The sequence below is a fragment of the Eleutherodactylus coqui genome, chromosome 1 (genome assembly GCF_035609145.1).
Source record: "Eleutherodactylus coqui strain aEleCoq1 chromosome 1, aEleCoq1.hap1, whole genome shotgun sequence".
NCBI classification, from domain to species: domain Eukaryota; kingdom Metazoa; phylum Chordata; class Amphibia; order Anura; family Eleutherodactylidae; genus Eleutherodactylus; species Eleutherodactylus coqui.
Window position 1 is genome coordinate 112,601,993 of NC_089837.1, and position 71,155 is coordinate 112,673,147.

Consider the following 71,155-nt stretch of genomic DNA (forward strand, 5'->3'; position numbering starts at 1 on the left):
TTTTACTGGATGCTAAACTGAGCTCTGCTGCTGCAGGCTTATGGTCCTAAGGTGATTTGTAGTACTGATAAAAAGGAGTACTCCAGCACTGGACATTCCCGAATCGGATGCTACATCAGGGGTCGTAAGTAGACGTTAGGTAAAAGAATGCTAATTTTAAATATCATTCAAGTAATGTGCTGATATGGTTATTTGCTTTTTTTTACATTTGCCAGGAGGATAAGAAAATAGACGCCTCTGCCAAGACACAATCACAGAAAGCGGCCATATACTTACTAAGGAGTGCATATAGTTGCATCCTCTTACCATGCAGGCAGCAGACTACCAAATGCACCTCTCCCAAGACCAAGACAAAAAAAAATCTACGGAATGCGCAAGGAGGTTGCCTTCCACATACGATAAACTGCTATGTAAATTATGCATAGCCAAATTAGTAAAAGAGGAATCAGGTAGTTTAATTGAGGATGTTAGAAGGCTGATTAGGGAAGAGGTCCGTTCGGCTCAGACATCACAAAATATGCAGCCGGCTAAGGCATTCGGGTCCAGACGCTCCAGCACGCCTTGGCCTCTGGACGATTATTCGGATTCTGAAAAAAAGCTCTGTTTTCAGACTTCGATGAGCATCCAGCTCCTGAGGATTCCTTGGATAAAGACTACTATAAAAAAAAAAAAACTTAATCAAGAGGACTTTTCAGAGTCCATTAAATCTGTGAGGGACACCCTCAAGATGGAGGAGCCCAGGAAGCCTTGCACAATTCAAGATGAAGTTTAGGGGAAAGGCGTAGACATACTTTCCCAGTCCAGAAGAATATACCAAAACTCATTCAGAAGGAGTGGAACAGACCCGATGTGGGATCCTTCACTACATGGGGTATCAAAATGCGCTACCCATTTGAGGAAGAAGTGTGTGCAAATTGTGAAGAAATACCCAAGGTACGAAAGCAAAAAGAAAAACCTTGCCATTCGAGGACACACACAAATGAGGGACCCTATGGATTACAAGACAGAGGTTCTCTTAAAGACCTGGGAAGCGGCAGCTAGCCTGCTCAAACCAGGCGTAGCGGCCACTTGCGTGGCTATAACCCTAACTGTATGGTTGTATGGCAATTTTTATTCGGTCCAGATCTGGACAAGGTCCTTGAAAAAGCGGCAGACAAAAAAGGGCTTTCTGGATGAAAGACAGCAAAGGAGGAAAACTTTTTTTTCGGGCCTCAGCACAATCTTCTGAACCCTATAAGGGTAGAGACAAGACTGGCACACAGGGCTACCTTAAGGGTGGCAAAGGGAGGAATTTCCTCTTCAATCCTCACCAGGGGGACCCAGCTAAGCCAAAACTCTGAGATGGAATCAGTATCCTCAGCTGTAAAATTAGTGGGGAAAGGGGTATACATAGCCTTGGATACGTACTTCCATGTACCAAAGATTTCTCAGATTTGCACTAAACATGGGATGAGGAACAAGACACTTGCCAATTCAGCTGCCTTCCCTTTGGGATTTCATCAGCCCTCTGAATTTTTACAAAAATCATGGCAGAACTAGCAGCATACCTAAGGGCAGAAGTCAATCTTGATTGTGCCCTACTTCAACGATGTCTTAGTCATAGCAGAATCCAAAGAACTTCTAGTAGAGCATCTGGCGACAACCGTTCATCTGCTCCAATACTTGGGTGTGTAATAAAGTGGGAGAAATACAATGTAACCCCCAGGCAAGTAATCCCTAACCATCATGCTCAACTCAAAGTGCCAGTGCTCCTTTCTTCCAGAGTCAAAAATCTAGAGAATACAAATCAGCAGATAGCAGTAAATGCCCTGACCCAGGATTGGGGCAGAGGACTGGCCTATGCATTTCCTCCAATATTTCCATTCCTAAGACTGTACACTAATCTTAGTGGCTCCCTTCTGGCCAAGGAGGAGCTGGTTCGGGCTCCTAAAAAGCTTAAGTCTACGAGATCTAGTCTTCCTCCCCACTCAAGTGGATTTCCTAATGCAGGGCCCTCTAGATCACCCAAATGTAGCCAGGCTCTACTTGACAGCATGGATTTTAAAGAATCCATACTGAGAAGGGGATTCTCTGAGAAAGTAACCCAGAACTTTTTATAACTAAATAGTATTAGGTTATCTGAAAAAGATATTTTGTGGGGTTAGGAGAGGAAGTTCCAAGTTTCCTCCCCAGACATCCCCACAATTCTGGAATTCCTGCAGGAAGGTTCAAATAGCAGTCTTTAGTGCCTTTTGACACCAAGTTATCTGAAATTAAATGAATGTGTTAATAGATTCATGACAGCAGCAGATAGGTTTGTGGTTTTTGGTCTCAACCTATTCCCTGACTGGAACCTAAATTGGGTCCTGAAGGCATTGTCCTCAGACTCCTTCAAACACAGATTTCTGATTGGGAGCAATTCTAAATAAAAACAGTCTTCCTAGTCTGTTACGTCAGGCAGGTGGGTTAGCGAACTTCAGGCTTTATCTATCCACCACCCCTTTTTCAAAATCGCCAGTACTAAAATAGTGTTCAAGACGGACCCGGCCTTCAAGTCCCAAGGTCCAGATGAGTTACATCCTAGGAGACTAAAGGAAGCAGCAAAGGTAATTGCTGAGCCACTCGCCATAATCTTTGAAGATTTCTGAAGAACAGAGAAGTCCCAGAAGATTGGAAAAGGGGGAAAAAAAAAAGGGGGGTTTTATTGTGGAAAAACCTAAAAAAAAATTTTGGTATCCTAACTACCGCAGAGGAAAAGAAATAAAATTCAATTCTATATTTTATTTTAAATATAAATTAAAATACAAATTTAGGTAATTTTAGTTAAGCTCCTACCCCTGCCAGTTCGTTATAAATCACTGAGGAAGGTGGGAGACTGAGGAGCTTTTAAACCTCGGTGTGCTCCTGTCCTATCAGGAAGAGGCAATCTCAACTGGTACTGTTGGAGACTCCTGAAAAGGTAGGTATAATCCTTTCCCCTCCCACAAGAATATTTATTGGTGATTCAATTAGTATTTCACTCCCTGCATTTGAAGGTTAGATTTTTTTCCAGCAGGCAGAGTTTGTGACACGCATTTCAAAGTTTTAAGAAATTTTTACTTATGTAAGTCAACATTATGTGAACTAGAATTTACTGGAAAATTTTGTGATGATTGACGGGAAATATTGTGCTTCTGGGTCCACTGCTTCTGTCTCACTTCATGGTCCAACAATAGTCCGCCAGCATACTGGGACTGCACTTGCCTTGGTACCTCTATTCCATCGTGGAAACAGTCACCATACTGGTCACTAACAGCACCATTTTTTTTCTGTTGTAACGACAGCACCCCTTTAATAGAACTCTATTAACCCTTTCCAATCCATTTTTTTTCTCACCCATTCTCCCCAGCTCCAAATAAATTGAATTAAATACATTTTCCCTGCACCCTCCTGATCTGACAGAGTTCAGGAGGGTGCAGGGAGAGACCTGCTTACCTGTCCGGCGTCTTCCGCATTCTCCTTCTGCCTCCCGACTCGGCGATCATGTGACCGCTGGGGTCAGGTGGCACCTGGCGGTCACATGATCGCCGGGCCGGGAGACAGAAGGAGAATGCGGAAGACGCCGGACAGGTAAGCATGTCCCCCCACGGTGCAGGCTCCCGGCTCGGCGTTCATGTGACTGCCGGGGGTCAGGTAACACCGGCGGTCACATGATCGCCGGTCAGAATCTATGCATTGTATAGCGCTAATTGAGCGCAATGTAATGTGTAAAGGAGAAGGCAGAAAGGGTTAAAAACCCTTTCTGCCTTCTCCTCGGGGGTCATCGATGAGGACCAGCGCAGGAGTGTATCTGCACCCGATGTGTCTGACGATCGGGTGCAGATCCACTCCTGCACTGCAGTGTCGGGCCTGCCCCGACATCGGAGCTGTGGAGGGAAATTATGATGTCGGGGCAGGCCTGACATTGGACTGGAAAGGGTTAAATGGTCCATCATGCAGTTTGGAGGCGACTGAACAGTTTGCCAAGCAGTAGGAAGCCTAAGGCCTCATGTCCATGGCTAAAATAAGATTTAAAATCCGCAGCGGGATCTGCGCCCTAGAGGGATGCATTGGACACCTGCAGGTAGTTAAATATGTGCAGATGTCATTTTCCCTTCAGGCGCGGATTGCGTCTGTGGGGGAAAAACCCCATGGCATGCTTTATTTTAGTGCGGGTCTCCCGCTGGGACAGCTCCCGCCGGCCTCTAAGGAGGCCGTCCAGATCCACGGAACGCCTGTACCTGAATTTCTGCTCTCCGGCGCAGGAGCGTGGGAGAGCAGGAGTTCAAAAAAAATTTTAAAAATTTAAAAATGGAGTGCCCGGCGCATCCGCCAGGCCGAAGAAAGAAGATCCGGCTGCGATGGAGTGAACATGCGCAGCGTCCGGACAAGTGAGTTTAATCTTAAATTTTTAGTCCTCATGTCCGCGGGAAAGGAGGGACCCGCTGTCCACATGGAAAAACATAACGCAGGCCAATGCACACAAAAATGCAGCAAAATGGCGCTTTCCAAACACCTGTGTGAGAATGGCCTTAGTCTGCCCCAATAGTTACAAATCAATTAAGCCTTTATCCCCATTTCTTCATTTGGCCACCTTAGTGAATACAGCATTTACCTAGATAAATCCATATACATCATGCATATATCTTCATTTTCTTTTTTGTGCTGCAGATGGTCTGCACTGCTCGCCAGACATGTGCAGTACAGATTTATTTATTTTTAAACTCTTCCCACAGAATCTGCTGACTGTCTGCAATGTGTATTGCGGACAGGCTGTGGATAGGACGGCTTCCATTGACTTCAATGGAATCAGTCTGTGCGGGATCCACAGGAAAACTGAAGATGCTGTGATTTTTTTTCCCCGACGTCATCCTGATGGCAGACATGGAGGTTGCACCTTGACCTTGTAGGGACAGGAAGCAAGAGACTTCAAAAGGCTCCTCCCACCTCCCATTCTCCAATGCTTCCTGTCCCTACAGGGACATGCAAGAGGAGCTCCCTCCGGGGAGCCGTAGGATGACAGCTGGGGGAACGGTCCACAGGGCTGCTTCCCTTCTCATCTCCCTCCAGGGTGTCAGCACGGTCCGGGAGCACGGCGGGCCACAGGTCTGACTGCCCGGGGTTCACCACCAGAGCGGCGGACCAGAGGTCCTTGAGTCCCCTCTTCCTATTTTGCTACAGCTCCGTGTAGCATGCTTCGGCCGGGGAGAGCGGCGGGCCACAGGCTCTGATGCCTCTCTCCTCCAGCCAATGACGCTGCGTGACATCAGACGCCGCCGGCAGATCCCGGAAGTGGCGGGAGATTTAAAAATGGAAACCCCCGGGCAAGCTTCCACTGACAGCACACCTTCAGAGATGGATTTATCTGTCTAATCTGGTTCTGTCTGCGTTTCTGCATCTTGACTAGAGATGAGCGAACGTACTCGGTAAGGGCAATTTCGCAATCGAGCACCGCGATTTTCGAGTACTTCACTACTCGAGTGAAAAGTACTGGGGTGCGCTGTGGGTGAGCGGGGGGGGGGGGGCAGGGATAGCGAGGGCTCCCCCCTGTTCCCCGCTGCTACCCCCCACTCCCCTCAGCAACCCCCCGCCCCACAGGGCACCCGAGTAGTGAAGTACTCGAAAATCGCGGTGCTCGATTGCGAAATCGCCCTTACCGAGTACGTTCGCTCATCTCTAATCATGACTACAAAGGAATCAGAGATGGAAGCCCTGCAAACTGTAAGTGTTACCTGTTGCCGGGATGTTATGCTCAGGGATTTAGCATTGTGTGGTTTTTTTTTTCCCCCTTATGTGCATGCATATATCTTGCAGGACAGGGAATCCACCTGGTCTAAACAAGACCTTAAGAAAAAAACACAGGAAATGCGCCCTGTGTCTTAAGACTGGACGAGGCGTATAAAAAGCTGCTATGCCCAGTTTGTACCTCCAAGACCTTTACGGATGAACAGGCCGCATTCAGGGAAGATATTAGATCCCTGGTCAGAGAGGAGGTCCGGGCATCGATTTCCAGTCTCCCCCCAGCTCAGCGGGAAAGAAGGGCCGCAAAAAGGGCTAGCCACATACCGCTAACGAGCTCAGAGTCTGAACAATCCCTGGGCGACCTGTCAGATGGCGAACTCTTTGACCGTCCCCCTGACGCCAGGGATGAGAATAAAAAGTACTATTTCTCATCTGGGGACCTGGATGACCTGATCAAAGCAGTCAGGGATACGATGAAAGTCGAGCCAAGGTCCGTACAGGACGACATGTTCGGCGGGCTCAGACCAAGGAACCGCATTGTCTTTCCGGTTAATGATACCCTGAAGAAAGTAATCATGGATGAATGGGCTTGTGGACAAACACCTCTATTTGTCCCGCCAATATAAAGAGAAACTCCGCTTCGCGGAGGAAGACGTGAGCGTCTACGAGGATGTTCCCAAGGTGGACGCACAGGTGGCCAGAATGGCCAAAAAGACAGCCCTACCATTCGAGGACTCCACTCCTCTTAAAGACCCGATGGACAACAGGGTTGACGCCTTGATGAAACGGGCCTGGCAAACAACGGCCTATATGCTGGAGTCCAATATTGCAGCGACTTCTGTGGCAAGGTCGATGTTCCTCTGGTTAGCAGAACTAGACGACCAGATCAAACAGAAGGCCCCTAGAGATGCGTTACTGGAATGCATGCCTCTACTAAGATCAGCAGACGCATCTGCCGAATCTGAGAGGCTGGCGGCCAGAAGCGCCGCATTGTTTAACATGGCCAGGCGGGCGGTCTGGCTAAAAACGTGGAAAGCAGATACGGCCTCCAAAGCAAGATTGTGTAACATCCCTTTTCACGGCCAGCACATCTTTGGCACGGACTTGGAGGAGATCCTTAAAAGAGCGACCGACAAAACCCACAGTTTCCCGGATAAAGCAAGAACGGGATTTCCCCACAAATGTCAGCCATCCTTCAAGCCATACCGGGGCAAAGGAAAGACGGGGCGCTGGTCCTACCTCAAAGGAGGCAGGAGTAAGACAAACAACCCCTTCCCCCGTAGAAGAGTACCAGGTGGGGGGCAGGCTATTGAACTTTTCCCGGGAATGGCAGGAGAGTACTGGTAACCCGTGGGTCCTGCAGCTCATAGCCCAAGGGTACAGAATAGAATTCTTCACCTGGCCCCCTAATAACTTCAGAGTCACCCCCACGCAATCCCCCACCCTGCAGGATCTCTTTAAAAACGAAAATTTCTAAACTGCTACAAATGGGGGCGGTAGTTCGGGTCCCTGCAGTAGAGCAGGGCTTGGGGTTTTACTCACCCCTATTTCTGATTTTAAAAAAAACGACCGGCAGTTTTCGGATGATCCTTATTCTAAAGGGCCTGAACAAATTTATTACCTACAAAAGGTTTAAGATGGAAACTGTCAGGTCTGCAGTAACTCTGATCGAAAGAGGGGACTTCATGAGTACCGTCGATCTAAAGCACGCATACTACCACGTCCCAGTCCTGCCGGAACATCACAAGTACCTGCGGTTGGCCATCAGGCTAGGCAGCCGTGTACGCCACTTTCAATTCCAGTGCCTACCGTTCGGCATTTCAACGGCACCCAGGATATTTTCTAAATTAGTGGCAGAGATGGTGGCGCATCTCCATGTGGCAGGCATAAACATCATCCCATACCTGGACGATTTCCTGGTAATTGCATCCTCGCCAAAGATCCTCAAAGAGGATACCAGCCGAGTCATCTCCCTATTTCAGAGACTGGGGTAGATAGTTAACTTCTCTAAATCTAGTCTCCCCGAGACGCAAAAGACCTTCCTGCGGGTACAGATAGACTCAGTGTCGCAGACCTGGTCTTTGCCTCCACCCAGGCAGGAATACCTTAGGCTGGCAGCACAGAAATGCGGCCAGAAGAAACAAATAACAATTAGGGACGCAATGAGGCTCCTGGGCCTCATGACCTCCTGTATCGGCATTATTCATTGGGCCCAGGCGCACTCAAGTACGCTACAGAGAGCCATCCTGGGCAACAACCTCTATGGACAGCAGAATGCCCATGTAGTTATCAGTCACAGGGTCCCTCCGCTGGTGGCGGTCAACGGACAATCTAGAAGCAGAGTCCATGGGTGGCAGAGCCCTTCATCTCTGTAGTCACCGATGCAAGCCAGTCTGGGGAGCGCAAGTAGGGCAGCGTTTGCTTCAGGGCAAATGGGGTCTGACATTGTGTGCCCAGACCTCAAATTTCAGAGAACTTAGGGCCATCTGGGAGGCGCTTCACAGAGCTCAGGATATCCTAAAGAAGAGACATGTTAAGATCTTCTGATAATGTGACCGCCGTTTCACTTATTCGCCACCAGGGAGGCACCAGAAACTTTCACCTGCTGAAATTAACAGCCCGGATCTTCCGATGGGCCGAGGCCACGGTACAGTCCGACAGCGGTGCATCTCAAAGGATCCCAGAACCTGACAGCCGACTTTCTCAGTCGAAGATGCCTAGACCCCGGGGAATGGTCTCTGAATCAAGAGGAATTTCGTCTCATTACAGAAACCTGGGGCAGTGCACAGGTGGACCTGTTTGCGAGCAGCAAAAATTCAAAATGCCCCGCCTATTTTTCCCTAGATCCGAGGGACAAGGCCGAGGGGTTAGACGCCTTTTCCCAGAGTTGGGATTTCAGTCTGGCGTACGCCCCATGGGACCTAAACTTAGTCCTCCAAAATCTCTGCAAAGATCCCTTTGAGCCTATCGATCAGATACCAATTAGGTTCCTCATGTTTACAACTGTGTTCCTGGTAGCTATCACAACAGCGAGGCGCGTAAGCGAGCTCCAGGCCCTATCTTGTAAAACACCTTACCTATTAGTCCAGGACGATAAGGTCATACTAAAACCAGACCCCTTTTTTCTTCCAAAGGTAGCCTCAAAATTCCACAGACAGCAAGAAATTATTCTCCCATCCTTCTGTCAAAATCCCCAAAACGATAGGGAAAGAGACTACCATAGCCTGGATGTAAGGAGGGCCATTCTATGCTACTTAGAGCAGACATCCTTTAGGAAGGCCGACTGTCTTTTTGTTCAATTCCAGGGGCCGGGCAGAGGAAGAGCGGCTTCTAGGAGATCCATTAGCCGCTGGATAAAATCCACCATACAGCAGGCCTACTCTTCCTGCAACAGAACTATCCCGGAAGGACTCAAGGCCCATTCTACCAGGGCAGAAATCCTGCTCCTGGGCAGAGAGGGCTATGGCGACGCCGGAGCAAATTTGTAAGGCAGCCACATGGTCCAACCTGCACACATTTGCAAAACATTACAGGCTGAATACGGACCTCTCCTCCGATCTCTCATTCGGGAGAAAGGTCTTGCAAGCAGTAGTCCCTCCCTAAAGAGTTAATCTGGTATACTCCATGTCTGCCGTCAGGATGACGCAGGGGAAAAGGAGTGAATTTCTTACCGAAAATTCCTTTTTTCCGAGTCATCCTGACGGCACGTATTTCCCTCCCAAAATTCACACGTTTATGCGGGCACGAATCTGTAGCCCAGAGGCTCCTATGACGGACATTCCTTTTATGCGGAAAATTTGTGCATATTATCCTTTGTTTAAGTCCAGGTAAGCTACCCTTTCTTGCTTATGTTCAAATGGAATTAACCATGTTATTTTTGTTTCGGAGCAAATAAAACTCTTCCTTGGTTAACCACGACATGTCCATGTAAGTAATTTAGAAGACACTGGAGAATGGGAGGCGGAAGGAGCCTTTTGAAGTCTCTTGCTTCCTGTCCCTACAAGGTCAAGGTGCAACCTCCATGTCTGCCGTCAGGATGACTCGGAAAAAAGGAATTTTCGGTAAGAAATTCACTCTTCATTTGCAGGCAGAAACTGCAGTTGTTTTCTGCTTGTGTGAATCATTTTTGCTTTGCATGTTATGGGCAGTATTTAATGTAAATTACTGAGGCGGACACCGGCTCCGGATTCCACAGTTCAAATCTGCCTGTGTGCAGCCGGCCTTAGGCAGCCGTTTGAAAATGCTGTGTGAGAGATTGTCTTTAAAACACAAAGCGACATTTTAAAAATGCACCCCAACATTGCAATGGGTGATTAGGTGCATTAAAAAAAAACAAAAAAAAAAACAAAAACCTGAAACACCAAAATAGAACCGCTCTACTCAAACGCTTGTCTGAGAAGCCCCATTGAAATCAATGGAGGAGTTAGTGTTCAATGCAGCGCTAAACGCTGTACAAACCACCTGTGTGAGAGTGGCCATAAGCTGCTTAGTTGTCTGACTTGAACCATCCACTTTAATGAAGCGGTTTTCCAGTTCTTTGCAGGGGTAAAGTACCAAAGAGCAAAACAAAAAAAGTCTCGTGTCCATGGTGCTCTAGAATGGGTTGTGCCAAAAACACAACCCTTCTCCATATGCCCTTTTAATGCATATAAAAGTCAAAATGCAGTTCCCTTCTTGGGACCCCACTATGACCTGGACTGGAGAGCTGATCTGCAAGGTTGGTTTAACATGGAGTACAAGTAGAGACAAGAAAAAAAAACAAACAAAAAAAAAAAAACATATCCATGGATTTTTTTTTTTTTAACTACATTTTACCATGACTGTAAAAAAAAGTGAAATCAGTTTGGCACTCAGTGCAAAAACAGTGAATACGGATGCAATACATAGATGTGCACACACAAAAGATAAAACAAAAAAACACTTTACCAGCTCATATTGCATACGTTTGAGTGTGAGGCCTTATGACCATAACTACATCTTAATATAGAACAGCAGGGGTTGACAAGTTACCTATATGGTCTGGGATCAGATTTCTTTTAGCATCACCACAGGTTAGAATGAAGCATTTAGTTGCTACGAGTCTCAAAATAGGAAATCTAGAGGGGTTCTGGTTTAGGAAAGGGTCCCCCAGATACTGCTGAGCTCCAAGAAGCCTATAGAGTTGTTCAAACAGCAACAAGCTATACCTCAAGCCAGTTTGCTCTATTGGGTTCGCTACCCCTTCCTCCTCATGGTAATAAGCCGTACCAAAAAATAAGATGGGATGCAAGCTACTGACCAAAACCAGTTTATTTCTCTGAAGTGCCATTTTACAGTTTGAGAGAAGCATTATATTCACCCTGAGGGACAGGAAGGAAAGTGTTTGTGTGCTCCTAGTTTGTACTGTGATCAGATGGGAATTTGTACAGTGTGCATCTCTATGGAAAAGGCAAAAAACACAGAAGACTCACATCCTTGACCAGCCAGAGGCAAGGAATCGGTAAGAAGAGCATCAGCTGTTCTAACACTCTGAAGTGTTCCTGATGGGAAGGCAAGAACCAGATGTGTTATCCATCTGATCAGACCCTATCCCCCCCTAAAGCCAGTGAAGCCATTTAGCTAGTCTCCAAAAAAATAAAATAGGGAAAAACCTGGAGAAATGGCACATAGCTGGGCAGGTAACAAAGAATGTGTAGTTTACATACCCACTTACAGGAGTGGAAGAATCCACCAACTGAGGTTTAGTAAAGCTCCTAGCAGTTTAGTAAACATTGTGGTAGAACAGTCCCAGATGCCAAACAGCTCTTTAGACAAAGTCCATTCAGGTTTGTGCTCTTCTAGAAGACACTGCAGTCCTACTGGAGATACGTGTCCAGCTTCTTCTTGATGTTCTCATATGAATCTGCTCCCATGTAGTCAACCTGGCCCTGTTCCCACCGTTCCCTGCGTTCTTCTGAAGATATCGATGGTAGGAGAGGAGGTGCTGCTATGGACATCTGTGACATTGCTTCTGTTACTTCCTCCTGATGAAATACATAAAGCCACATTCACTAGACATCACAACGTGAACAAAAACAGAAAAATGAAGAAACCGGATGATAGCTTCCATGCAAAAAAAATAACTAAATTGGCAAGAACTTTTGAACTTAAAACCCAAGTGAGTAAAGAAAAATAAAGCGCAAAGAAATAGCACATGAACTGCATGAGGTCTGCAAACTGTACATAGCTTAACATTGAGTTCTTCATACCTCTTTACAGAAGCGACAAGAGAAAGCCAGTGAGCAGATCAAGCCCGACAGCTGTGAACAGTTATAGAAAAGTGGAAAGGTTGAAGAATTGTGACACCCCACTAGAAGGAACCCTCCGCTCCAAGAGAAGAGCTCATGCAAATGCGGGAACACGGTTTTATACACAGCCTACTGCCCCATCCAATGGGGGTCTACCAGCTTAGTTTTAGTACATGCCAGATACCTACAGATGTGCACTTCTAGAATACCAGCCTACTTAAAAAAAATATACACTCAGGTTGTCATGGTTTTGTATGAAGTTTAGAATCTTGACTCCCTGATATCTGGTCAATTTACACTCAGACAAACTCAGTTACTCAGTTACCGTATATTCCGGCGTATAAAGCGACGGGGCATATAAGACGACCCCCCAACTATCATCTTATTACGCCGGGAATACAGTGGAGCAAAACACAAAACACCCATTACTCACCTCCCCCGGCAGCGCTGCTGCAGGATGTCGCTCCCTCCTGGTCCCCGGCAGAGCATTGCTCCCTCCTGGTCCCCGCCTCCAGAAAGCTAATACTGTGATTGGCTAACACGTGCCTTTAGCCAAATCACAGCCATTCAATGACATCATTGAATGGCTAACACGTGCGCCTTCAGCCAATCACAGCATTAGCTTTCTGGAGGCGGGGATTTCAAGCCCTGCGTCCAGAAAGCAATGCTCTGCCGGGGACCAGGAGGGAGCGACAGCCTGCAGCAGCGCTGCAGAACGCCGGGGGAGGCGAGTAATGATTTTTTTTTTTGACACTTTTTTGTATTACCGGCGTATAAGATAACCCCCGACTTCAGAGCAGATTTTTTGGGGTTCAAAAGTAGTCTTCTACGCCGGTATATACGGTACCTCAAAAAAGGTAGAGCAAAGGTCTTGGCCTCTGGCCTTTATTTTATCACATGTGCAACACCATTGTCGTTTTTCCTTTGTAAAGTGCTCAAAAATAACTCAGAGGGAGAACTTCAGTAGTTTGTGGGAACCCCCTTGGTTTTCAAAGTCTGCCCATTTGCAAAACCATGGTTTCCACCTTTGCACGCAAGTTAGCTGTAATCACTACAACGTGTCGACAAATGCCCTCCAGTTCCAACACGAAACCAGGTCTGTCATAGAACTGGTCCGCTGCAGTACTAACTGTTGGCAAATTTACTAATTTTCATAAATGACAACCTCATCTTTTGAAATGTCAGTTGTCCAAATTTTGTCTCATTAGGGGCAGAATGCCCTCTAGAAGCTCCGAGTTGGGCGAGTTAAACATGACTAATCCTGTATTACTTTTGACTTTAATTATCTGACCAACATTAGAAAGTAACTTACATCCTATTAGCACAGAGGCTTCCTGGCTGACCATTTGCTTATGCTGCATGGCAATCACCACGATGCAAGATTCTAAGGCTTGTAGTTTGAGCAACCACCAACGTTTTTATGTAATGTAAACATAGTCTCCCATCACTTTGCAAAATACTAGCTACAGTCTGGTAGCATAGGCACCGACCATATGCATCAGCATTTCATCCCGTGCTAGAACTTCTGATCATTGTTTGCTATGGACGGACCAGGTTTTAGTTATTTAAACCATTTCACTCTAGCCAGAATAGACCAGTTCAACACCAAGTTTTGTGAGGGTCACGACGACTGACAGCTCAAGATATAAAGCAGAAACCCATCAGGGTTAGACTTACTGCTTTGAGGCCAGTTGAGACATCTTTAACTACTCCATGTTCTGTTAGAAGTGGCAGGATCCGGGATGTGTAGGTGTCCCACCAGAGGTTAAGGAACTCTGGATGAGTGACAGTTTGGTCGTGTACATCTCCTTTCACAGTTCGTGTTTTACTGTCGTATGTATAGTTCCATGGCTTCACTTTACCAAGAAAATGCACCACCTTTGCACTGGCACCAAACCTACAGAAGGCAGATAGAGTCAAGTATCAGTAACAAGATCCTATATAAGATATTAAACTATTGCAAGTTATACATGTTCAGGTTTATATTTTTCTTTAAAGAAAGGTATATTTAACTTGATAAAAAAGTTGACAGTGGGAAAGTATCTATAGAGTTATGATACAAATATAGCCAGTCAATCTAGAGGAAACAAGGACCTTCATGAGAAAAGTTGGCACCAGAAATTGGATTGAGGCATGAAACATGTAGACAAGCTTGGCTGATGTCCCAGTTGGCCAACACCACCACCTGATCAGTTGTTGATAGTGTTGTATGAAGTTGTTCATGTGCAGCTACTGGAACACTACACTCAGTTCAACTACATTATCCTGATTTACTTAGGCCCTCCAAGACAAAACCCTCATAGAACAGTCTGATGAATTCAACAGTTATGCTCAGTTTGTGTAGTACTTTATATTAAAATTAAAGGGGTTGTCTCGCGAAATCAAGTGGGGTTATACACTTCTGTATGGCCATATTAATGCACTTTGTAATATACATCGTGCATTAAATATGAGCCATACAGAAGTTATTCACTTACCTGCTCTGTTGCTAGCGTCCCCGTCGCCATGGTTCCGTCTAAAAAAGCAAGACGACACCGAAATTAGACGGCACCATGGCGACGGGGGACACTAGCAATGGAGCAGGTAAGTGAATAACTTCTGTATGGCTCATATTTAATGCACGATGTATATTACAAAGTGCATTAATATGGCCATACAGAAGTGTATAACCCCACTTGATTTCGCGAGACAACCTCTTTAACCCTTTGCCCCGGGACAGAATTGTTGGCCTGAAACCAGAGGACATGCTACCTACAGGTCTTTTCTGTTGCCCTTCCAGTCTACCACTTTCAGGCCATGTATTTCACCTGTCCAAGATAGCTACAGAAATATTCCAACTACCTAATGCATATTGTGCATGGCTGATCACATGAGAAGCTCTGACCAATCAGAACAGGTATTGATAGTAGTCCAATACCAATGCACTGAAGAGATTAGGTAGTCTGAAGGTTGCATCTTGTATGCCCAAACACAGGGCCAGGAACTGGCAGATCAGAGGGACAGTAGATAAAACAGCAGGTAAAAAACCTTCTGGGTCCTTGTCACCTCCCGAAACAGCACTATAAACTTGATAGAGATTACATATATTCACTAATTTAGGTATTGAGTCATGACATGGATGTTTAAATTAAATATAGACCCATAATTTGTCTCATCACATGAACTTTGATCTAGTGGGGATCAAGTGTTCTCCGGATCTTTATTTTGACTTCTATATGTACTAACGCAAGTGTGGCTCTAACACTAAAAGGTCGTCAGGGTTTTATGTAGTTGGGATCTATAGAAGTTAAGGCATCCATTTCACATATATGCTCCCAACTTCATGCCATAGAACTGCACAAGTGACTGAGATTGTCATTCTGAAGTAGACATCTTTGTAGCCTGATAGGGAACACCTGATAAAGCCACAAGATGAGAAGCCAAGTCTAGTCATGCTTATGTTAGCAGTTATAAGGAGTACATGTAACTTGAGGTCGATGTTGCAGTGCGTGGGGGTGGAATTTTCATGTGATGTCTCGTCATTGATACAGAGTAATCAAGTCTTCGCCCCCAACCCCGGTGGACCTGCACAATAACGGCTTCCTTAGGCCAACATGTACTTACGCTTTAAATGCAGGGACATAGGAGTATATCGAGACACTGCTCAAGTTATAAATAAATGGGAGATGTTTGTGGATATCTTTTGTCGACCAGGTACTAAAAAAGGTGTTCAGTAATCCTTGGTCACCACCTAAAACAGAAGATATATGTACCATTTACTCCACTACAGAGATCAAAATAGGTTAACCATACCAGTAGCAGATGTCTACACAATAGGTCATACTGTAACACTAAGGCCTCATGTCCACGGGGGGATGGGGGGGGGGGGGGGGGGGGGGGGAAAATCAGGCCCGCTACGGATTCTCCATGGAGAATCCGTAGCGGGTCCCTCCTGCCCCGCAGACATGAGGGCTGGAAAGAATAAATAAGAATAAACTTACCTTTCGCCCGCTCCGGATCCTTCCTTCGCCGCGGCGTCATCTTCTCTGCGGCGTGGCTGGATCTTCTTTCTTCGGCCCGGCGGATGCGCAGGATGACGGTGACGTGCCCTGTGCATGCGCTGGCCCGAAGAAAAAAAAGATCCGCCCGCGACAGAGAAGATGGCACCGCGGCGAAGGGAAGAACCGGAGCGGGCGAGTAAATTCCGCTTTTTGTCTCCCGCGGATCCAGACGGCTTCCATAGGCTTCAATAGAAGCCCGCGGGAGACCTGCACGAAGATGGAGCATGCTCCATTTAAAAAAAAAAAAAAAAAAAAACACTTTATTGACCATCCGCGGGTATTTATCTACCCACGGGTGGTCAATGCATCCCTAAGGGATGCGGATCCGCGGGCAGGAGAAGAGTTAAAATCCGCTGCGGATTTTAATTCTTCCTTTGCCCATGGACATGAGGCCTAAGCCTGGGTTCACACGGGGCAGAATGTCTGCAGCAAGACTGCATGGAAATTCCACAAGACTTCTGCAGCTGAAATCTGAGACATTTGTGCGGGTTTAGGCTGGGTTCACACAGGGCGGATTTGCAGTGGAAATTCCATCTGGAATTTCGCCGCAGCAAATCTGCCTGTGGCCGCTAGTCCCGGGATTAGCCAGCCATGTGGATGAGATTTCTCAGAAATCTCGTCCACATAGGACGGCCAATCCGCTGCGGTTAATCCGGCCGAAACCAGGGCTTTGCTGACTGCAGCTGCGGCTTTGCCAACCACAGCATGGCCATTCTTTTTTCTTTCCGCTGCAGCCGCGCTCTCCTCTAAGGGAGCACCGGCCGCAGCGGAAGAGCGAGCGCCCGGGCCGCTTCAAAACCGCTGGTTTTTCCGCGGTGCTCCTCCTGGCAGAAATCTCGCGGTTTTTGCTGCGGCCAAACCGCGAGATTTCCGGCGGGAATCCGCCCAGTGGGAACCCAGCATTAGAAAGCAGCCTATTCCACTGCGCACATCTCTCCATGAAGAGGAGAGCCTGCAGCAGAAACGGTGATACAATTGACATGCCGCAGCTTTGAATTCCGTGTGGCATTTCAGTTTCAGCATGGCTTGGTGGCAGCGGACTGTCTGCAGTGTGTGGATGAGATTTTTTGCAAAAAGCTTGTCCACTTTGCTTAGTCCCAGTCTTAGGATTGCAGGTGGAATTTCTGTGTGCAAAAATCCACACAGAAATTTTCTGTCCCATGTGAACCCAACCTCAATGGGCTTTTAGTAGTCAGGAAACATTGCTGGTGGTGAGGGATTTTAAACCCCGAAGGACCAAGCACAGCAGATATACAGCACTTGGTCCTGGCCTTTAATCCATGCCGATAGCAGAAATACTATGTGGGATTAAAGCTTTTGCAATCCAGCAGGAGCAGATCAGGTTCTCAGCTGTCACACGTAGCCAAGGACCCAGATGAGAAGGGAGAAGCATTTTCTTCTAGTTTTTTTCTTTTTACCTCTGAACTTAAAAAAAAAAAGTAAAAGCCACATGGGTAGAATTGAGAAAGAAAAGTGTCTGGTCCTTCATGGGTTAAAGTTTTTTTTTTTTTGGACAGACTACCACATATACTGGGATTTCTACATTTGAAGCCCATGAGATGTCACTAGGTCAAAATACCCAGTCATGTTGTGGGTTGAATGCTGTGGCACTGCAGCCCAAAAAGGTTTTGGGCATGGTGGTCCAAAACTATTAAAAATAAGCCAGACGACCCCTTTAACCTGCTAGATCAAGTTTTTTTGTTTTATAAAGAGATAGTGAACCAACATAAGTGAGCACCAGGTGAAGACCTATGGTACATTACAGAGAAACATTATGTCGAGTGCATAACTCCTGCTTGTGTTCTGACGAGCAGTCCACCAGCTCCCCCCTCCCGGTAGGTACTTACTCTGTGGAACCTTCACTTGCTTCTCTCCAGCTGGAATTTATGTACAGCAGCCAGAGGAAAGTCTTGTCCTCTGTGGCATTCTAATCTACAGCCAGCTACTATATCCTTGTGGCTGACACTTCAATGAGGTGGAGGAAGACCCTGTGGAACCTGAGCAGTTTGTCCCTTATTGGATCTGACCAAGTAGTAAGTAATGCCATTACCTTCATTCATGGTGTTAGCAGTTAGGCAACGCCCCCTACCCAACAGAAGCAGAGCACCACACTAGTCCCTCAACCACCAGCATATCTGACCATGCTGCAGATGTAAACTTAGGGATGGTAGCCTCATAAGCACTAGGAGATTTACTGAAGGGGGGAGGGGGAGGACTTTGCCTATTATACCGAGCGATACAAGATGCTTGACCACTCTCCAGATTTCCTCTGTAGTAGGTCAGTTCTTCCCCATTAACAGTTGGCCAAGACTGTCTAGACTAATTCCTGCTAGTGAAGATGCTCCCGTCAAAACAAGTTTTAATCATCTTTTGATGTCAATCCATGTGAAATAATTCACAGAGGAAACACCAATTACGGACAGTTCAAATTCATGTCACCAGATAAAGGGCAGCCTGTATCAGTCAGCATTTAGACTTCAAGCCAGACAAGATTAGTATTGACAACCCAGGTTTCAGCCCGTTACCTGCACCCCAAGCTGTACAGCCAAGGGTCCAGGGGGCATCTGCCTCATCAGGGCTAGCAGTTTAGGATCACAGCCTTGGAGGTTAACTGAGGTCATTGACTAGGAGGTATGTTGTATTTCTAGTGACAGTTTTTAGGTTTAAGCAAACCATCTACAATCCAGGAAAATAGAATCACAACTATGTTTTTCTATATATGTCTTTCCATTACTCAGACCTTTCTAGTATTTGTTACAGGAGCAAGGATACAGTTACAGCGAGGTTAAGTTTACTAACAAGAGCCATTATGGCAACATCTAGTAGCTTTAGAACACAAGACACAGATAAAACAGTTAGTCTATGTTACACACTAGCACACAAGCAGATACGAGAGGGAAAGCTTCCAAGGGTGCTGTTTTTAGGCGGCCTGCACATGGCAGAAGCGGATTCTAGAGCGGAATCCGACCCGACAGCAGCGAAGTCCACTTGTACCTGTCATTTGTCCTTAATCTGTACTGTGGATGGACCTGGTGGCTCGCCTTCAGACATGAGCAGTAGAGTTTTTTTGCGCTGTCGCTAGGCAGAATCTGTGACCTGTCCGCAATGTTAATTGCAGATGGACCGCAGGTCGGACAGCCATCATTGACTTCAATGGAAACAGTCCACGCAAGAATGGGGCATGCTGCGTTTTTGTACAGCATGCTATGGATGATCTTTGCTGTTGATTCTGCAAAAATCCACCTGTGTGCAGCAGCCTTAGAGCCATATTTTGTGTTTTTAAATCCACATTCAAATACATGAGGGAACAATAATAGTTCAGTCTAAAATATCACCCAAAGATGGAGAATCATGTATATCTCGCTATTCATTTTACGCAGGCATAAAAATTGTTGGCTTGATCACTTCTTGTTCAGTTTAACACACTAATCGTTCAACAAGTCAACAAGGCTGCACGAACGCGATCGCTTGTGTGAAACAAGAACCGTCCAGTGTAAAAGCACCCCAGGGGTCAAGGAGATACCTGTCTAATCAGGTGTGCACAGATTCTGTTCAAACCACAGCACAACTTCTGTAATGGCGAATACTCCAGCATGCATATGGCAGGTTAAAATGGCTTAAAAAAAAAAAAATATATATATATATATATATATATATATATATATCAGACTGCTTATGTGCTTTGGATGGAAATGCAAAATTGGTCTGCAATATATATGTAGTAGTTTTTTGCTTCATGTGCATGGTCATGTTAACCCTTTCCAATCCTAGTTTTCTTAGGGGGGCTTACTCTTTTTCTGCCGTTACACAACGGCGCTATCTGCTGGCTAAAGCCAGTACTGCATGAGGTGACACGTTGGATAGGCTCTGACAGCAGAGAGGCCGGCAATATACAGTAAGAGAACCCCGACAGGCGTCTTCCAACATCTGAGCGGTACAGCCTTAAATCATAATGTCGTCAGACAGTGGATTGGAATGGGTTAAATTGACCTATAGCAGTATTTATATTAAGCATGCTAGATAAGATTAGGTCACACTTCTGCAAAGATACATTTTTCCATCCAATGGCCTGTCACTCTGGAGGTTGCCTCTGTCTGATCGTTATCAGGTACCATCTTGATAATGCATCATAGTACTGATGTGAAAGGAAAAATATCACTTTCTAGAGACTACCATTTCTGCCTGCTAAGGTATAGTTTAATACACCATTACCTTCTATATCCCCCAAATAAGCTGCATGCCACAAGTATATAGTCAGGAGGATGAGCCGTGATCTCTACAACTGACAGAAGCCTTTAATGGTCATCAGTAACCAATAGCATCACAGACCAAGAAACTGACTAGAAAATGAACACAAACCCAAGTAAATCTGAGCAGTCAAGATTGAGAGCATATGATCTGAAGGAGAAGGCCAGGAGTTTGATAGAAAGGAAGAACTAAACAAGGTAACACTGACACTGTAGCTTTGGCCTCATCTCAAGACTTCTGCACAAGACTAGGTACTTTTACGGATGACTAGCATTTGGGTTTTCCAGTGCATGCAGTCTAAACCCGATTGATTGGAGACCCAATGAACTAGAGTTTTCTACCAACATAGATATGAAGAGTCATGCAGTTGAAGTGAAGCACCATTCTACTTACCATCAAAGCTGCCTTTTTCTCTGGCCAACTGTAATAACTGGTTGTAAGTGTCAAGAGATGGCTGGAATACAAACACCCCAGAATTAAAGCAGTCAGGCCAACCTGGGTCCGGGGCCGCAGACAGCTCTTCTCGCTCAAATAGGTCATCGATATTTTCTAAAACCTGAAAATTGGTCAGAAACAGAAAATTAGAACGGTGTCCATGTTGCTATTCAGTAACTAGAATCAAACAAGTATCAGTCGGTCTTACCAAAATATCAGCATCCATAAACACACATTTGGTATATTCCGTTAGCGTCCAGCAGTGAAGTTTTGTTAACGTGACACCAAGCTCAGGCCTCTCCATCAGAGCAAGATGAGCAGAATCCTCGCTGTCCAAGACGTCCACCAGTCTGACAACGTCATACACCTTGTTCAGTACTTTTCTGGAAAGGAAGTTGAAGTCAGCACCACATGGATACAGCAACCCTAATCCCACAGCTAACGGAACTCACCGCATAGAGTCCGACACCTGAGGAGTTATCAGCATGACCAGTTTCTTGGAAGTATTTTTCCGGAGCGATGAGCCCAGTACCAACGCCCCTTTTGCATAAGAATCATTTGTAGCAAGGGTGACAAAAGCATGATCTAAGGGAGAAGGAAGAGAACTCCGTAAGCAGTGGCCCAGGCTCGAGCAGACACATGTTCATGCGGGATCCAAAGGCTTCAAGTTGGAGCATAATAAGCAAATATTTTATTGTGCATGTAGTTGGGTGTATATAGACTCCCGATGTTTCCCAAAGACATTGCTTAGCGAGGACACGGGTACCAGCAGCCCATACACAATGTTAATTGCATATGGGATACATGTCACATGTCTCCATTGACGTCAATGGAGGCCATCCGAGCAGATTAACGGTAAAAGAGCATGCTGCGATTTTTTTCTTATGCAGTTCATACCAGTGAGTGTGAAGGAAAATTCGTCTGTCAATGCCCGCATTTACCACTGATTGTGAGGATTCCACAATTCAAATCCAGTGCGAGACCGGCCCAATTTCTCCCATCCCATACCTTTTGAGAAAAACCCTTCCTGACCCAGCAAGTTTATTGGGGCAGACCGTAGCCCAAGAGGCATTATAAACATTGGCGCATTTGTAAGCCATGTGCCAACTACATATACATAGTGACAGCTGCTATAGTAAGTCCCCTTGTTATTAAAAATAGACAAACATGTGACCAAGTGCTTTAGAGACCCTTTCAACTGCCCGATATCACCATGGAATGACCTACTAAATTATGGAGCATTAGCAAAACCATTTTAGCGTTGCATAGCAAAATGCTTTGGCAGTGTGTCACGTATACAATGTACTGCGCCAGAATTTCGCAGCACACACAAGTTGGCTGGAGATAGCAGCTACAACACCGTCCGGGGCCAGGCTTTCAGGGCTGACAGTGTGGGTAGCACAGGCAAGAATGGATTAAAAAAAAAAAAAAAAGATTTTTTTTTTTTTAAGACTAAAAGGTCCCTTTACATGCAAACAATGCCAGACACTCATCCCTGTGTCTCCGTGCTCCTGCACGGCTGCTGTTTAAATTGTACGATGAAGCTCATCGCTCATTATTCAGTTTAAACAGTCACCGTTAAGTAGTGAATGGCCGCTGTGTTATGTGAATAGAGAGTGGCAAGGGAGCGAGAGGCGAGAAATCCTCTGCACTGCCCTGCCCCACTGCTAGCCGCTCCGTGAGCAAGCCAGCACTACTAGCTCCTGTGCAGGACAGGAGTGAGGAAACAGAGGGACGAGTCAGGAATTGTTTGCCTGACAGTTGTCTTAAGTAAAAGGGACCTTTATAGTTCTGGGTAAAAGGGCCGTAAGCTCTGATGCTTATACAGCAGGTTCCCAGGAGGGCAGGGAGATCTACACTATCGCCCGGCCCTCCTGGGAACCTGCTGTATGAGCACCAGAGCTTAAGGGCCTTTTACCCAGAACTATTATAGTTATAAAATACTAAGTTTAAAAAAAATAGTGAGTGAAAATGAACGATATTGGTTCTGTGTAAACACAGCCAACAATTGAATGATAAGTCAATATTGATGCCTGCATAAATCATTGCTTCATCACTAATTTACTGGTTTAAATACTGATTGGTCAGTTATCACTCACTTATACACCAGATGTCAGGACACTCTTTGCTCAAGCTGCCCATTTGTACAGAAAGACACATTGTTGGCTCGTTCAAGTTATATTTTTGGTGTATATGGACCCCAAGTTTATGATGCTCATAGTCAGTGCGAGGTTCCCTTTAAACAACTTGTGCTTATGTTAGACAGTGTGGCAATTAGCAAAACTGATATTTACCTATAATGTCATTATTGGGCTGCTCACTCTAAAGTGCCATCACCCCTTCCCGCTCACAAAATTGCCAGGGGACACTAGGATGACACAAGGGGTAGATTCACGTGCTTTGAACTGTATGCAAGAGCAAGGGGAAGGAGGGAAAGACTATTCACCATTATCTCTACTTGCAGCTCTCTGCCATTTATACACAGGTACAACGCTAAGTCTCTCTGTATACTTCTGCCCAATGAGTGCATTTTTAAGCATTTATAAAGCACGATCGGTTCTGTGTACAGTGTATAGAACACAGCAGCAGCTCCTCCCACCAGTTCTGAGGATAAAGAATCCAATATACAGGTTATAAGTTATAACTGCCAGAAAGTGTTATTCCTGATGTACACATGACAGCTTATGGAAAAAGCATGTGAAAACTTAGGTATACTTTTATAGTGAAGTTAGTTTGATGTCCTTTATGCTGAACCATGCTATTGCAATATTTTTTTGCTGAAACCCAAGCAGTGTCTGCATTTAGATTCTCAATCAACATTCATGCTGAGTGTTCTAGTTTCCTTTTTGACAGGTCATCTTCCATTATCTGACTGATGAAGTGGGAGAAAGTATACAGTTCGGAAGTTCAGTGTTGACCAACCAGACTTCAACTCAATAAGTAGTTCCTGTAATTCTGCTGAATGGCTCAATCCAAGTTGTGCAATGAATGCTGAACAGGAGAATTTGTAACCGTAAGCGAGCTTGCATCATTCCATATGGGATATACTCAACAGAACATTGAGGTGGCCTAAAAGGCTGCTAGCTCATTTGGGCACATGTCCATTGGGAACTCTCATTTACAGATCTAACAGTATCCAATTCATCATAGAACAGGATCGTTCCCGTCTTACATCCAAGTACGCAGTCCCATTACATAACCCGGCCCCTGTACAGGGAGCATGAAATAACGCACGCACTAGCAGACAATGGCACACTGTGGGCACCTGGGTTCACCTCCACATTCTTCAGAGAGTCGCTTCTGCCAAGAATCCAGCAAGTTAATAGGAGACTTGTGCTTAGATGGCTACCGGAGAAAGAATCCTTTAATATGAACGAAAACAACTCAGAGACCGGCTGCCTTCAAAACACTCATGAATTTGTTTAAAGCTATCAAAATCCAGGTCATGTTAGTCCATGCCAAGCTTAGCAGCGGTTTTGGTTTCCAACAGCACTTTATATAAAATCTGATGTTACAGAAACACGTCTGTTACGTGTCAATACGTTTCACAGACTTGTTCCTCCCAATATAGCCACCATACTGCACCCACTTCGTCTGGTCAAGAACCTACATACTGCGAATGACAGGGGTGTTGCTCCAGTTTGATGCCACCACCTCCATTTATAATGGGACAGAAGCCAACTATGCTCAAGACAGTTACCAACTCTTGTAAACCAGGCGAAATACAAGCAGGATAGTTTGTCTTTATTTTCCCTAGGCCCAATTGTGTGTAGGCTGGGGGGCATACTAAGGAAGCCCTATGGTCACAAGATTAGCTTCTGTGGATGTACAAGTCTCATTCGTATTGTGTATTTTAGCATTTCCTTTGTGGCACCTATTTTGTAGCTCTACACTGCATTAGGAACAGCTGGTACTTAGCATCCTATGATCAGTAACATGGTACCATGTGATAACCCCACGTCATCGCCACTTCCACCTCGCATGAGCCCAGGGAAGAGGTCAGTGAACCTTGGACACATGACAGTAGGTTGTCAGAGTACCTGGTACCATTTCCTGCGAACCATATGGGTGGTTGGTCCGCGTCTAGCATGAAGCTGTATCCACTTGTAGCCACTGGGGCTTAACAGGCCAGTGATGTGTCAAGGTCTGGAGACCGAGTCTTCCTGACATAGATCCCTGTACTGTTCACCATTCAAGGACTGTTAGCTGACCAGCCACACCCAATTTCAGGAAATCTTCCTACCACAGTGACATGTCAACAGGACACTCAAATTCAGATCACTAGGGAGTGGTTAAGGAAAAGGACAATGAATTCTGCACCATGCCATAGCCCCCAAACTTATTGGACTGTAACCCCATTGAATTTTGAGGCACAGGTAGAGTATGGAAGCGGTGGACCCACCTATTGAAGGGGTTGTCTTTCACTGATGACTTCTCCCCCCACCCCTCCATTAGGTCATCAGTAGTTGACTTGAAGGGAGGGGGTGCTGATCATCCAGCCCACTCGTTGTCATTAGCAGTCAGAGCAGGAAGTGGGTGAGCAGACTTCACTGCCATTGAAACCAATGGGAGAGCAGTGCTACTACAGCACTTCCTGCTTTGCAAGACCTCCCATCCAGTCTCCTGACCAGGAGAGATGCTGTAGCAGTGCGTGTTTCCCCACCGATTTCAGTGGGAGTGAAGCTGGTGAACCTACTCCTTCCCCTGTCCACTTATAACATCCAGCCTGCTGCACGATCAGCTGATAGATAGGTGTCTCAAGCAGCAGCCCCTCCACAGCCACCAACTACTGATGGCCTATCCAGAGCACAGGTCAGTGAAAAATGGCAGAAAGACCCTCTAAGTAGGTGTTTCTAAGGCATTGATCATTTAGTATGTGTCATGCTAGTTTAGTATAGTCTACTTGGGGGGGTTTGGGTGGATGGTGGACACAAGCACAAGGTTGCCTGTGGAAGACTTTAACAGTCTATTAGAGTCTTAAGGTCCATTTACATCCAATGATCGCTCAAAATTTGGTCAAGCCACTGCAAATGAGTGATAATAGTTGCGTGTAAACTACCCTTCGTGCACTTTTCAGCTGAACGATTATTTTAGGGTGAGCTTTAAATCCATTGCTCAGTGACAGAGATAAAGTATCCCTCAGACTGCATGCTGTCTTCTTAGCAAGAGTCTACGTTGTATTCTGCTGGCAGCCTCAACGAGAACAATGCAGCTATGTGCAGAGCCCACCCCATATGCTGAGCTCCGCAAACTGCTCATGTACACTCTTACATGCAAATGAAACTGGTAAAGTGTTAATGGACATAAGTGTCCATTAACACTTTATATAAGATGATCACTTAGTCTTTGCATGTAAGTGAGCCTTCCCTGACAGATTTCTAACTTTATTTTTTAGCCACCAATCATGAACTAGAAGAACCTTTCAGCTTGGATAGAAGTGTTCCACAGGATGCAGTTGAATATTTTGCATATCCAACATGCAATTTTGATTCGGAATGCATCAAAACCCATGTTGAGACTGGATTTCTACAACAGCAGATGCCACTGTACTGTTGAACAATTATGTGCTATTCGAAAGGTCCCTAAGGAGATGGGCATATGATGTAAATGCTGCAGATTTTCCTCAGCATTTACAATACAAACCATGTTGAGACGCTGTATATAGGCCACATGCTATAGAAGAGTCCTGCATGGAATCCACAGCATTAGGTCATCTGCACATTGCGGAATCCAGAGCAGGTGTCCGCCTCCAGATTCCGCAGCAAATGCCTCACAACATGCAATGAAAGATTGATTTTTCCTGCACACGAGCGGAAATCAATTAAGATTTTCTGCTCACGGAGGGGAGGGGAAAAAAAGTGTTTTTTTTACTGTGGTTTAAGATAATACTGCACCAACATGCCAAGTATGAACTCAGCCCAACAGCAGTCATCAGTCCAGGATTAGGCCTGGTTCAGGTTCTGCTAGTCTCCCCCATTGTAAGGAACATAGATTAAGTAAAACCAGTGTTTCAGATGAGTGAGCCCTAATCCCCAAGTGATCACAAGCCAGGAGTATTGCCTCCAGTAGTCAGTATGTCAGAGCAGGATGACTGTAGAGACAGCTGTACAAGTCATCCTTACAATGATGGAATTACAGCTTGTTCCATCTAATCTCCCGCTCCGACTAACATACTGCTCTGTAAATAGTTCTAGCAGGACTATAAAGCCCTCATACTTGCAGAGTCATGACCTACATCTGCATTCCCTCACAGAATACGACACATTTTCCTGGAACAGATTATTCGGAGTAACAGGCTTACCAGCTCCTGTGGAGGGCTGTGCGATGGTAGCCAGAGGGGGAGATACCAGTCTACTACAATGGACACCATGTGCCAGGAGAGGCAGATGCCCATGGAGGACTAAAGTGCATGTTGCCAGGGATTAACAGGGTGTGAGCAATACATATGTTTATAGAAATTAAATCTTTAAAGAGGAGTTTGGTTTTAAACCATTTATAACCCATCCTCAGCCATGGTCAGCTATAGTAGAAGGCAGCTGTCCATCACCCAGGACCCCATTGAACAGCTGATTGCCAGACCACTGCACAGTTTTGCCAAGTTCCCATTCACCTCAGTGCCCGCAATACAAAGTCTGGCCACTGCAGTAAGAACAGAGCTGTCCACTTCCTGCAGCAGCCCAGCCAATACAGGGGGATGCAATCATTGTGAAAAAGGCACGACAGCTGACATCTGTAGTACAGAATAAAGAATCTGGACAGGCACACAGGATCACCAGCCAGGCACAGTGTAGGATCCAGCCCGGTCGTGTGCAGACGACCTAAAAGGAGTTCTGGCTCTTGTAAGGTGGGATAAAAACAAAGTGATAGACCTCTGGTCAGGTAGAAGTTGCAGAGCACTTAGCCATTTACACATTTCATAGAGATGTGGCCCACATACAGTAAAAGCACCCTCTGTTGCTAGGGCCACGTGGAGACGACTTGATGCACACTGCATGCAGACTAGCCAGCACTGAGCAGAACAGTCAAGCCATCATGTAAGGTCTTAGATGACTGATGCCCCCCAGGGCTCAGGGTGCGTTGGGTAGTCCAATGCTGCATTTAGATGAATATAATTAGTTAAAACAATTGCAAGGGAATAGTAATTGTCCAAACACACAAGCCAATGATGTATGAGAATCGCGCACTTTTAGTTTGTTGTTCGGGTTCTGCAGGACTAGTCATAGACTCCCACTCCATTTCATAGGAATGTGGAACACTGAACCAGATCGGTACGATTCTCAGCAATGACCTGCCTGTCTGAATAGTTTACAAGAGTGTGAATGAGTTAGCGGTGACGTTACTCGCTGGTTCTTGTTTGAACCACCTTGTCTCAAAGCGGTGTTAGAATCGCTACAGCAGCAATGTTAGGTTTCCCCAGGACCAAGCAGATCCATGGAAAATAGGTGTATGTATGGTGCTGTAGGGAGGCGGCGGCAGGTTCCCTTTAATGAATGTGGACCATTGTTTAATGGGAGATAGAGGTGGGATTAAGAATGTCAGTTCTCAGCCAGAAACTTCACTTTATAAGACTGGCTCCACGTGGGGCTGATTCGCAGCAGAGTGTCTGCAGCGGGGCTCCAATGCAGCAAGCCTGCGCCAATTGGTGTGGCTTTTGAAGGGGGTTGTATTGCATGTATCTTAATGAGCAGGTGAGTTATACAGAGGGGGATTCTGCCGCTTTTAAAATTGCCATAACGTGGAGTTGAATTCCACACCACATGTCAGTTTCCACGCAGGTTTTGTGTAGATTACTTCCGCAGCTTGTGGACAACATTAAGAATCTCATCCCCTTTGCTGCTGCAGAGTCTGTGCAGGGGGTCTGCATGGAGATTCTGCAGCAAGTCACCCTGTCTAGAACCCCTTTCAGAAAGGAGCTACAACATCAACTGATCACTGCAGTTCCAGCTCTGGGACTTCCTGGCAAACTGCTGATTTTCCAGGGATGACTATGGCCGGCGAGGCATTTCCCATACAGTCTGCCAGAACTACTCCATATAGGGGGTCCCTGCTGGGAACTCCAACATCCACATTCCCCTACAGGGTATACAGACAGGGGTCATCCATGAGAATCCTACACAGTGTTAGTTGTGGTCTGCTTAAGGGTGCCCACCCACTAGCGTTGTTTTACTGCGAAATTCGCAGCGTTTTTTTTTTTCTGCATGGGGTCTTTGGGCTATGGGACATGCAAAGCTAAAATCACGATCGCGCAAAATCGCGATTTTTACATTACAAGTCCCATAGACCCCATGCAGAAAAAAAAACCTGCGAATTTCGCAGTGAAAAAAAACGCCAGTGGGTGGGCGCCCTAAGAGTGGTGCAGTATGACAACTCTGAGAAGCCTGTGCCCCCCCCCCCCCCCCCCCATCAAGGCCAAGCCATGTGCCAGCAGGACCCCCGGTAATAGGGATGCACACCACAGTGCTGCAGCGAGACGGACGTGTGATGTGCAGACACTGTTGACGAGAGATCTAGCTCCATGTGACGGCATGGAAGAGCAGCTAAAAATAGAGGCGAAGCCTCGTCAGTAACCAACAGCTGGCAGAGGGAGCGCTGACCCGATAACAGCTCGCCCCCTCCAGGGTTAGTCACATCACTTTACCTCCAGTTTACAGAAGAGCAGCAAAAACACTGCTTCACTGCAATAGAAGGTAGCATGATGGCCAGAATAAACCCTTCAGAGACTGATCCAGCAGCACTGTATCACTACTGCCATACTATACTGAAATAATGTACTTCATTAGTAAGACATGGATGCACTACATGATGGTACTGCACATAGGCCCCTGGGGGCCCAGGAATGTGGATTACAGTTGTGTTAGAGTCCCTGTAAGAGAGTAAAACCCAAGTACAAAGTTAAAGAGTAGCATGTGAGGAGCAGAAATCCACTTTCCGTGTCTCTCCAAGTCCAGTGGGACCGCCGATATAACTGATGTAAGGAAAGCATATTCGAAGATAGCAGATCACCCAGGAAGTCAGCCATCGTCCGCAGGAGAGTCAGACATCAAACCGCACCGAGTCCCTGGAATAACTACAGCTCCAACAAGGCTGGTGCTCCAAAATCCAGCCTACAAGTTCATACTAGTTTGCATTGCCTTCTGGTTGGGTCGTGCTCTTACTAGTAATCCGTACATCGCCCTTCACCAACACGGGTGCATAACGATAGAGTCAGCCCCGGACTGCACTGTTGAATGACTCCATGCATGGGTCGTGGCAGGAAGAGGCCTTAAAGGGGTTGTCCCGCGATAGCAAGTGGGGTTAAGCACTTCCGTATGGCTTTGTAATATACATCGTGCATTAAATATTGGCCATACAGAAGTTATACACTTACCCCCTCCGGTGTTGGCGTCCCCGTCTCCATGGCGCCGACCAAAGCCTTCTTCTGCCTGGATTAGACACGCTTGGCGTGAAGGGGCCGCTCCGGCGTGCTCGCGCCGCACAGGTCTTCTGCGCATGCGCAGAAGACCTGTGCGGCGCGAGCACGCCGGAGCCAGACAGAAGAGGGCAGACTGCGCAAGCGCGTCTAATCCAGGCAGAGGGCGGCTTTGGTCGGCGCCAGCACCAGAGGGGGTAAGTGTATAACTTCTGTATGGCCACTATTTAATGCACGATGTATATTACAAAGTGCATTAATATGGCCATACAGAAGTGTATAACCCCACTTGCTTTCGCAGGACAAACCCTTTAAGTATGCTTGCCTTACATCAGTCACAGAAGTGGTCCCACAAGACTTAGAAGTATAAATCACTATCTCACATGCTACTCTTCAACTTCGCAGGTGGGTTTTACCCTTACAGGGATACAACACAAAACTGACACCCAGTATGGTGTGCCATACTGCCATCTAGCACCTCCATGCCTTCCCATTTCAATATAGGCCACCAGTAGTAAGAAAGCACTGCTCTAACTACACCATATAGGTAATTCTTCATTTTATCAGTTTACAGCTCATTTAGTTAGAACCCCCAATCAAGCCATAAAGCTGATGCTTTGCCACCACCATCCCACCTACTCTGCACCATTTGAGTTTGTTTGAAGAAATATGTAAAAGGTTCTCTTAAGGCTGGGCATGGAAGGGTTAAGGAAACCATGCTGCACTCCAGGCCTGTACCACCTGACCACAACCCCCTCTACAAGACATTCAAGGACAGGTCAAGCATCTTGCACTGTAGTAGTATATTGGATTGTGTTACGCTTCCCGCCTACAGACTGATACACATCTCCATTGAGCTCCTGCTTGGGGTATCAATGGATGAGGTCTTGTGCCAGCAGAGGAGTGTGCCCAGGCACAGCACCCAGTCCCTATAGGCAATATGGCAAGAGAATACTAGGAGTAGGATCACTTAACTCTTGTGGGGTTGGAATTGGGTACGATGGAAACTACATATTAACGCACCCGACACTCCTGTTTGCTCTATTTGATTCCAGAAACATTGGTAGAAGTTTAATTGTCACAGTCTAGTTTAGCATCCAGATCATCAGGCACAGGACTACTACTCCCAATATAGCTGAGGTGCTGTAATAAGACCCTCGGGAGGGTATGAGGGTCTGGTGAACAGCTTAATGGGCTTAGGCCCCCTGTCCACGGCAGTTTATTCGCCGGCGGTAAACCGCCACCGAATCACGCCGGCTGACGCTTCCCATAGCATTGCCCCAATTCTCTGTGGTCAGCCTATTAGATAGGGCTGACCTGCGGAGAATAGCCGGCGGCTCCTGCTCCCGGGCGACGGAGCTTCGCCATGGGATACCGCATCGCCCGTGGACAGGCAGCCTTAGCAGAACCATGAGATGCACCATCACACAGTATTATGTGATGCCCTGATAGCTACACAGCATAGTATGAAGTCACATAGACTCCACTGAGACTCTGCACAGCTCTGCTACATCAGGCCTCTATGAGCAGAAAAGAACCGAAATTCTGTTAGAGTTTTCAGGCTGAAGTCAGATTCCACCAAGGAGGAGCCGACAACCTGCTGACACGGCCAGACCTCCAGAGGAGTGCCAGGAGACCAATAGTTGGGGGTCTGGGTGGGATCAGCATTGTCCCCTTGGTTCCTTGAGTGACGACAGCGGCCGGTCAGCACCTTCATATTACAGACACTAAGAGGAGTCTGGCACCTAGTTGTGGCCCTACAAACTAAGCCTACGGCTGACAGCAGGTGACCCGCTGAGTCTGGCGATGGAAGTGTTGGACTTGCCCAAAAAAAAAATAAAAAAAATAAAAAATGACCCCCACACACACGACCAACGGTGACATCCACAATACAGAAAAGAGAGAAGGTGCGCAGGGTCACCGCCACAGTCAGAGCCTGCTGTGGGCTCCTGCATGCAGAATCCAGATCACCTGAGTGCAGTCGGCCTTAGGGAACTCCATTATGGAAGCAGAAAAGGGGAATTACCGGGCCAAGAACAGGTCCCATTAGCCATATTGGGGTCCATTCTGCCATCCAGGCTTCTATTGGTTTCAGTTCCCAGCATTTTCCTGTTCGGCCATCGCTGGAAACTAACAACCCCTTTTTACACAACGCACAGTGAGTGTTACGGCTGCATAGAGTGGATTATTGTTGAAGGCGCAGTGCAAGCAAAACCACCATTATATGATCAGTGACGGGTCCGGTAAGACCACTCTTGCATCCCTTCTAGACCCCCGGCATGATCTTATATCCGAGGGTCCTTGTACATGCAGTGGCTCACCCGATGCCGCTCACACCATGCACAAAAAAAAATAAAAATAAACCCCCCACACACCAGCATCCTGTCCTGGCACCGGTCACACCAGGAGGATGGAACGCACGCAGTGAGTACGCACACAAGAATTCCCTGCGTGAGAACATCTAATACGGCTCACAGATGAGCCAAGTGCATCTACAGCCAGGAGTGCAGCCAGCGAGGACCGAGTGCTGCATGCTGGGAGTTGTAGTTCCCGGACAGGTGACAACTCTACAACACACGACTACACGGCGGAGGAGGCGCCGCAGGTGACAGTCCCCAGCAGGTGCGCGGGCAGGAAGGGGTGCAGTACACGGGCAGCCTGCAGGACGGGGGGAAGGTGATGGGAGACCCCTCCGACTACTGACACCCCGGACCAGAGCCCTCACTGCAGCTGGTGTTACTGGGCACCTACCTGCCATCTCGGCGGGACGTGTCACTGCGCGGTTCCGGCCGCCTCCTCCGCTGAGCCAGCTGTCCAGATGCTGCCGGTCATGGAACCCCAGCGACTTCCCTCTTATACGCCAAGAGCACGTGACCAGGCCCCGCCCCCCGGCCCAGCGCGGAGGGTGGAGCCTAAGCCGCACGTAGCACGCCGGAGCAGCGGTAACGTGTGTGCAGTGCGGTCGTGACTAGGAGGAAGCGGCGAGAGAGCGAGTCCGCGGTGCAGAGAGGGGGCTCCACCGAGCCCCTCAGGACTCCCCGCCCTGTATGCAGGGGAGACGCACAGGTTCCGTCCTGCCAGCCTCACGCAGCAGTATGCTGCATCTCCTCACCTATGAGTATAGAGCCATTGGAAAAAATGGCTGCTGTCTTCATGTAAACTTACGCAACGAACAAAACCATGCAGTTTTATCGCCGACGTAAGACTGTGTTCACACGAGCGCGAATATGAGCGCCATATTCTGAATTCCGTGAAACAAGGAGTGGAACTTCAGAGAAGGGATACCGGGCGTATCTGCATGTGCATCCAATACGCTGCGCAATTCTATGATAAAAGAAGACATACGGACCTCATTAGGCTTAATAGCGTTTAAAATCACAGAGGGCGGAAGATGGCGGCTGCCCGATCATCAACACACGTAGTATTCACGTACAGGAAGGTCCTATCCGCTAATAGTGCGACGGAGACAAGAACTGGCGAACATGAAACCAGTGGAATCGGCGGTTTTGTTTTCTCACGTTAATCACGTCCGCCTGAATCTGCCCTCAGGGCGCCTTCACACTTGCGAGAGAATCGCGCGTTTTCGAGTGATCCAGGAGAGAGTGAAAACGCAGAATTATGAAATCAATGATTTTCAACGGCTTCATTCTAATTTGTGATGTTTTCACTCATGCGATGTGGCGTTAAAAAAAAAATTGCGATGTCCTTTCTCTCCGCGTTTTTTTTAAATCTCCCATGTTTCCCTATGGAGCCTCCTTTTTATCGCATCACAGCGCAGGATGCGCAGCGACCGCCAGTATTAGCTCTGAAACGGGCGTGAAAGTAACATTGATTCCAGGCTGTTCACTCACATGAGCAGATTTACTCTTGCAGCGATGTCCTGTTTTTGGGCAAGAAAACCCCATTATGTCGTACGGCATCTTTAAAAAAACTGGCATCGCCCTTACATACCATGCGATTGGCATGCCAGCGACATTCAGGTTTTCCCATTGAAATCTCTTGGAAGCGCTTGCAATCTTTTATCCCACGTGAAAATCACAAGTCCATGGATGCAAAGCAAAAACACATCGCGCTCATTTTAAAAACGGGGGGTTTGTACAGCACACATATGAATGAAGACTTGCCCCCCCAAAATGGATCCCCCTGTTTGTCCCGTGTTTAGAGACATACCCATTGTGGCCCCAATCTCTGGACACATGGCTAGGCCTGTAATGTAGGGAACACCCTTTGGCTTTCAGGGCACAACTGAATAAATTCCAGGCATCATTGGTCACTTGTAGAGCCATCAAGGTGCCAAAACAATAGAACGCCCCCCCACAAGTAACCCCAATTGGAAATCTAGACCCCTTAGCCCATTTATCTAGGTGTGTACTGAACATTCTGACCCCACAGGTTTTTGCAAAAATTATAAAGAATGTGAAAAATTATTTTTTTATTTTTTTTATAAGTATCACTTTCATGACAGTTTTCTTTGTTTCAAGCAGGAAAAACTGTGGAGACGCACCCTAAATCGTATTGCACTGATTCTTCTGTGTACGACATTACCCTCATTGTAACCCCAATCTGCTTACTAGACATGGCTAGGACTATAATGGAGGGAACACCCTTTGGCTTTCACGGCACAAATGAATAAAATTCAAGCCCCACTGCACACTTGGGCAGAAAAACATTGATTCCCTAAAAATAATCCCCCTCCCCTTTACCCTTTTTGGCATTCCTTAAATCAAAATACTAATGAACACCTGTCTGTCAGTGATGAGTGACTGTGAGTTACATGTGATGATGTCACCGTCATGTGATCAGTCACATGAGCTCCGCCCCTGATTACATGCTCCTCACAGGGCCTTCATTCCTGTGCAGTGAATGAGGGATTACGGGCGGACTACATCCCCCACAAACCCCTGCGGCCTCAGTTGCTATGGATACAGCAGTACTCAGTCTGGCAGTTTGTAGCTGGTTGTGAGACAGCTGTACACCTGTGTGGAGACTCCAATAAATGACACCTCACAAATGTCCACATACATAGCCTGTGGTGCATTTTGCCCAACAACATTTAAGCATAGTCCTTCACCGCTATCTTCACATCTCCTGACCGTGATATGTCATCTCAAGTGCTAATGCCACCAACACCAGTCCAGCCTTCATCTAATCGTCATCCATTGTCCGGTGTTGGAACAAACCGTCGCTGTTGTGTGAACATGTCACCACAGAAGGTTCAACGCCACCATGAAGCTAATGCAGCTTACATGACAGCGACAAGCCACGATGTCACCCGAGCCACCAGCTGGAGTTTGTAAATCTTGTACGGAAATATTTTGACCAACTGCAATCCCTTTCACTATATTATATTAGTAAGTGGGGCCTTGTGCCACCAGAAACACTGGTACTAGTCTTACATAAGAGTAATAATGTAACTGTGTTGTATGTCTCAAAACAGGGGTAATTATGGGGGCCTGGTTGGGATGGGCACATGGGGCAATAAAACTGGGTATCCCTCCTCCCATGCTTTTTGGGGGGGTATTTCTTGACCTCAGTGGCAGGGATGGGGTATAAAAAGTGGCGCTCTGTGAGGCCCCCGATAACAGCTCCAAGCTCTCAGCTAGCTCCATTAGCTGACAGCAAGGAGCTGTCACACTCCCAAACCCCGGGTCTTTAGGGCTCCTGTCCATGGACGATAGTGCATTGCGTTACTCAGCAATAATCCATCCGTGTGTAATGCAGTGCACGCTTTCCATAGCAATGTTATGGAGAGCACAGCCCCCTGTCCACGAACAGAGAATCAGTGATTCTCCGCTCGTGGGACTAAAATCACAGCATGCCGCAATTCTCCGCAGTGAGCCTATCTATCACCACTGTCGCAGTGTTCAGTGATGAGGGGACTCCCCGCAGGGGTGAAGGAATCCCCTACCGCTGCTGTCATAGTGGCAGCAGGAGATTGCGATGATCTACCTATGCTTTCAACGGTACCAGCTCTGCTGCCACTGGCCCCATTAAGAACAAAGTTAAGCCTCTGGATGGGGGGATGAAGGAATCACATGCTGTAGCTGTCACAGCTGCAGCAGGGAATCGCGATCATTTTCCATTGCTTTCAATTGGAGACAATGGGCAAGATTGCAAACAGATAGAACATGCTGCGGTTTTGTTTTCATGCTGCATCGCAAGCATGAAAATATCGCAAATGTGAAGTGTCCCCCCTCTCCCTTCTTTCCTCTTGTAACATGTATAAAGGTTTCCATCATGTCCCTCCTCTCCCTTCTGTCCTGTGACATATATACAGGTTTCCATCATGTTCCCCCTCCTTTCTGTCCTCCTGTAACATATATAAAGGTTTCCATCATGTCTTCCTCTACTTTCTGTTCTGTGACATATATACAGGTTTCCATCATGTTCCCCCTCCTTTCTGTCCTCCTGTAACATATATAAAGGTTTCCATCATGTCCTCCTCTCCCTTCTGTCCTGTAACATATATACAGGTTTCCATCATGTTCCCCCTCCTTTCTCTCCTCCTGTAACATATATAAAGGTTTCCATCATGTCCTCCTCTCCCTTCTCTCCTCCTGTAACATATATAATGGTTTCCATTATGTCCCCCCTCCTTTATGTCCTCCTGTAACATATATAAAGGTTTTCATTATGTCTTCCTTTCCCTTTCCTCCTCCTGTAACATATACAAAAGTTTCCACGATGTCCCCCCTCTCTTCTGCATTCCTGTAACATATATAAAGGTTTCAATCATGTCCCTCCTCTCCCTTCTGCCCTCCTGTAACATATATAAAGGTTCCATCATGTCTTCCTCTCCCTTCTCTCTACCTGTAACATGTGTAAAGGTTTCCATCATGTCCCACCTCTCTCTTCCTATTACATGTATACAGGTTTCCATCATGTCCCCCCCCCCCTCTTCTGTACTCCTGTAACATATATAAACGTTTCCATCATGTCCTCCTCTACTTTCTGTCCTGTAACATATATAAAGGTTTCCATCATGTCTGCCCCTCCTTTCTGTCCTCCTGTAACATATACAAAGGTTTCCATCATGTCCTCCTCTCTCTTCTCTCCTCCTGTAACATGTATAAAAGTTTCCATCATGTCCTCCTATAACATATATAAAGGTTTCCATCATGTCCTCCTCTACTTTCTGTCCTGTAACATATATACAGGTTTCCATCATGTCCTCCTCTCCCTTCTCTCTTCCTGTAACATATATAAAGGTTCCCATCATGTCCTCCTCTCCCTTCTGTCCTCCTGTAACATTTATAAAGGTTTCCATCATGTCCACACTCTCTACTTTCCTCCTATAACACATATAAAGGTTTCCATCATGTCCCCCCTCCCTTCTGTCCTCCTATAACATATATACAGGTTTCCATCATGTCCCCCCTCCCTTCTGTCCTCCTATAACATATATAAAGGTTTCCATCATATCCCCCTCTCCCTTCTGTCCTCCTATAACATATATAAAGGTTTCCATCATATCCCCCTCTCCCTTCTGTCCTCCTATAACATATATAAAGGTTTCCATCATGTCCCCCCTCCCTTCTGTCCTCCTATAACATATATAAAGGTTTCCATCATGTCCCCCCTCCCTTCTGTCCTCCTATAACATATATAAAGGTTCCCATCATGTCCCCTCTCCCTTCTGTCCTCCTGTAACATATATAAAGGTTTCCATCATGTCCCCCCTCTCTGCTGTCCTCCTGTAACATGTATAACGGTTTCCATCATGTCCTCCTCTCCCTTCCTCCCTCCTGTAATATATATAAAAGTTTCCATCATGTCCCTTTTCTCCCTTCTCCCTCCTGTAACATATATAAAGCTTTTCCATCATGTCCCCCTCTCCCTTCTGTCTTGTAACATATATAAAGGTTTCCATCATGTCCGCCCTTCCTTTCTGCCCTCCTGTAACTTATACAAACGTTTCCATCATATCCTCCTCTCTCTTCTCTCCTCCTGTAACATGTATAAAAGTTTCCATCATGTCCACACTCTCTCTACTTTCCTCCTATAACATATATAAAGGTTTCCATCATGGTGTCCCTCCCTTCTGTCCTCCTATAACATATATACAGGTTTCCATCATGCCCCCCCTCCCTTCCTTCTGTCCTCCTGTAACATATATACAAGTTTCCATCATGTCCCTCCTCCCCCTTCTTTCTTCCAGCCTATAGCGATTTAAGTTCTTTATCCAAATGGCCCCAGATGAACCATGCTAATCTATAACGGGATCCATCAGCGTTCCAATGAGTTTTTTTGTTATTTTAGGTCATGTACACATTTGTGTTGGAGGCCCAGTTCAAGCTTCTGCGCAGATCCAACCAAAAATCTTGGGCAATATTGTAGAGCTTGCTCTGCTGCTTTAACCCCAATGGTTTTCTGCCAATGTAGACAGAGCATGCGACAGCTATGGGGCCCATGGACAAGGGGGGCCCAGGGCCGAATGGCCCTGCCCCCCATCCCACCCCTGACTTGCCACCCATGTACCCTAAACGCCAAAAGTGTCTCAGCAACTAGAACCTCCTTAACTACATTATGGGACTCAAAGTTGATGGAACGGACAGTCCGGGGAGCTGCGTTTTATACTTCGTGAGTTCTCCATTCCAGCACTGTGCCCTCGAGGAATCAGTATGTACACAGTGTGACTTCTGAGAAGACTGTGTGTATGCCTTCCATTGATCTCTATGGTGAGTGTGTGCACACAGCCGTCAGAAAATAGCAAACTGTCTGCATGTGCTAACCTCTCAGGAGCACAGCACTGAAAGGGAGGTCGCAGTGAGTATAAAAAGCAGCTTCCCGGACCTCCTGCTCCCTCATTGCTGACTGGTTCCCTTTAATATCACAACGGACGGAACCCTCAATGGAACTGAACAGCAGTGTGAGCATAGCCTCAATCCAATACAACATTATGCTTTCATATTACACTTGAACCCATGCATAAAACCTTCTGGGTGGCGTACGGCTGCTATGGCACCTATACCGCGCCTAGGGCATGCAGGAGCGTTGCAGTACAACCGAGGGGCAGATCACACAGAATACAAGTATGGGCACACTTAATTCTAGTAACTTACAGTGCCAAGGTTCAGAGCATCTCTCACCCAGTGCTAGTCTCTCAGGTGACACTTCACCAATGTGATTTTCCATGTATATATAACATATCACATGATTTTAATTAACTTTTTTCCATTAAAGAAACTTACCAAGATTAACCCCTTATGGACCAGGGTGCTTTGTTCCTAAAGGACCAAACACTTTTTTAAGGATTTTACCCATAATAATATATAGGACAATTTTGTTATATCTTTTTTCGACTGACTTTTTCCCCTTTTTTTAATCTTATTAGGAGTAAAATGCTAAAAAATGATTGTTTTAAAATTTATAGTTGTTCATTTTTAAAATTGGTAATCTGATACTAAAATAAAGTACTGGAATTGGTTCCTCATTTTGCTTTTAGATGTTTTGATATATAATTTGTATGTTTGTACAGGGCATAAATGGCGATGGTTTCGGTTGGTGGCTGTGGTTTATGTATATATTTTTCTCTTTTATTCTGCAATTTTTTTAAACTTATTTTTGTAACTATTTTTTACCATCTATGTCCCCCATGATGGTATATAAGATCTCTGTTGGGTCATTCATAGTGTCTTTTTTTGTGTGTTAATTTCACACTTTTCCATTGTAGCTGTGTCATCCAGTAAAGCCCCAGTCACAGGGGAAAACATTCCCCTGTAGTGACAGTAGTCACTAAAGGCCCATTTACACTGGACGATTATCGCTAAAAATTCGCTAATCGGCGATCGTTTTAGTGATAATCGGTGTGTGTAAAAGGGCGCGGGGCACCCACATTTCGGGCACTTTCTGGTGATTGTTAAAATCAAGCTCACTTGAGTTTAAGGATCACTTTTATCAGTTGTTCTCTGCTGATAGCATTGTTTTCCCTGTGGAGAACAAAGGATCTGAGCGCAGATAATAGACATGGGCTATTAGCCTGAGCTCAAGGAAGGCCTCATTTTCATACATAATTGGCATATAACTAGCTGAGAAGCTACTTGAATACCAATTATTTTTTATGCAAAATAATTGCTCAAAGCTGTCACTCAAACTGTGGTTTGAGCGATTATCTGCTCGTGTAAATGGGCCTCGTGTAGAGTGAAATCTGGCTGATCATGCCCAACCACAATGTCTTCTGTACCATCCGTTGCACGTATAGAGTGCAGACGTGTATCCTGGCCTGACCATGGGTCTCCAGACCTGAACTCGCAGCATCATATGTCCATATGATGCTCTGGGTTTGGATCTGTAGACCCACGGTCAGGATGGGACACACTTCTGCACTCAATACATGAAACGGATGGTACAGAAGACATTGTGGTTGAGTCCAAATTTAGTAAGACGCGTTACACCTGCTTATTCCAGGTCTGTGACGTTGTTCCCAATGAGGTTGCCTGAGAGTTGAGCACAGAATTGGTTAAGATCTGGATAAGAATTTTTGGTGTTGCTGATTCGGTTCTCTGATGTTTTTGCCTCGTTTGACAACATCTATACTTTACTATTATCCTAGTAGTTGCCATTATGTAAAGTTATACAGCTGGGAATGTTGTTCTTATAGTCACGTTGTAGAACCTTCTGTTTGCAGCTCTCAGTTCTCTCAGTTATATATAGCATTCCTGCTTACCACAAGTACATCTCATTTGACCATAAATAGATCAAAACTGCTAAACTCTTATCTGACCTGATTTTTCTAAGAGTGTCGCAATTCCAGGACCCTAAAAAAATAGATGCTCCTTCCTGACAAAGTTGTCGCTCCAAAGTAGGTGACTGTCATTCACAGGGCTCACACTGATAAGAAAAAGCCCCATTAAGGATGACAGGCGTCAGTTGACAAAGTGGCAGCTTCTATATCTGGACTTGTATGCTGGGGTTGTAGTAATAGTATACTATGAGGAAGTGTAAGTATTGACATGCAGACTTGTAATAACAACTTTCCCAGTGACCATTTCTATTCATAGCAGCAGTGATTCAATTCCCATTCAACAGATTCCCTGCAGGAATCAATAGCCGCAAAATAATTATATCCTAAATAATTGATTAGATACTCTAGTAGTTTTGTTAATGCCACCCAATTTTCCAGCAGGTATGACCGACAGATTAATATTACACTAATTAATTGTACCACAGGGGTCAGTACTGGACCCTATGCTTTTTAATATATTTATTAAGAACTTGTAGAAGGTTTGTGCAGTAAGATATCAAGATCTGCAGATAATAAGAAACTATGTAAAGTAATTAACACAAGAGAGGACAGTTTACAGTTGCAAATGGACCTGGATAAGGCGGAATGCACACGACCGGGTCCCCTGTGCCCAACCGGTGACGCCTGCGTACATGTCCGGATGCTTCTTCTCTGTGCTGCGGATGTGCTGGCCAGTGAAATGCGCAGTACAGAAAATGTGGTGCCATAGCTAGTCGATGGCGCGGAACCCGCGACCCTTCCGCAATGTTATTCGATGGCACGGAATCTGCACTAGAAAAATAAATGCTGCGATTTGTCATCCGCGAGCGGAAAATCGCATTTCATTTACGTTCATGGACATGGAAAAGCGATTTATCATAGCATGTCTATGGGCAGTATTTGCTGCGGAATCCAAAGGCGGACGCTCACTCCGGATTCCGCAATGCAAATACGCCCGTGTGCATTGGGCCTAAGCTGGAGTCTTGGGGACATTTCACAAGAAACCGAATTATACCGCAGGATTCAGTGAAATCAGCAGTTGCGGAATTCCACACCAAAATCCAAAGCTCTAACTGCAGATTTTTATGCGGAATTACAATCAAGTTTTAACCATTTTGGTATGTAATTTATAGTGGCTTGTGGTTTGTCACGTGACCTATTCTGTCCCATGGGCAGAAAAGTGGCAAATGAGGTTTAACACTGATAAATGTAAGGTTATGCACATGGGCAGGGGAAATACATGTCACCATTACACACCAAATGGGAAACCACTGGGCAAAACTGACATGAAAAAGGAATAGGGGATTTTAGTTAACTTTAAACTTAACTCAACAACCAGTGTCAGGCAGCTGCTGCCAAGGCAAAGAGGATCATGGGGTGCATCAAAAGAGGTCTGGGGGCACATGACGAGAACATTGTTCTTCCTGTTTACAAGCCACTGGTCAGACCATACATGTAATATTGTGTACAATTTGGGGCATTGGTACTCAAGAAGGACATATCAGAGCTTAAGTGGGTACAAAGGTGGGCAATTAAAGTAATGAATAGAATGGGTGGACTACAATACCCAGAGAGGCTATCAACATTGGGATTATTTAGTTTAGAAAAAAGACGTCTGAGAGGTGACCTAGTAACTATGTATAAATATATCAGGGGTCTATACAGAGATCTCTCCCATGATCTGTTTATACTCAGGACTGTGACTGTAACAAGGGGGCGCCCTCTACATCTAGAGGAAAGAAGGTTTCTACACCAACATAGAAGGGGGTTCTTTACTGTAAGAGCAGTGAGACTATGGAGCTCTCTGCCTGAGGACGTGGTGACAGCGAACGTGCTAAGAGATCAAGAGGGGCCTGGACGCCTTTCTTGAGTGTAACAATATTACATGTTATAGTCACTGATTACTTCAAAAGGGTCGATAATTCAAGGACTTACTCACACTGCCAGATTTGGAGTTGGGAAGGAAGTTTTCCTCCACATTGAGGACTATTGGCTTCTTCGGCATAAGGGTTTTTTTTTGCTTTTCCATGGATTGCAGGATAATAGGCTGAACTGAATAACATATGTCTTTTTCCAGCCTTACATAGTATGTAACTTTGTAATTAATCTTCTTTATCTGTGTCAGTATAGTGGGGATGGTTGCAAATGTAGCCAGAGAGGTATAAACCACAAATAATAGGAGATGCATAAACAAGCTAATATTCAAGATCAGTAATGCTCAACTTGTGCCTCAAGCCAGAGGAGCATAGCTAGGGTACCTTGACAATATCTGTAGGTGGGAAACCCATTTTATTGATGGAATACTAAAGTAAAAAGCAAATACATTCAGCAGCCGACTGAAGGATGTTCTTAGAGGAACACTTGAAAAAATGTAGATGGTATTTTCTACCTTTTTCAAAGCCTAATGGCTGGGTGCATAGTGTGTGTGAGTTGCACCCAAGACGCTCAGGTTCAACTTGCATTGGATTTACTCCGGACAGGCAACAGATTGACATACATCAGTATGTCATACTTCTTGTTCGTAATTCAGACAGGAATAGCACATGCTATGAGGGTTTTCATGCAGATAATTGGCTTGTGTGAACAAACATCAATGTGCATGTCCTCATAGCCCTATAATGGGGCCATGTGCTGCCCATGGATTAAAGGGGTTGTCCCGCGCCGAAACGGGGTTTTTTTTTTTTAATAGCCCCCCCGTTCGGCGCGAGACAAACCCGATGCAGGGATAAAAAAAAACAAACGGGTAGTACTTACCCGAATCCCCACGCTCCGGTGACTTCTTACTTACCTTGTGAAGATGGCCGCCGGGATCTTCACCCTCGGTGGACCGCAGGTCTTCTGTGCGGTCCATTGCCGATTCCAGCCTCCTGATTGGCTGGAATCGGCACACGTGACGGGGCGGAGCTACTAGGAGCCGCTCTCTGGCACGAGCGGCCCCATTCAGAAGACAGAAGACGGGACTGCGCAAGCGCGTCTAATCGGGCGATTAGACGCTGAAGATTAGACGGCACCATGGAGACGGGGACGCCAGCAACGGAACAGGTAAGTGAATAACTTCTGTATGGCTCATAATTAATGCACAATGTACATTACAAAGTGCATTAATATGGCCATACAGAAGTGTATAGACCCACTTGCTTTCGCGGGACAACCCCTTTAAGTTGGATAGCACATGGCCCAAATATACTAGTGTGTGGGGAGCCTTACATCAGTTTTTTCTGGGTTGTACTTTTATTATAAAAGGTACTGATCTGAGTTGTTAATTGGCAGGGCAACAGAAAAAGACTCCTTGTGGTCATTCCAAGCATTCAGGCAAAGAGAATATGTCAACGGGCTACCTCACGCACTTGCCCCTTGGTGCTGATGGTATATAATGTCTGGGCCCTGATTGAGTCAAGATACAATTGTGCTGTAGAAAAATAAGGTGACTTCTCATAGACATGACATAAGGGGTTCATAATTGGTATAGAGGTTCCAATTTATCTTGAAATTTACTATAGATTAAATTAACAGGTATCTTAAAAAAAGCGTTGAATGTTATCAGGTAAACTGGTATCAATTAATTGAGTGGGCATCTTTAAATATCCATTTAGCGGCCATGTGTTATCAGTACTTGCACTTTCTGCTTTCAGACACAGTATAATGTTAAGATTCGTGGATCAAGGTTAATTCCTAATAAACAGTAAGTGACGTATGTTGTCCTTTACTTCAACCTTATGGACATGGTTAAGCTTCGTTACTCGGGTGGCTTTGTAATTCCTTCTCCTGTGAGTGATTGACATACAGCTACAAAGCGTTTGACCCTTCTACCCAGGGCAGCATCCAAGATCGCAGTAATCCACAGCATGAAATCCACATATCAGCTTAGCTAACAATATCTTTACAAGGGTCTTGGCAGAGCAGATAAGGATATAAAATGCATCATGGTGGTTTATAAGGAACCTTTTGAATCCTATTTTAGTCTTTTACTATGACCTTTGTGTCATTTACTTGTTACAGTGCTGATGCAGATATCCATAATTTGTAACATTTGGCTAAAATTGTAGGAATACTTCGGCAGATCGTGTGAGATGTGGAAGGATGGCTTTAAGTGAACAGTCGTAGCATCAAGGACATATTTTATGAGCATTGCAGTTCAAAAGAGAAAAAAAACAACAAAACCCAATACTAAAAAATCAGTTATGTAAGGTTCAGTGAATGTAGATCCACTGTGCCACACATTGGTTTGTGTGATTGTTCTCAGTGAGAGAAACCAAGTAATCTTGTGGATATGATACCTTTTAATGGCTAACAAAAATGCATGATGTTACAGCAAGCTTTTGGAGATATCTCGACCCCTTTGTCAGGCTAATGGATGACACATTGGTTTGGCTTAGGGACAGATCCAGAGGCAACATCTGAAGAATCTTAGTCTTTACCCTTTAGCCCCACCAGTTAGGATGTAGGCTTCACTGCAAGGTTCCTAGGCCGTTACTCTAAAAGTGTCCAAGTAATGTCTCATCTGGCACTACTGAAGACCAAGACACGGTACCTGAGGGTATGAACAGGGGCATATTTAGAAAATCCAGGTCAGGCAAGCAGTACAACTTCAGGACAAGGAACAAGCTGGAGGTCAGGACACACAGAACAGATTCAGCATAGTACAACAGGCAAAGGTTGAGGCAGGCAGCAGATAGAACTGTGGTTATTATAACAAGCTGAGGCTAGGAGACACATAATGCAATAATCAGAACCCTCATGAACGGCACCTTTAGCTGGACCAAATAACGACAAACTCAGACACCCTCCATAGTAGGTGAATGCCTGATATAACTATAGGTACCACCCGATTGGCAGGGAAGGAATTTACAAGATGCACATTGGCCCTTTAAGAACGAGGTTGTGTATGCAAGCGTGGCTTCCAAGTTGCTGTCAGTGACCGAGCAGATGCCAGAGCAGGGCATCTGCTGAAGAGAGGAGCAGGACGCCTGCCACGGACACTAGAAAAGGTAAGCTAATGGCCTCAATCTGTAAGATGTTGTATAAGCCAATTTCAGTCAGGAGCTGGATGACCTAGTTTTTGACCCATTTTTTCCATAGAAGGCAGACAATTCCTGATCTACCGAAGGCTACCCAAGAGATTGGAATTTGTTGATGAGAGCAATGGCATTGACAATCTCAGCTGATTCAGATCTCTCCTGGCCAAAATCTTTCAAATCAATGAGATACAGTGTCTTCCCTATGGACTTGTTCTTGTTCAAGATCTCTTTGATCTCAGTGTCAGAACCAGGCAAAATAATTGGGAAAACTGCAGGAACCCAGGAAATACAATTAAGGATAAGAGGCTTGAGGAGAGAGACATGAAAATAATTTGGTATGTTTAAGGAAACTAGGAAGTGTGCCTTATTACACACTAGATTGATCTTTCTCAAAACCATGTAAAGACCCTGAATCTTAAGATGGATGTGCTTTGAGAAGAGCCAGATTTTATCTCTGGGCAAAATCTGAAGAGGAGGACTATGTCCCTTGTCTGCATTTCCTTTCAAACAGAATATGGTGTTTTGTTTTTTTGCCAAATCTGAAGGAAGTCTATGATGGTGGAATTCGTTCCTGGTGCTTTCAAGTCCTAGAATAAGGAAGCACTCTGGTATGCTGTCCATTTATTGTACAGATAGGTGAAGACTGAGTGGACTCTCCCAGGTGATTATTGTAGGCATACACTGCCTATAGAAGAAGAGTAGTCCACTTGGAGAAAGTACACCAAAATTTAATTTATGCTCTCAAATTCAAGCACTCACCAAATTTTGAAAATTTTACAAAATCTGATCTGTGCAGTCCACTTGCGCGTTGGACTGTGGATGGTAGTCTAAAAAAATCCAGCTTGACGTACAGAAAGCTGCAAAGCATGCCAGAACATAAACTCAAACTATATATCAGAAATTATGTGCTTAGTAAACCCATGTAATTGGAAAAATTACATTTGATAAAGGAAGACAAATGGGTTGCAAAGGAAAGTTGGTTAATGGAATAAAGTATGCCTTTTTGAAGGAACGATCCTCCACCACCCACTTGACTGTACAATCAAAAAAGCTTTGCAAATCAATTATGAAATCCATAAAATATGGGTATATGATTGATAAGTGTAGAAAGAAGGTAACACGCCTGCAAGCCTTTGATGTATATCCTTGTTTTGGGCACAAGAAGGGCAAATATGTCATGAAGTTCCCTTTTCTGCAGGAGTGAAGGCCTTTGAAAAGAAACCACAGTATAAAGTCTTTCCCTTAGTCCTTCTCTTTGAGAGAACTGCTCCGACACCCACAGATGAAACAATGGCCCTTTTTTCCCACAATATAGTTGATTTGTTGTTCAAAATCAGAGAGCTTGAGTCTTTACACCAGAGTTGGTTCTTCCAGAAAAACAGGTAGTGGGGCTGCGCTGCTTTTTAAAATATAAGCAATAGTCTTGGCACCCAACGCACTTGACTAGTTTCTCGCCTCTTGGAACCTGATATAAATGCAGCTGGCCAGATAGATGCAGACAGCTTCCAATTCATCTTTAATGCGACTCTCAAGTCCTTCCAAAAATGTGGCCAGTAGCACTGCATTATTCTGAATCAGCTCAGAGGCTAAAGTACAGAATTGGATGGCATATTAGTTCATAGTGGAAATGCCTCAGTGACCCTGGAGGATAGAAGAAACTGCAGAGGAAACCCATATAGGTTCTTCAAAGACTCTCCTTAGGATAGCCAGGAATTCACGCAGATTGGAGATTTTTGCTCTCAGAGTGGTAATGCCCATGCCAGTGCTTCTGTGTATGCCATTTTAGCTGTAAAGCATTAACTTTATCTGAAGGAAAAGGATGTACCAGAACTTCCAAGTGCAAAATCCTCTGCAAGACTTGGAATTGCTGATTGTCATTATAACAAGGAGCTGCCAATTATAAACCAGGGCTGCTGAGAATAAGCTGCAGAGTCATTAACCGGGCTGGTGGTAGAGAGGGTCCAGCCGTTGGAGGAGGAGACAAGTGCAAGCTGAGATGTTGCATAAAGTTTAGAAAATCAGATTTTGGTGGATCCATGGTCATGAAAGTTTGAATGCCAACTCTCAAACTTCAGCAGGAGAATGTCAGACAGTTCCATTGCAAGAACAAACTGACGTGAGCATCTAAGGAGATGCTGTGGATCCATTAGTTCACCCATATTTGTGATACAGGAATGAATCAGGGAGCAGACTGTAAGAGATTGTGTGTTATTAACTGTCAATCTTTGCAATATGCTATGGGACAGCGACCAGGGAACCTAGAGATTGCTACATCTAGAGTAGTCTTTGTAGATAGACTGGAGGCAGGGGCGTAACTATAGAAGGTGCAGGGGATGCGGTTGCACCCGGGCCCAGGAGCCTTAGGGGGCCCATAAGGCCTCTCTTCTCCGTATAGGGAGCCCAGTACTATGAATAAAACATTATAGTTGGGGGCCCTGTTACAGGTTTTGCATTGGGGCCCAGAAGCTTCAAGTTATGTCTCTGTGCAGCATGGTTTAGGTATGGGTACGGGTACAGCTCACCTTTTGCATCAGGGCCCCTGAGCCTTTACTTACGCCCCTGACTGGAGGCACTGATTCATGGTACTGAGGCAGCAGGCAGAAATCATAGATGAGCAGAATTCAATCACAATTGTAGACTGGCCAAGGTCAGGGCAGATAGCAGATGAGAAGACTTATTCAATATTCAAGCTGAGTCAATGCCAAAGGCAACAAGGGCAATGGAGGAAGGTCCCTTATAAGACACAGGCAGCAGGTGATAGAAGAATGGCGTGGCTATTGACGCTACTGGCTCCTTAAGAAGTAGGAAACTGCACACGCAGCTAACAGAAGTGGGGCATCTATGGAGACCAGCAGCAGCCTGAGTGGGGATGCCATATACAGAAGGAAGATGATCAGTGGCAGCTTGAGCCGGAACTCTGTGTATGGTGGGAAGGAGGTGAGCGCAGTGTTACAACATCACTAACACTTGGCTCCTGAGTCAGAATCCTATCACTTCTGTGCGTGTTGAAAATAAGACACAAGGGTCAGGAATATTTAATATGCATAGTCGGCATAGAGGAACCTGGCATAATATCACTGCCACGTTGTGTAGTTGTCATTAGCAGTAATTTGTTGTAAAGCATTTATTTGACTTACATCATCTTAAAAATTTTGCTTTCAATCACTCCAACACACTTATGTTTTCTTGAATACTTACTCAAAAAGTTAAAAACAATTGGGGACCCCCTGGCTACAGAAAGCCTTATACTATTAGACATAAACACTAGGGTTTGATGCATCACGTGGACAAACCTAGATAAAGGCTTGACTTCATTCTAGTACAGTAAGTATATAAGCACCTGAATGAATACATGTGTACTTCCAATTAGGCACTTGGTATGCAGAAGGATAGCTCCAGGGTTTGAAGCACAACCGGTAAGTCTGCAAATTCTTTCTGCTGGCTCTTATTTCTTACAAGCACTAAGCATTGATTAAATGTGGTTGCTTTTAGCAGTTTTGATTTCCTGTATAGGGTCACTTACAGAACTTTAATGTTATAGGCTATGATTCCTGTGCTGTAGTACTGTGCAGAGAATACACAAATTTAGGTATTTCTCTTTGGTTTTACCATTGCATAAAAATAAAATTGATCAGGAGTGTAACTATAGGGGTTCAGAGGTTGCACTAACTATAGGGGGTTCAGAGGTTGCACTAACTATAGGGGGTTCAGAGGTTGCACTAACTATAGGGGGTTCAGAGGTTATAGTAACTATTGGGGGTTTAGAGGTTGCAGTAACTATAAGGGGGTTTAGAAGTTGCAGCAATTATAGGGGGTTTAGAGGTTGCAGTAACACCCTGGACCTGAGGAGCCCCAGTGATCATGCGTTCATGAAAGACTATTATGTACTTTAACACCAGTGTGTATATTGCTCCTTTAGGGTATGTTGATATGTTTTGAATGGCAAATCCAATGTGTATTTTACAAAAAGATCCATGACAGACATCCCAGGCTGACACACAGATTTCTGCCATGGCTGTGCGGTTGATGTGGTGTCATTCATTGGGGCTGATCTGTGGCTTTTCCATGCAGAATCCACAAAAAGATTGAACATACTCAATAAAAAGTCGCATGGTTGGAATTCTTACGGTTATCACAAGTTATGGTACCTTTACACTGAGCAACTATCGTTCAGTTATTCGCTCAGTTGCTGAAGTGTAGGAATGACAATTAGGGTTGATTTTTGGCGTGAAAATCATGGCCACATAATGGGACAGAACAAAACCACTGATCTCCATGGCTTCGTTTTCACTATCGGAATTCTAGGGCTTTAATAGTATGCCCGAGAAAAGATAGGACTTGCCCTATCTTTCCTGCACATAGCTAATACTACATATGAAAACCATAGGGCAGGACTATCTTCTGTTTTTTTTTTCAAATTCGCACACGAGTTTGAAAGGCTAAAAAAAAAAATTTACCTTGCTCAGGCGCAACTATGCTCTGTAGCGGCGAGTGTATTGCACATACGTGCGTACGACGAAGCCCTTACACAGAGCATTTATCGCTCATTACTTGTTTGCTGACATATCATCCGTATGGGGGGGATCTCCATACAAATTTATTCGCAAGTCATTAAAGTATGAATAACTTTAGGCCAGACAACATTCGATCAACCAGCAACTATTCTTTAGGTGATCTGAAATGAAGCGACTAGTGAGTGAATTATCGGCCATGTTTACATGGATCAACTATCATTTGCATTCACTCTTTGGAGTGATTATTCGGATTCGGATGACAGTCATCCCGTATGAAGTTGCCTTTAGCTGCATCTTTTTCTTTGTAGGGGGACCATGCATGTGATCAAAACCCAATGAAGCACCAGTGTAATGCACATAATGGGCCTTGTGACCGAACACTATAGACCTGATGGCTGTTGATTGCCACTTCCAACCCTTATTTGTGTTGCCGCTGTACATGCTGTTTGCAGTGAGACAATACAGTATATTTTCTTTAGTTCTTTTTATATCTCAATAGTTAATATTTTATCAACCTCCTGGCTACTTTCCACAGGTAAGGACAATTCCCAGCTGGAGTCTTGTGTGTATAGAGATAATTTGTTCTGAGAACAGGATGAGTACTCCGAGGGGTTTCTCATAAGAGGTCAGGTTTAATATGCACTATTATCTCATGTTCAGAATGGTATGAAATCAAGTCTTGTGTTGAGCAGTATATAGTTGTATACTGGTTATGTATATGGAACAGTTGTATTTTATGTATATAAGTTGCCAAGAGCTTCCTGTTATTGTAAAAATGATCTTCTACGTCAATGACTGGAGCTGCTCATAAATGTGTTGGAAGCCAACTCATGCCATCGACTTCTGTACCCCTCTCTGTGAGACGTTTTAAGTTTTTTTGTACTATGTACCAACTTGATTCTCATAGAAAAGGAAAGGCTCCTCATGGGACAAAATAAAGGCTTCATTCCATTGCCGGACACCACTTGAACCCTTATCCTGTTGATAGAGGATAGGTTTCAATCTTGGGTCAACCCCTTTCAAGACTGCACATATAAACTTGCATTTTTTAAAACACTTCTTTTGTAATGGAAGCAAAATAAAAAAAAATTGTATTTTGACGTTTGCCTTCTATTGAATCCAAAAGCAAGAATATGCACTGTATGTATGTAGGAACAATTTCCATATTTATTCATGTGCTCTATCACTCGAGATCAAGCCTTGCTTTCTCACACTTGTTAGTACTTGCAGTTTCCAACTACAGTGACTGAACAGAAAGATTGCACTTAGCAGAACACATATGCTCAGTCATGATTTTTGGGCATAAGTGCCAAAAAGGGAGGTCTCGGTTGACCTAACAATCTGGTACATGTCCAAGAAAAATTCTCAGAAGGACCAAACAACTTACCTAGAATTACCTATGATAGGAAGGGGGGCAAATTGTTGCTATACAGAACCCTGGGGAGGTCAGTGTAATTACCAACAATAGTGTTGTCTGTGGTAAGCAGTCAGTTCAGACGGTTAGAACTGTCTGATTACTTACTATTAACAGCACAGCACCAATATTCATACTATACCCTATAACAAAGGTACTGGAGCATCTGTATAATTATCACTTTTGAGGATTCTTGGGATATTTGAACATACTAGATTAGCATACATTTTGAACTTTCTATAGAAGATTCCTGAGTAATTGTCCTGCTCCCTGACTGGGTAGCAACTATGGGAGCCCTATAAGGTGGTCACATAATTGTTCGGATTGATGAATAAATAGTTGATAACTCTTCATTTTAAAAACAAGAAGAAAAAAGACATTTTGTGCACTGAACCTCAATCCTGTTGATATAGAGTAGACTTCAATTTTGAGTCAACACCTTTCAACCCTGTACAAAGGGAGTATGACTGGGTCCTGGGGGTTTACATTTGATAAACATGAAGGCAAATCAAAATCGTTGAGTTCCTCGAATGTGCCACAACAAGAACTTTTTTTCTGTGGCTTGGCTGCTGTGTGGCATAATGTATGTGGTCATACAGTTAAAGAGGTGTTCTGGGGCTATATTGATGGCCTATCCTTGGGATAGACCCCGAAGCGCAATGAAGGGACAACATCGCTCTCATCAAATCACTAGCTATAACTAGTAATTAACATCGCCCCATTTAACCGAGCGTTGCAGCTCCCTCATTATGTTGACTGACAGGTGAACTTTACAGTATGGGGACTGTCTGTGCATCTAGAGTAAGAAATTGAGTTTTTATTAAATACTCCCAAGATACATTAATGGCTGTATAACAAACAGCAATGTTAGGGTCTAATGAAGAAAGTTTAGCACCGTTTTAGCCAGTAGAGCAAAGTGTGATTGTTCCCAGCCAGAGAAACCAAGTAATATTGTAGATATGATACCTTTTAATGGCTAACAAAAATACATGATGGTAATGCAAGCTTTCGAGCCTGTCTAGCTTCTTCCTCAGGCACTGCATTCGTGTGTACTGCACTGCATACATTTCTATTGCATGTCTGCTGACTACGCTATTCCACACAGTTGAAAAAAAGGTATTATCGAGGTATTTTATCCCAAAGAGTACAAACAATACTCTTGGCAAATGTCAGGTGGATGGAACCTTATGGATGCATTTGGCATACTGTATGTGCTAGAAGCTTTCCTGGCAAGTATGCCAGTGTGAATGCACCCTTCACAGTATTGGAGCACAGAGAAGAGCATTGTACAGCTTGTACAAGACAATCAGTGATGCAAGAGGTTGCTGTGCTGTCAGAGCGGACAGAACACTGTAACACCATCGAGCAGATTTATGAAAACTGTCTTTGTTGTTGATAGCAACCAATCACAGAGCAGCTTTCATTTTTCAAGAGCATTGTGAGAAATTAAAGGTGAGCTGTGATTGGTTGTATAGGTAATGAAGAAAAGTTTTGTTTCAGACAGTTTCATAAATTTCCCCCTTTTATTAGAGGAGTTGTCTGAGATTTAGGCCCACGTTGCTCCTGAACAGGAACCAGTAATTCCTTGAGTTTCTTGCTGTCTGTGATGTGGAAGCTGCAGCTACTCAACAGGCTTATTCAGGTGTTGCGCCCTTACACTACCCTACAAGGTACCAGTATTTTTATTGCATTCTGCTATTTCTCATGGGATTTTTTAAAATTGATTGCAAATCATACAACCCCAATTCCCAAAAAGTTGGGACGCTGTATTAAATGTAAAGGAAAAAAGAATGCAATGATTTGGAAACTCAAGTTTTGGAAGTGGGTGTTACGCTTACATGCTGGTCTTATTCACATTGCCTACACAGACTCAAACTATAGTAGGCTGAAAAGGAATGCTATGCACATACGATTGGACACGGTTCACACTAAAACATAAACCAAACATGCATGCAACAAAGAGAAAACAGGGACATAGACCTGGTACCAACACCAGGCGGCCAAATATTTACCAAACTACTAAAACAAGACAGATGGAAATATAAATAAGTATGAGGTATTAGTATTTTGGCCAAAAAGTTCACAAAGCCCACGTCAAGGGTCCTCGTTATCTTTTGAGTCTCTACATTAACAAGACAACTAAACCCAGGAGCGGGCACCCTGCCTACAAGAAATCGTCCCAATAAGGATGGCCCCACACTAGAAACTTGGGGACACCTGTCTCACCCTACATAGGAATAGGCAGGATCAGCAGACAAGAACATAATACAACAGGTGTCTGTACATCTACAGATGCAGGGGAACACCAATACATGCCAGGTGTCTGCATACCTACAGACACAGACTCCCAACCAGAACCTCATGCATATATACACCGAAACAGGACACACGTAATAGGCAAAATGTCTGACATCACCCATGTGATGAAGAAGGAACTAAGGTGTCAGACATCCCCCATCTGACAGCTTAAAGGACTTTTGATGTCTGGAACCACACCTGACAAGGGTAAGGGAGCAGGGGTCTGCAGAACATATGGACAGGGGAATCAGGTGTCCAGACCATCTTCAGGGAGTGTGGGAGAGCAACCCAAACTAGCCTTACAGTATGCATGACTCCAAACACTGGAGTTCTGAGTGAGAAGGATGAGAAATGGATAATGATCAGCATCCTCTAGTAAGAAGGACTGGCATTTACATTCAGCAGACCAGTGGTGATTGACTGGATGGAGAAATTCACACTATATATTAGATTGACCAGTCTCTTTAAAATCATCAGGTATTGCTGTTGTCAATATACACCCAATGCATATTGCCACCTTTACAGTAATTGGGCATTACTACCCCAAAAGCCTCTGTACACAGCAATACCTTGTGAATGGACTGCACCATGCATGGGGTCTATTTCAGTATTTCAACATTGATGACAATTCCTCCATTGGAATAAATGTTCACACATCGTGATATATGCAGACATGTAACTCAGCTTTCAGTGGGGCTTACATGAGTTTATTTAAAGTTCTCAAACTCTCAGGGGAGTTACAAGAAACTACTAAGGAAGTGGCTTCTCATTTCCTTGCTTTACGAGCAAGGCTCTACAACAGGACACACCGCCTTATACGGTTACACACTGCGGTTCATTACTGTAAAGATGTTGACCAACATCATTTCCCATTGATTAATAAGAAATGCCTGATGAAATGCGGAGATGAGTTCAGCCGTGGCCGTTACTGACAGTATGAATAGTTTCCGAGACCAAAGGGAAATCCATTGTAATCTCCACTGCTAATGCTGCAGCAATTCCCATTGGGAGGCTTGTTTTCAATGAACTGCAAGTAATGCTTGGGCCACTCTTACACCGATGTCTGTAAAAATAGCATTTTACAGCGTTCTTGAGTGGCGTTTTCAAACGTGTCTGACAGCGTTTTTTAACGTACCCCATCATTGCAATGGGTGATGAAGTGCGTTAAGAAGGACGGAAACACAATAATATAGAGCAGACAGCGTACGCAAATCCTGACGTTGGAAACGCCACGTTATAACGCTCGTCTGCGAAGCCCCATTGAAGTTTGAAACGTTACGCTAAATGCTTTAAAAAAAAAACAAAATAAAAAAAACGACCTTACCGCACATAATCTGCAGCAAGGATTCTCCCAGACAAATGTACATTTGGGGCAGCCTCACACAAAATTGCATTCTGCTGTATGCATGAACTTGCGCAGAGAACTGCATGATTCTGCAAGCTTAATTCAAAACTCTTGGCCCTAGCGATTCAGCTGACCTGCCTCCCGAGCCAGCTCACCTGCTTACAAGTAGGCTTCCCTGCCAACTAAGTAGGCGGTCCAGCCTACTCCAAAGTGGCGCTGCCGGGAACGCGCTGATGACAGCGGTCTCAGCAGCACAATAAAGCACAGTAAAATGTGTCGATGCGGCTCCAAGAGCACACCCTGCATAGCGCATATATGTCCCGAGAGAGCAAGCATATATGCACTTACGCTCGTGCGAGGCCGTCCTTAGGGCTTAAACAGACGACTGTGATTTTGTCAGGATTTGCAGGTTTGACAGTCAAGCCCACAAAAAGTCACAAAACACATTGATTTCAATGGTTTCATTTTGACTAGTGTGATTCTCGTGCCTTAATACTGCGCATAAGAATAGATAGGACTTGGCTGTGCTAAACGCAGGAAAATAGAGCGTGTCCTACTGTTTACCGTGCATGCGAAATTCGCCTGAAAAACGCGCTCATTAAAATGAACTCACTGAAATCAATGGATTCCATTCTCTGTGTTTAAAAGTGTGCGGATTTTGCGTGCACAAAAATGTGCGCAAACACGGCTGCGTGAAGAAGCCTGAGACTTATTGACAAGGCAAACGATAAGACCTAGTTGTAAGTTTATCCATATATTTCCAGGAGGAGTAACATAGGAACGGCACAACACAGAGCTCTAAGATCCTCCGCTACTGTTATTTCGCGGGGAAGTATTTACTGAAGCCGGCAGGTCAGGAAAGTCAAAGAAAATCGGATTTGTTACACTGTACAAATTGCTTGAAAAGTAAATGCATTGCATTAGAGGTGGCTGGATGATTTTTGTAAACTGTCTTTATTAAAAAACGTAGATTTTGGTAAAAGGATATTTTTATTATTATTATTTTATCACATTGTGGAGATAAAACATTTTGCAGTGCGATGATGTCATCATCTCCATGGTGAGAGGGAAGGACAGTCTGTACAGTGCCAGCCATTATCAGTGCGTTATGTAACAGCTTCCTCAGAGCAGCGCTCGCCTGCATTCTTCTGCTCTTGCAGCCGGTGACATATCTGTGACAACTCAGCAGGGCTGCTTTTTGCTTGCATGTATCAGCAACCCCGGTGCGGCTAGATGACACCGTGTGCTGCGAGAGAGGATCATGCTGCTTACGTATTAGATTTTCCACCAAATATAGGGAAATTACATTTATGCAGTAGCACTTTTTTGCATCTGTTGTGGCCGTTTCTAGTTGCACAATCAGTTTCTATTTTCTAAGTAAACATTGATTAATACAGTCTCCGCAGCCAGCAAATACCAAATCTAGCAGTTATTGTTACTTGTTTGCCTTTTTATACTTTCACTTTGCTTTTCTTCTGTGTAGTGATTGGAAAACTGTTAGATGGAAACCATCAACAAGTAGGTTAGCTGCTAATGTTATTTCTTGTGCCCTGATGTTGTTATTAGGTATGTTAATTTGGACAGTTAATGGGTTTGTAACAAGATTGTAAGTTATCCCCTATCCATAGGATATTGGATAACCTTCCTGAGCGGTAGGGGTATTACTGCTGAGACCCCACCAATCTCAAGAATGGGACTGCTGTATCCCTTTTTGCCTGTCACTGTGGGGTCACTTCTCCCTCCTCAGTGACATCAGCATGAAGGGAGCACTGGCCAAGCATGCCAGGTAAATGCTCCATTCATTTCAATGACAAAAATGGCAGAGTGGGAGCCACTTGGGTATCTGCGCAGCCCCACTGAAAATGAATGGAGCAGTGGTGCGCTTACACAACCAGCACGTTATTCAGCCTATTTTCACAGTGAGGGGTGCGGTAACCTTGCAGTGAGGAGGACAAGGGACATGGATGAGACCCCCACTGAGCTGCAAGTTATCTCCTATCCTATGGACAAGGGATGACTTGCAATATTGGTACAACCCCTTAAAGGGGTTTACCAGGAGTAAACTATTGATGACCTATCCTAATGATAGGTCATCAATAGTAGATCTTGGGGGTTCACCAACTGGGATCCCTGCTGATCAGCTGATTAAAAAGGCCACGCGGCTTCTTCTCAAGCCAGTGATGTCACATTTATTCGTCGCATGGCCTGAGAGTGTTCTTGGGATCGGTGGGGGTCTCAATGGTGAAACCCCTACCGATCAGACTTTCCACAGGATAGTTGATAAAAATCAATTTTGGGAATGACCCTTTAAATAAACAGAAGGAGTCAGTCTACATCAGTGAAGTGTCAGATTCATGAGTTTCTTTATGTGCTGTTTACATATTCTGTTTGCTAACGCTAATGAATAAAATGGACTGGTGTGCGCGCCGGCGTCGGCTGTCTGAGTCCATGTAAATGTTCTGGCACTAACATACTGCGAGGTAAAAGCCATATTATCATAACCAGTATGTTCTTGGAGGGGATGGCTTATTGTGCAGTGTGAGCCGTTGTCAGTCTGATAGTCGGCTTTTGTACTTTCCCAAACCTTGTGCCTTCTCCAGAAAGCAGTCATTCTTGCTTGCCTGCCTTGTGCTGGCTGTTAGAGGCAGCATCACCATCAGCTTAGGGTTATATATCATAACTTGTAAAAGCTACTACTGCAAGTAGATGGATTTCCCCTTTAAAGGATTATTCCTAAAACTGATTTTTATCACCTATGCATGGGATAGGTGCTAAAAGTCTGATTGTGGGTGGAGTCACTGCTGAAGCCCACACTGATCCTAAGATCAGGGGTTCCATGATCCCTACTCATCCTCACTTCAGGATCACTGCCCCCCGATAGTGAATAAGAGATAGAATGCAGCAGCATTCCAGTATGTGTGGGAGATAGCTAAGTGCTTGTGCCATTTATATTTCATGCTACTGTGCCCTATCTTTTCTCGCAAGTAGCAATATTGTGTGAGAATTCCACTAGTCAAAACTAAATCACTGGTTTTGTCTCGCCCCTTTTTGCAGTAGTGATTTTCATGCCCCCAAAACAAGACATAATCACGTTCGTCTGTTTAAGCCCTGAACATCAAGTGTCCGTACTTCTCTGTGCACAGGCCCTGCAATCAGAGGCGTAACTATAGAGGATGCAGGGGATGTGGTTGCACCCAGGCCCAGGAGTCTTAGGGATCCCATAAGGCGAGTCTTCTCAATATAGAGAGCCCAGTACTATGAATAAAGCATTATAGTTGGGGGCCCTGTTACAGGTTTTACACTGGGGCCCAGAAGCTTCAAGTTACGCCTCTGCCTGCAATCAAGGACTACAAGTAACCAGATGTCTACTAAGTTTCTCCCTAGGGCCCTTAGACCTGACATATTTCACCCCCTTGAGTGGATACATTTTCTATTTTTAAGGCATAAAGTTTTTTTTATCTCATTTTCCTTTTTTCATACTCAAACCAAATTTTACTCACAACTGACTGGGAATAACCAACATCCATTGCTAAACTCCATGTTGGATTTTCATCTTGAATGAGTTCATAGATATAGGGGTATTTCGGAGATGGGGTGTTTTTTGTTTCACCTGTATTCACTGGATAGGTGAAAACTGATTGATCGTGGGGGTCCGAACACTGGAATCCGCACCAATTCTGAGGGTCCCGTTTCCCCTCCCTTCAGTCACTGTTCTGATCGCTGCTCTGACTACTGCGATGCCACACTGAATGGAGTTGTTGCTTTCATTTCAATAGTGCTGACGGAATTAGCCAAGTGCAAAATGTGTGAATTCACCCTAATGATCCATTCTCACCTTTTGAGTCATTCAGCCACGTAAGTCAGGTATTCCTATCTGGATCAGGCATTTCTCAGTTGTAATGTGAATGTGAGGCAGGTGTTCACATGTACATAACAGTTGCCAAGTTGGGTGTTTCCTTCAGCAAATACTTACCGGTAATGCGGTGTGATTCATAACATAACCTGCAGCACTGAATATGCCTTGCTTGCTTGAAAAGTGGAGTTTGAAAAGTCCAAGAAGGCAAAAAAAAAAAAACCTCGTTCATGCACAACTACGCTCCACTCACAAGTTGTCAGTTTTTTCTTTCATTTCCAGGAGGGATAACGGAGGAATAAAACAAATAGATTTCTAATAAAAGAAACATGATAATTATTCCTTGAGAATTACGATTATTTACAAACCTGTCAGGAGAGCCCTAACCAAGTTCAGGAAGTTCCCTCATCTAAGCAGGACCTTGAATTCCCATTTTTGGTAGCAACATTCTTGGCAGCTCCCTGTGCACATATCTGCAGTGTATATGGGAACTTTGCCCTCAAGTGCGCAAATAGCTTTCGCTTGGTTTTCTCGAATGCAGCTGGAATAAAATTTTAATCTTGAGACATTCGGCTTTCAGCAGCAATACCTTATGTCATTGCTGTCATCTAGTGGCAAGTTTATATAAGTAGTAACAGTATACAGTATATGTGCATCATATATGTAGTAACATTACACGTATATTACATATGTCTGATAGGCCCGGATTGGGGATAATATATACAGAGGTCTACAAAGTATCAAAATGTTACATAATAAGGAGAACTCCAAATTACTCGTTCCAGCATTACTCTTCAGGATACCAGTTGGCTGGAAAGGAACCATAACCCTTTACAATCCAATTTTGGATTCAGGGTTTCCTAGGGGGCTTTCTCTTTCTGTCATTATACAATGGCGCCATCTGCTGGCTAGAGCCAGTACTGCGGTATGTGACATGCTGGAGAGGCCCCCGACAACAGAGCGCCCAGTAATCTACAGTAAGAATACCCTGCCGGACGTCTTCCGACATCGGAGTTGTACAACTTTCAATCAGAATGTCTATAGACGTCAGACAGTGGATTGGAAAGGGTTAATTCATGCATTTTTAAAAGAACATTAAACTATAATAATATAGATGCTGGGTAATCAGAAGAGTTCAATGCTAAGAGTGACATACATGAAAATGCAGGGTGGTTCCTCCACAAGTACTGTATGATGTATAGTGTAGTATAACTGGTATATAATTCTCTCCGGGCCCCTATGTAGAGGTGAGTTTCTGAGATATCATTGGCAGCTACAGTAGGTGGAGGGTCCAGAAGCTTCAGTACACCTCTGGTTCGCAGCTATGTTTCAACCTGAATACAATATTAGGCTTAACAGTCCCTGCTGTATCTCCATATAAACTCTAATTGCCTTTGTCATAAACAAGAGCTCTAATGGGAAAGTTAGATTCAGAAATAGACTAAACATTTCGTAGCCAGCGATGTAAACTATTAATCTAGCATAACAGCCTCCACTCTGAAGACAATGCTAACAAAGCACAAGGCATTGTACTAACATACTGTGCATGATGGAGAAGTATATAAAGCAGCCCGCCACTGTCATGGAGTGAAGCACACAGTAGCAGTAAAATGATTTCAGTTTGTCTTCCAATTACAACTACTTGCATTGTTTCTGGGCATTCTTAGTTTTCTACCAAAATCTTGCTGAAAGTCTAAGGCAGCTGTATAAGTTATGGCCAAAAGTTTTGAGACGAACACAAATTTTGGTTTTCAGAAAGTTTGCTGCTTCATTGTTTTTAGATCTTTTATTCGGGTGTTTCTATGGTTACTGAAGTATGGGTATAAGTGTTTACGTTTTTAAACAGTTCTTGACAAATACATCAAGTTCAGGCAAAAACTCAATATTTACAGTGTTGAGGCTTTTGTTTTCAAGACTTCTGCAATTCGCGCTGGCATGCTGGATATCATTTTCTGGGCCAAATCCTGACTGACGACTACTAGAGATGGGCGAGTGTTCTTGCTAAGGCAAACTACTCAAGCGAGTAGTGCCTTATGCGAGTACCTGCCCGCTCGTCTCAAAAGATTCGGGTGCCGGCGGGGGAGAGAGGTGAGTTGCGGGAGTGAGCAGGGGGAGCGGGGGGGGGGGGGGGAGAGAGGGAGAGAGAGATCTCCCCTCCGTTCCTCCCCGCTCTCCCCCGCCGCTCCCCGCCCCCAGCCAGCACCCGAAACTTTTGAGACGAGCGGGCAGGTACTCGCATAAGGCACTACTCGCTCGAATAGTTTGCCTTAGCAAGTACACTCGCTCATCTCTAATGCCAACCCATTCTTACCTGATCAGTGCTTGGAGTTTATCACAATTTCCGTATTTTTGTTTGTACGATTTTTGAGAATTAACCAGAGCTTCTCAATGGGATTGAGATCTGTGGAGTTTCCTGGCCATGAACCCAAAATTTCAATGTTTTGTTCACTTTTGTGACATGTACTCCATCATGCTAGAAAAAGCATTGTTTATCACATCATCACATTGCTCCTGAGACAATGCTCTTGGAAGATGCTGAGATACCATTCTTTATTCATGGCAGTGTTCTTAGGCAAAATTGTAAGTGAGCCTATCCCCTCGGATGAAAAGCAACCCCAAACATGGATGGTTTCGTGATGCTGTACTGTTGGTCTGACACAGAACTGATGGTAGCACTCACCTTAACTTCTCCAGACAATCATTCATCCAGATGTCCTAAACAGTCTGAAGGCGGCTTCATCCGAGAAAATAACTTCATCCAAGTCCTCTGCAGTCTGTACTTCCTACAGAATGTCACTCTGTCCTTGATGTTGTTCTTGGAGAGAAGTGACTTCTTTGCTGTTCTTCTTGACCCCAGGCTGGCCTCCAAAAGTCACCTCATTGTGCATGCAGATGCACTGACACTTCTCTGCTTCCGTTCATGGCAAGCTCTGTATTGGGGTAGAAACGACACAATAGTTAAATCCTCCTTAGGAGATGGTTCTGACACTTGCTGGACTTTCTTGGGAACTCTGAAGCCTTCTTCACAGCAACTGAACCTCTCTGCTTGAAGTTTTTGATGATCTGATAAATGGTTGATATAGGCCGCCTGCAGACGAGCGGGTTGGATCCGGCAGCGAGAATTCTCGCCGCGGGACCCGACCCGAGAGCCTGCAGGGACGAGCGCGTACTCACCCGCGCCTGGCGGCCCCGGCTCTTTCATGTGCCGGCTGCCGCGCAGCCGACGCATGCGCAGACCGGAGCCGGCGGCCGGGTGAGTGCGTGCCAAACCGCGGCCGTCTGCATAGGAGTGCGTATTGTAATGCACTCCTATGCAAACTTTCAGTGGCGGAAATCCCGCCGGAAATCCCGCGGCGGGATTTCCGCCCGTGTGCAGGCGGCCATAGGGGTAATCTTACAAGCAGCAATGTCCTTGCCTGTAAAGCCCTTTTTAGGCAAAGCAATGATGACTGCATGTGTTTCTTTGGAGGACAACATGGTTAACAGAAGAAGACAATGATTTCAAGCACCACCCCCCTTTTAAGGCAAGCAGTCTGCTCTGATAATGCAATCAGCATGACAGAAATATCAGCTGCCTCGTCCTCATTAAAGGCATTTACACGCAAAGCCAATCTTTCAAACAAATGAAAGATTGACAGATTTAGCGATCATTCTGCATAAACTGTTAATGGACACTAATGACCGTTAACATTTTATCAGCTTCCTTTGCGTGTAAAAGGGCCTCCAGGAGCTGTTTGCAGAGCACAGCATGTGGTCTGAGCTCTGCACACAGCTCTATTGTTCTTGCACTGGCTGTCGGCAGAATACAATGTAATCTCCAACTCGGTGCGGTCTGTGTTATCTCTCTCCGGCTGAACGATGGATTTTAAGCTCACCTAAAATCATTGTTCAGCCGAAGAGTGAATGATAGTAGCATTTACATGCAACGATTATCACTTATATGACATTGTTTGAATGAATTTTGAGCGATAATTGTTGCGTGTAAATGGGCCTTAACACTTTCTCCTTAGTTAATGAGATCACTTAAATGATGTTATCAGGTCAATGTGTGGCAGGGCTACAATTCAGTAGGAATGTTTTGCAAAATCGTTAATTGTTATGGCAAGGAATGACTTTACAATTAATTGCAATTCATCTGATCATTCTTCATGACAATTTAGAGCTAATGCAAACTGCCACTATAAAAACTGAGGCTGTAAACTTCGTGAAAACCAACATTTGTGTTATTCTCAAAATGTCTAGCCATAACTGTAGAGATACATCGTAGTGGCCCAGCGAGTCCTACAGAACACTCACAGCACACTTGTCCTGTCTCACCTGTCTATGTGCCATCCATGGACATAGAAGGTGCAGTCTGTAGGAGAGACCCTGTTTCTCCCCTTCTCTCCACTAAGCCTGGAGCTTAGCCTGATGTCAGCTGCAGTCCCATTAGCTGATAGTCAGATTCAATTTCACTGTTGCAGAGTCCAAGGGCAGGAAAGCCACAACATGAGTCCCCGTGCAAGAGTGGGAGGAGTCCAAAAAGTGCGGGAACTGGGAGAAGTTATATAAGCGAGAGGCAGTGAGCAGTTAAAGGAGAGAGTAGTCAGAGGAGGAGGAGATAGGAGAAGTTCAGTCATGTCGGAGGAAGTACCCATACGAGTGCAAGCCAGCAGTGCAAGTCTTCTACCAAGGTAGAGCATGGTGTAAACCAGTTCCCTTGGCACCCCACCGGAGGAGGAGAGAAGAACCTTTCTGAGGTCGGCCTTGTACAAATAGTGAGTCATAGCTTCCTGGTAAATTCAAAGCCAGGATTCGCCTTCCAGCCACTTATCTCTCGGCTTCATATACACTTTACTAAAATCTAGATCAACCCTTCATCTAAAGCAGCTCGTGGAAAAATTGCCTTACAAATAAATCTGCAATATCACAGTATTTCTCATCGTGTGCCATTGCCTGCTTAATGCTGCATCTTCGTGTATCTGTTGCAAATACTTTTACGGACAATTGTGAATACAATTTGTATTTCAAATATCAAAGTTAGTGAATCTGTACACTCCCAGATTTCTAAACTATTGCTAGACACGACTCTGTTATTTCTTCGACATACAATCCCGAAGGTCCAGTTGAAGTGTTGGCGTCACCGTGACAAAACTAGGCCTTCCGGCCATATGTGTTAAGGTAAGTTCTTTGAGGCCATTACAACATTAGTTTATGTATTCTATATCAGCCAGAAATTGTGTGTCTAAGGGCTGTCTCACATAAGCATATGGTCACTGTATATTACGCTTGCAGTTTTCGTTTGCGTAATGCACAGTACTAATCTCCTATGTTGTCACTCACATGCAAAAAAAATCTAAATCGCAGCATGTTTTTTCTTGGCATTCAATACACACGTATACACGCCAAAACAGTGCATGTGGTTTGGTGGCCTGTAGCTAATTATGGCAGTGGGAGCCTGGCCTTACCCATGTGTTTTCCATTCTTCAGTTAGCCTTTTAAGAATGCACATGTGTCTAAGTGGGTCTTCCTGGTGTGACATAAGTGCTGTGCTGCTCACACTTTCAGCCAATTACATGTCTACAAACAGGAAAAACGAAACTACAGGCTGTAGAAAGATGAAATAATACCACTTTATACTTTTAAAAATACATATCCCAATGTTCCAGTCACTTAATGGTTTTGTGCCATTTTGACAAGTCTTTTTTGAAGTGCTGGCCCAGAGATCCTCAGCTTTGGAAATCTCTTGCAATCAGTCACCTATCCAGGGGCAAAAGAGATCTTTCCAGCATTGCACGAGGGCGTGCGCGGAACATGCTTGTTGCCGTGCAAAAATAACCAAAGGGTATCAATTTAAGATTAATTAGCATAAATATGCATTTATTCATTGGTGAAGAGTAGAGATGAGCGAACGTACTCGGTAAAGCACTACTCGTCCGAGTAATGTGCTTTATCCGAGTACCTCCCCGCTCGTCCTGAAAGATTCGGGGAGCGCCACGGAGCGGGGAGCTGCAGGGGAGAGCGGGGAGGAACGGAGGGGAGATCTCTCTCTCCTTCTCTCCCGCCCGCTCTCCCCTGCTCCCCGCCGCAACTCACCTGTCAGCAGCGGCGCTCCCCGAATCTTTCAGGACGAGCGGGGAGGTACTCGGATAAAGCACATTACTCGGACGAGTAGTGCTTTACCGAGTACGTTCGCTCATCTCTAGTGAAGAGCGAACAATGCCATGAATGAATTACTGCAGGCAGTGCAATAAAAAGGAAAGATCTCTTTTGCCCCTGGATAGGTATTTCCATGGACACACACTATGTTGCTTGGCCACCACATTCCCTAGACTTGCCTTAGGGCAGTGGTCTACGCCGAATACCCAGCAGCACCTTGTGATGTTGGTAAACTGGAGAGATGAATACAACTGGCTTGCAAAACGACCCCAGAAACACTACATGCTGTTCATTCTATTACGTTCAACAGTGCATATATTTGTAGAGCTGTTATGCTAATTTGTGATGAATTGATTCGCTGTGTGTATTTTAATGCTGGAACAAGCATGCTTCACACATATGTAATGCTGGAAAGATCTCTTTTGCCTCTGAATAGGTATTACTGTGGACTATATATAAGTGGGCTGTGTCTGCCAAAGCAAGAGCTGTTTGCTAATAGCAATTCTCTGTCTCACAGAAGATACCTTTCATGTGGAAAAAAAATTATCACATAATTTAGTGGGCAACTTGAGTTAAGCTGTGGATCATAGTTTCTGGCACCAATTTCCATTACTTAATTCATTTTCAGACCCCCGGATCAGCAGTTTGCAACCTGCTTCTAGTTTCAAACCTGGTTCATGTGGGCATGTGTGGATGGATATCTGTTCCTGGTATGTAGAATGTTTCTGCACTCGCTTGCTAACATGAACTAACACAGCTTCTTCCTATACTGCATTCTCTTCTGTAAATTTTCATACATCCCCTGTATTAGCTTCTTTTCGTTGTGCCAACACAAACCCTGCTTCTGTGTGTGAGCTTCTTCTTCCCCAGCAGGTTCAGCTGTAGGTTCTCTCCTCCTTCTCTGCACTGATACAATCTGAGTCCCCCCTCTCCCTGCAGACTCTGCCTTAAGTGCCAGGTTCCCTCTCTACAGCTTGTTCTGATGTATTGAACTTCCTTCCTTTTTGTTGGTATCTCACTGTGCTACTCTAAGAGGAGAGAAAGCAGATCCAAGACAGCGGGATCTCAGTGGAGCAGATGGATGGGTCAGATGTGAGCAACAGCAGCAGCCAGGAGGTATGTGCTGTCAGCATCTATGCCAGAAGCAGCACCGCAGTAAACTAGAGAAAGGACCCACACAGACTTTACAACAAGAAAACTGTAGAAATATCTTTAGGAAGATTATTTAGAAAATTGCTTACTTTTGCATTTAGAAAGCAAATACAAACTAAAAAAATCTAGTCAAAATAGTCTATAGCTTTTAATGGTGATGAAATGCAATACCGTAATGTAAAAAAGTTTGCCATAAGCACTTGTGAACCCCTAAAGCTTCATTCACCCAAAACATAACTTATAGTGATGTGCTAAAAGGTCATTGTTTATTACAAAGTAGATATGATAATACATGAAGGCAAAGAATATCATAAACAGGATGCATAGAACCTTCTCGGTACTGGTGCATCTTGTCTCCACCGGAACTATGGGTGGAGACCTGGGATGGAGACCAGTCTGTGGCCGCGCTGCTGCCATCTTAGGTGCGCTGGGCTGCCATGTCCGCTCCGGAACCCCACACACACACATAATTGTGGGCCCTGCTGTCACTTACCCTGGTGGCCTTCCAGGTATGCTTCTGACCCCACAGCTACTCTTGCTGACAGCCTCCCATTTCAGGTCACATCCTGAACCCCTCTGTCAGTTTCCCCAGCAGCCTGCTATTTCAGGTCTGTTCCCGAAGGCTGCAGTCAGTGTCCCCGTCAGTTGCGCCTGTCTTCTCACTGCTTCCCCCAGTGGCCTCCCATGTCGCCTTCCGGATGCAGTGTTTTTGGCCCCGTGGCCTTACCATCTCCGGTCCGGGACTGGCTGTGAGTGTCCTCGCTGGCACCTACGTGGTGTCTTTATCTGTGTGGCTCCCATCTGCCGTCCTGGGCCGGTGGTCACTGTCTCCGCCGGCCGCACAGCATCAGCGGCTGCTGCATGAACCCCTTCACTGTCTCCGCCGGCCGCACATCTCAGTTCGTTTGCAGCATCAGCGGGTGCTGGAGAAGCCCCTTCATGCCAACAAACACACCGCAGGGCAGCTCCTAGCACACCAGGATGTCAGCCAATCCGGAGCTTTGGGGGCATTACCCGTCACTCTCTAGGTCTCCACCCATAATTTTGATGAAGACATAATCCACCAATATGAATCTTCTCCCCCCAATAACTATATAAGAGAAGCGATCCAGTAAGAGGACTAGATCTTGGGCCTTGCTATTTGCGGTGGAAGGTCTAGGAACATTGCTACACTGCCTTCCAGCAATTAAAATAAAAAAGATTCACCCCCGCCCACAACATGTTTCACTAGTGACCCAGCTTCATCAGGGGTTAGGGGTAAATTTGCATGTGATGTGTTTTTATCATGACTGGTAGGTAATAGACAATTACTTTTTAAAGCATGCATAAAAATTCTGTTTTAGGCCGCCTGCACACGGGCGGAAATCCCGCGGCGGGATTTCCCGCGGGATTACCGCCACTGAAAGCCTGCATAGGAGTGCATTACAATACGCACTTCTATGCAGACGGCCGCGATTGGCTGCACGGCAAACAAGCCGCGGCATGTTCTATTTTTTGCGGGGCTCGCAGAGCCTCGCACAGAAACATCACTCACCCGGCCGCCGGCTCCGGTCTGCGCATGCGCCGGCTGCGAGTACGCGCTCGTCTCTGCAGGCGCTCGGGTCGGGTCTGAAAGAACATAGGCGTGCATGAGGCTATGTAGCATTGATTGTCCATATATGTTATAGTTATCTCTTGCTAGAAGCAGATCAATAATGTTGTAGAAGTTAGAACCTGACTATCCATACAAGCAGTATGACAGTTTGTGTCTACCCCGAGGGTGCCTACAACTGCGGTAAAATGCTGTAATACACCTTGTACATTAATACTCATGATATATTAGTCATCGGGTAAGATTAATCCCTCGAAAACTGGAGAGATCATCTCCTATTACTAAGCTACCAGACAGCTGCAAGTTAATAACGGCCTGTGCTTTATGCAGTAAGCCTTCAAACAAGTAACATGTGGGCTAAGGCTAAAAGCAGAGGGGATTGTTGATATCTTCACGCAATTAACTAAACACTGACTTCACAACTTTTTATAAAGTCACTTTTAGTGCTTATGGTCTTGGCGGACTTGACACTACTAGGATTACAATCAGGTTGTCACCTTGTTACCCTTTAATATGACGTGCCACCTCAAGAAAACATTCCTGGAACTTTTTACTTTTTAAATATTAGGAAGGTATCTTGGTATCAACATCAGATTGTAGGATTGTCCCATGAGTAACATCTACATGATGCCATATCCATAGGAGATGCTATTAATGTCTAACTGGCATACATCATCTATAGAAACCTGAAAAAAAAAACATACACCACACGGTGTATGTTATTTTTTACTATGTGCCTCTGCATGTCATAGCATAGTCTGCCACAAGATTCCATACAGCAGAAGGTATGCCGACACACACTGGCCTGGCATATGCCAAAAGGATAGTCTTTTGGAATATGCTTGGTGAATGAGGCCCTATAGTTTACGGGCCAGGAGCTTATTTGGCAATACCCCAGCAAAAGCCATAAATGAAGTGTGAACAGAGTCTTATAATCACAATAACCTTCACAGGTCCCCCAGATTCATAGTTAGCTCTATTTCTTTTCATTACAGAAATTGGTCAAAAGTTCCCCATTTTTTGGACTATGAGTAGATGGTGGGCAACCCTGCACCAACTGTGATTGACTGAGTTCAATTAGCTTTTACTCAGTCTTTGACTGTGCCTGATCAGTAATGTATCCCTTCTTCTGTCTGTAGGATGATGCTCCACTCACCCCTCTATACTACAGCAATTCTCCGATGTTCGTGCCTTCTCACGATGCAGGCAGGAGGAGAATAAGTGGTTAAAAAGAGCTGCGTCTCCTCCATGACATAGCGGTGACATCATGCCCAGGAAACCGCCTTTTTCTTAGGGGCAACTCCGCCTCCTCAAGAAAGGTCCTGAAGATTCTGGAGCCATATAAAAAGAGCCGTAGCTGCGACACTGAGTAGAGTACAGCAGTACAGGAATCAGCATGAGGGCAGCAGTGAAGTGACCAGTGAAAAGAGAGAGCATAGGACTGTACAGAATATTGAGGTACTGGAGGGCCACAGTTAGAGACTATTGGGACTCTGACAATCACGTCCAATGATCTACAGGTCCCAGAGTGGGATTTCAATCTGAAGAAGGGGCTGCTACAGAGAGGTTTGAGGATTGCTGGAGACAAGTGGACTTTGGAATTGGAGAGATGCCATTGAGAGATCTCAGGAGCAATTACTGCATGTCAACTAGATGCACTGCACAACCGGACCGGAAACCAGGAAGGGCATCTCAGAAGTTGTCCACTATGGGTTGTAAGTGAGGCCAGCCTCATTGAAAGCTGAAATAATGTGCACACTAAAAGTGACTTTTCAAGGACCTGACAGGCCTGCTGACAGCTTAATAAGACAAACACTATTTGTTGGGACACTTACAATTGCGAGCCTTAAACATTTAGCGGAAAAAACAATTGTGACTTTCTCTGGAAATGAGCCTGAGACTATGGGACATTACTATTGGAGACTAACTTACAGGTCGCAGATGAAATTTTTGTTATTCGTTACTGTGTGCAGAAAATTGTGTTTATTATTTCTGTTCTCATAGTATTATTTAGTAGCTGTTTGGAGGTATTAGTTGATCACTGCATGATGGTATTCTTTAGTCACCATCTGGAGGTATTATTCTGCCACTGTATGGTGATGTTATTAAGTCAATGTATGGCAGTTTTATTGAGCCAGCATGGTGATATTATTCTGTTACTGTATTAGTAGGACTTATATTAAAAATGTGTTCCCTGCTCTGGTGTTCACTAACTGTTTAGACATTACTGCCCTGACAGATTTTTTGGGAATATATCACATTAGGAGGGAAACACCTTTGCTTGGTTATGTACTTATATGTACTAAATAAGTACTGTAACTTTAAGTTGCTGAAGCAGTTAATGCTTTGGAGGCTGAAGGTGCCTTAGCTTTGTATTAGCCAATGCAAAAACTGAAATAAGAGGTGAAATCTATGCTGGAGAGGGCTAGCAGTATAGGCTTTTTAGGTTGAATATAATGATATGAAAAATTGTTACAGTTTGTCACATTGAAATATTTCTGCTACTTAAAGAGTTAGTTCAATACTGAACACCATTTTTATTCATTACAGGTATAAAATCTACATAAAATGATTAGTAGCTTTGTAAATGCGCTGATTATACTTGTACTGATCCTGAGGGACAGTCTGTATTATATAGCACAGATCTTCTCTTTTACACTTAAAGAAGACCTGTGCTATATAAACTGCACCCCCCTTTCTTAACTCTGTTCACTTGTATGGGCTTTTCTTAAGTTTGGCTACAAGCAATCTGAATGCGTCAAGTGGGTGGTGCCGCAACTCACTGTCATTGAGTGGTATAACACAGACCTATATCACCTACTGACAGAGGGTGGTTAGGACTACTGATGAGCTTAACTTTTGAAAATGTCAGTTTGGCTAGTTTGCCAAATTTTGGCAAAAAGTTTGATTTGGTCCAAATTAGTTAGAACCGAATTGTAACTTTACCAATACTCCTAAAATGTGTGTTTAAC

General features: G+C 44.9%; 1 protein-coding gene across 1 annotated transcript; it reads right to left on the reverse strand.

The window, feature by feature from the left end:
* Window positions 1-11,010: 11,010 nt before the first annotated feature.
* GYG1 (glycogenin 1) lies at window positions 11,011-33,015 on the reverse strand. Its single transcript, XM_066599240.1, has 7 exons — window positions 32,889-33,015; window positions 21,181-21,313; window positions 20,937-21,111; window positions 20,687-20,849; window positions 15,609-15,735; window positions 13,683-13,902; window positions 11,011-11,741 (listed from the first exon to the last, which is right to left on the reverse strand). Exons 1-7 carry the CDS (start codon window positions 32,893-32,895, stop codon window positions 11,574-11,576), a joined length of 993 nt encoding a protein of 330 aa, XP_066455337.1. The 5' UTR covers window positions 32,896-33,015; the 3' UTR covers window positions 11,011-11,573.
* Between the last annotated feature and the right edge of the window lie 38,140 nt (window positions 33,016-71,155).

What these genes read in the sequence shown, in the direction of transcription:
- GYG1 (XM_066599240.1), bottom strand. An exon ending in CAGGTGTCGGACTCTATGCG is followed by an intron (nt 21,112 to 21,180) that starts GTGAGTTCCGTT and finishes CTTCCTTTCCAG; the next exon opens with AAAAGTACTGAACAAGGTGT. An exon ending in TCTCAACTGGCCTCAAAGCA is followed by an intron (nt 11,742 to 13,682) that starts GTAAGTCTAACC and finishes GTATTTCATCAG; the next exon opens with GAGGAAGTAACAGAAGCAAT.